Genomic DNA, 72,089 nt, shown 5'->3' with positions numbered 1-72,089 from the left:
AAGATATGTTGTCACCAAAGATATCTAAAATTGGCTACCTGTTTTTTTTTTCCCACTATGACATAATCATGCACGCTTGGTTGATTCCTCCATTGATGTCTCTGTAACAACTTGATGTCCTTCAGACAGACCTGCACATCTGACCACCATCTTACGTCTACAGCAAGATTTCCTTGGCTTCAATATCTTCCACCTCTTTCCTCTTGTGGGAACTAAGATGTGAGATGAGGGAAGATTTCCTTGAGAACTTTTTCTCACATTTGGAGCAGGAAAATGGTTGAACACCGGTGTGGACTCTCTCATGTCTAACAAGATTTGACCTTTGAGTGAAGCCTCTTCCACACTCTGAACAGGAGTAGATGCGATCACCGGTGTGGATTCTCTGATGGGCAGCAAGGTTTGATTTATCAGAAAAACATTTCCCGCATTCAGTGCATAAAAACGGGCGGTCACCTGTGTGAATTCTTTGGTGTGCAATGAGATTAGGCCGTCCGCTGAAACATTTGCCGCATTCAGAACATGAATAAGGCTTCTCCCCTGTGTGGGACCTCAGGTGTGAGATGAGGTGTCCTCTCCGGGAAAAACATTCTCCACATTCAGTACAGGGGAAGGGTTTCTCGGACCTGTGAGCTCTCTCGTGGTTAACCAGAAGCCACCTTTCTAAAAAACATTTGCCACAGTCCCTGCAGGAAAATGGCTTTTCACCTGTGTGGCCCCTCTGATGTCTAATAAGCTGGTTTTTCCAAGAGTACCTTTTCCCACACTCCGAACAGGTAAAGGGCTTTTCAGAGGTGTGGGCTCTCTTGTGTTTGGCAAAATCCGACTTCTGTCTGAAACATTTCCCACATTCTAAACATGAAAAAGGTCGTTCCCCTGTGTGACGAGTCTGGTGTCTGATAAGTTGATCTTTTGAAGAAAAACATCTCTCACATTCCAGACATGAATATGGCTTCTCCCCTGTGTGTGACCTCTGGTGGGACATGAGAATTACCTTGCGGGAAAAACACCTCCCACACTCGGAGCAGGAAAAAGGTTTCTCAGCTGTATGAGTTGTCTCGTGGTTAATGAGGTGAGATCTGGTAGTAAAACATTTTCCACATTCAGAGCATGAATATGGCTTCTCTCCTGTGTGAAGTCTTTCATGTGTGATGAGAGATGACTTTCGCGTAAAACATTTCCCGCATTCAGAACATGAAAATGGCTTCTTGGCTGGGTAAGTTCTCTGGTGTTCCGCAAGCTTTGCTCCCTCTAAAATATGTTCTCCAGGTGGAGAAGACAAGAGTTTATTAGCACTGTGTGGTGTTGGACAGAGATTTGGGGTGATGGGGTTTTCATCTGAAGGATTGAATACGGAATCATCATCCTCTATGTCACCATCATGAAAAATAACAGGGCGTTGCTTGGTGCCAAACCATCTGTATTGTCCATCTGGGGGCAGTGGAGAAAATACAGGAATAAGGTATGTATCAGGTATATTACAGGGAGAAGTTCTACATTACATCCTCTGTCATAGTTTGAAACTCATACAAAGAGCTTACAAAGCTTTCCATGGCAACATATAGGCTCCCCCTCACCCCCCCCCCCCCAAAGTTATAAAGGTTGATGGCTCCTGAGTCCCCCACTGGACACATAGGGGTTTATTTACTAAAGCTGGAGAGTCCAAGATCAGACTCCCTTCTGCATAGAAACCAATCAGCTTCTAACCTCAACTTGTTCAATGAAGCTTTGGCAATGAAACCTGGAAGCTGATTGGTTTCTATGCAGAAGGGAGTCTGATTTTGGACTCTCCAGCTTTAGTAAATAAACCCCATACTGTCTCCCCATTACTGCCTACTGACTGAGATTGTCAAAGTGACTGAACAAGGACGCTATTTTCTGGGTTATTACTTATGGGGAAATTTCATATTTCCTTATTATTATTGGCTCAGCGATATCTAAGAATGAATCCTTAGCTGACTTCATACTATAGGAATGTCATTACGAACTGACCAAATGACCAAGCTCTTTCAGGAATGTGTGCTATCTTCCTTCAAAGGCAATAATGCTGTTCAGGGTTTACAATTGATCAAATGCTACCTTCTAGTCCTCTATATATACCACAACCAAACTTAGAATAAACTAGCCCTGTAGCAGGGCAAGCACGCACCTGGTTTGACCATTACGTCAGGCCATAAAGACAGGGGACTCCTTGACGAAAGGCATTGTCACAGAAACCACCATGACTTGGGGTCCTGGAAGGGTCTGGGGGTCAGCCTCCTTCCAACCAACAATGGACCCAGGACTAAGGAGACCCCCCTCTTGGGGTTGCAAGGAATCTTTTCCGCAAGAGGGTTATATCAATTCTCCGGGTACCTGACTGGTCATGAATTATACCAGCTACCCTTTCCATGCCATTAGGGCTGGCGAGATTGTTTCTGTCACCCCTTGACATACTGTGCATAGTTAAATTCCAGCATATGTGGGGTTAAGAAACTTTATTTTCTGTTCCAGGTTTCCCGGCATCAACTATTGTTTGCTGTAATTAGGTTTAGGTGGTAAGCTCTCACTTTGTTTAATCTCACTGATGGACTTCAGGACATAGCCTGGATGTACCGGAGAACCTCAGACCAAAACCTCTGTATAGCTGCACATTCCGAGAAGATGTACATGAAACCAGCCCCACCAGCAGAACAGCGCCAGGTTAAAATTTTTTAGCAGTCTTAGCTGGGGTCATATATATTCGGTGCAAGAATTTAAAATGCATTAGTTGGTCTAATACAAGTCTGGTATAAGCCTCATCCCAAACGTCTTCCCACTCCTCCATGTCCAGATCAGGGACCACTGACTCCCACCTAGACCTACACACGCTCAGGAGTTTATGGGTTTCAGGGAAAAGAAACTTGTATATAGTGGAAAAAGGCCTAGGTAACTTATCATCTCTCAGAAAAGGGGAAAAGGGAACCCTGGAGGACCTGAACTGTGCTTGATATGCGTGCCACAATTGTATACAGCGGAAAAACTGCTTATTAGGAAGGTGATACAATGACTAGAACTTATCAAAGTTCTTAAATTACCATTATTTGTAATGTCACCTAATTTTTTAACCCAATACCTTGTCCACGCAATAAGGTCCTCATACATGTAGAAATGGGATAGATTAGGATTTTTCCATAGGGGAGCATGAGCAGAAGGTATGAAAGGTCCTCCAAACTCAGCCCCATGCGCCACTATCCAAGCCCACATTACAGATCTCATTGAGACAGTTAAAACGTATGGGGACTTGGGACCTCTACACACTAGGTGGGCCAGGGCTTCATAGAAGCCAACTACAGCCGCCTCTAAGGCCACAGTAGCATCATCCAGAAGGCAAGTCAACCATCCGTGTGCGAAAACTAGTTGGCCAGCTAAGAAATATTTATAAAACTCTTACACAGTTAAACCTCCTTCCTTCCAAGGTTGTTGTGGGATCCCGAGACGGAGCCTGGGGATACTACCTTGCCAGAGAAACTCATAAAGCAAGTCATGTATAGATTGGAAAATCCACACAGGGGATTCCGCAGGATATATAACATAACCCACATGGAAGAAAAATATATTTTAAATATATTTTTAAAATATTCTTCCCAAATATATTGACATATATTATTTGAAATACTACAATTTTGGCCGTATTCAATATATTTCAAAATGTATTTCAATAAATAAATATATATATACTCTATGTTGAAATGCATTTTTATTATAAAATATATGAAAAATATTTTTAAAAATACATGTTCAAATATACTGTGTGTCTTTAAAAATCAATTCATTCAATCTACATTTTTGTAATGCATATACAAATATATGTAAAAATATATGTTAAAATGACTTTTTTAAAAACAATGTTAAAAACAATCTGAAGAATATATTTAAAAAAAATATATTTTTAAAAATATTTTTCATATCTTTTGTAATATATAAAAAACGCATTTCAACATGCAATATATATATATATATATATATATATTGAATATGGACAAAATTGTAGTATTTCAAATATATGTCAATATATTTGGGAACAATATTTTTACAATATATGTACAATATATTTTTCTTCCATGTGGGAGCAGGGTTGTTTTTTTTTTTTCAGAAAATAGGTGCAGCAACTAACCCTTCTGAGTCCTCCCCCTACCCGCGTCCGAGTACCGTCCCTTGGTTCCAACCCCTACCCACCTCCTAGTACCACGTCTTTTAGAGAATATGGAGCCAAGTATCGTTTTGTGGTGCTAAGTAATTTGTATGGAATTTGTTCATGACAACAAGAAGAGCAGTAAAATAGATCCCCTGCAGCCAGCAGCAATAGACCCTCCTCCAACAACAACAGATTCCCCCAGCAACAATGGACAACCACAACAAAATATCCCCCAGCAACAACAGATTTAAGAGCAGCCAGAATCAACAGAATCTCCAGCAGACAGAAACAATAGACCCCTCCCTCAACAGTAGATCCCTTCCAGTAACAATTGACCTCCTAGCAACAACAGATCCCCACCAGCTACAATGGACCTCCTCAGGAACAATATACCACCATGCAACAATGGATCCCCCAACAACAGCAGAATTCAGAGCAGCCAGCATCTATAGACTCTCCAGCAGCCAGAAGTAATAGAGCCCTCCTTCAACAATAGATCCCCACCAGCAACAATGGGCCTCCTCAGCAACAATATACCACCATGCAACAATGGACCCCCCCCCCCCCCCAGCAGCCAGCATTATTAGACCCTCCAGCACACCTCAGCGCCCCATACTACTAAATACATTCAAAGCTGGAGATGGCGGAACTGTGTTCCCCCGCGTTCCTGTGTTCCCCCACGTTCCTGCGTTCCCCCCCTGTTCCTGTGTTCCCCTGCGTTCCTGCTGAAAAAAAGCCATGAGTGGGAGTAGTTTCATTTTAATCAAGTTGAATTTCCTAATCATCGAGAGAGTGATATTCATCCAGAAATGTATCTTCTGCTTAAAATGAGTAACAATGCCCATATGGAAGAGAAAAATATTTTCAATATATTTAGGAAAAAAAATTATACATGCGACATATATTTACAATATATTGGCCTATATTTTAACGTATTCCAAAAATGTAAATTAAAATATATTTTCCAAAGGCATAAATTTAAAAATATATTTTTCAAAATATATTTTCCAGATATATTTGAATATCTAAAAAAAATGCTTTTAAACATAGATTTTTAAATATACTTGTAAATGCATTCCAAATGACACTTTGATATATATCGCACGTGTGTTCTGAATATATTTTTAATAATATATTCACAAATATATTGAAATATATTGAATACGGCCAAAATTGTAGTATTTGAAATATATGTCAATACTGTATATTTGGGGAGAATATATTAAGAATGTATTTTTAAAATATATTTAAAATATATTTTTCTTCCATGTGGGTGGGTGACACATTCAACCGTATAAAATCTGACACTGAGTAATGGTTAGCTCTAAATATTTTTCTTGAGTTACCGATTGGAGAAGTGAAGTAGACTGCCTATTGTTTTCTTGTGTTTAATTGTTTACCTATTTATGTAATGTAGTTTTGGGATCATACCTAGGGGGAAGGTTTTTGTGTATATCTGTATGAAACATAATTGTGGTCAGATTGATTGTCATGCAGGCAATGACCATGTCGGAGATTCGAACCAAGGACCCCAGTGCTGCAAGCAAATGTGTTAACCACTAACCAATTACTACACAAATGGCGAGATTAATTCAGTGAACAAAATGCACAGAACCAACCCATAAATGGAAAAAACATCCCTTAAACAAGAAAATTGGTAAACACATTCTGTGGATGGTGTCTGTTGTTCACCTGTGCTGATCTCTATAGGGATTTCCTCCTCTTTAATCCTCACACGTCCTTCTTCCTCCTCGTCAGCTTTGACATCTCTCGGAGTCTCTTTGGTGTCTCTGGGGTCTGTGAATAAAGATGAGAGTGAAGCCCCCTGTACTGAGATGTATGAAGACCCCATAGAGTGTGTGTTGATGGAGACTGGTCACATCTCAATAACATGATGTGAGGAGGCATTATAGCTGGGGTCTCCAAATTTCTTAAATTAGGGTCAGTTTATTATCCCTCGGACTGTGGCCAGTGGGGGTTGAAAATGCCCTAGTATCAGCAAGCAAAGACAATGACTCAAGCTTGGTGGTCAGATGGAAGAAAAAAAAAAGTGTATAGCGCCTGTGGTAGGAGGAGGAATAGTGCCCCCTCATTGGTGTCAGTGGGAGGAGTAGTGTGTCATCATTAGTGTCAGTAGGAGAAATAGTGCCACATCATTGGTGTCAGTGGGAGGAATAGTTCCCCATCATTGGTATCAGTGGGAGGAATAGTGTCCCAACATTAGTGTCAGTGGGAGGAATAGTTCCCCGTCATTGGTATCAGTGGGAGGAATAGTTCCCCATCATTGGTTTCAGTGGGAGGAATAGTGTCCCATCATTGGTATCAGTGGGAGGAATAGTGCCCTATCATTAGTATTAGTGGGAGGAATAATGCCCCATCATTAGTATTAGTGGGAGGAATAGTGCTCCATCATTGGTGTCAGTGGCAAGAATAGTGCTCCATCATTGATATCAGTGGGAGGAATAGTGCCCCATCAATGGTATTAGTGGGAGGAATAGTGCTCCATCATTGGTGTCAGTGGCAAGAATAGTGCTCCATCATTGATATCAGTGGGAGGAATAGTGCCCCATCATTGGTATTAGTGGGAGGAATAGTGCCCCATCATTGGTATCAGCGGGAGGAATAGTGCCTCATCATTCGTATTAGTGGGAGGAATAGTGCTCCATCATTGGTATTAGTGGGAGGAATAGTGCCCCATCATTGGTGTCAGTGGGAGGAATAGTGCCCCATCATTGGTGTCATTGGGAGGAATAGTGCCCCATCATTGGTGTCATTGGGAGGAATAGTGCCCCATCATTGGTATCAGTGGGAGGAATAGTGCCCCATCATTGGTATTACTGGGAGGAATAGTGCCCCATCATTGGTATCAGTGGGAGGAATAGTTCCCCATCATTGGTATCAGTGGGAGGAATAGTGCTCCATCATTGGTGTCAGTGGCAAGAATAGTGCTCCATCATTGGTATCAGTGGGAGGAATAGTGCCCCATCATTGATATCAGTGGGAGGAATAGTGCCTCATCATTGGTATCAGTGGGAGGAATAGTGCCCCATCATTGGTATCAGCGGGAGGAATATTGCCCCATCATTGATGTCAGTGGAAGTAATAGTACCCCATTGTTTGTATCTGTGGGAGGAATAGTGCCCCATCCTTGGTGTCAGTGGGAGGAATAGTGCTCCATCATTGGTGTCAGTGGAAGAATGTCCCCCATCGGACTGTGGCCAGTGGGGGTTGAAAATGCCCCAGTATCAGCAAGAGTGGACAATGCCTCAAGCTTCGTGGTCAGATGGAGAAAAAAAAATTGCATAGCGCCTGTGGTAGGAGAAGGAATAGTGCCCCCTCATTGGTGTTAGCATTAGGAATACTGTATCATCATTAGTGTCAGTGGATTAGTGCCCCATCATTGGTGTCAGTGGGTGGAATAGTGCTCCATCATTGGTGTCAGTGGGAGGAATAGTGCCCCATCATTGGTGTCAGTGGGAGGATTAGCACCTTGTACCAGTGGGAGTAATAGTGCCCCAAGGGCTGGATAAAGGCAAGTAAAGATCCACATCTGGCGTGTGGACCACAGTTTGGAGACCTCTGCCATAGAGGCTGATGGCTCCTGACTCTCCCACTGGGCACATGCTGTCCCCCGATTACTGCCTACTGACAGAGGAGGGGGAAGAAGAAGACAATGTTGTAGTGACTGAACAAGGAGGATCTGGGACTCTTCTCTGGATTTAGTGTTTATTCCTCACCTGTGCTAATCTCTGGAGGCATCTCCTCCTCCTTACATGGATCATCACTCCTTATGTACGGCTCTTCTTCATCTTCAACTTTAATAACAACCAAGCCTTCAGCCTGCAAAATATAGTAAGATTTTAACAGTTCTGACATATGAAGATAAACACATTTTAATCAGGAAACTAAATATTATCTACCTGATCCTCCTGAGGGATCTCCTGATGGTCCTGTGTGGAGTCCCGGGAATACAGAGGACGGGGACATCTCTCTGCTGGGTTCCCATTACTGGATCCATCTGTAGGAAACACACACACTGACTGAATACATTGTTTCTATGTCTTTCTATCAGAGGATGTGTGTATCTAGGTGGATCCTCAATACAAGAAATGGAAGTCTCCTCTCACCCGTTGATTTGAGGAATGGCCGGTCCTCCATCATGACGTCCTTCTACAGATCCTTGTGTCCTTCTATTTACTCCCACTCCTCTATGGTTTCTATGTCTTTATATCAGAGGATGTGTGTATTTAGGTGGATCCTCAACACAAGAAATGAAAGTCTCCTCTTACCCGGTGATGTGAGGGGCGGCCGGTTCTCCATCATAACATCTTTGCACAGGTCATTAGGTCCTTCAAAATATTCTGTATGTCATTTCTTGTTCTTGAAGAGTCTATCAAGGAAAGCATACAGTATACAGCAAACAAAGCTATTAGGATAAAGAAAACCTGAAATAAAATGTCCAAGTTATTTGTTCAAATTTCATCGTTTCATTGGATATGGAGCATTATTCTATGGAAACTTCTACATACACTCACAATTTTCATTCTTGCTCTTCCTCAGATATCGACTTATTGCCTAGGTAGAAGGAAGCTTTGAACATGCTGCTGCCCCACTCCTTTTCTACATTCTATCCACAGTGGCCTCCAGCATTTTATAGGAAGATTTTGATAATACATGTGTCGTGACTTTCTTGGAAATACATCCCCCACGCCATCAGCCCTATCAAAGCCCCCCATCTAATGTTCTACAAATCAGAGGAGTGGCAGGAAGATGAGGATGTGTGGAGGTGACATGATCCCCCCCATCCAGTCCACACACAGTGCTGGGACCCCCTTCTCTCATAATAAGAAGACATTATTACCTCCTCCTCCCTGGGCACACACTCTCCACACTCACATCCCCACCAGGCGGATTCTCACACAACTAAAGATCTGTCCCAACCTTTGGGCTACAGAAAAATGGCCACCAACCCTCCTGCACTTAAGACAACAGCATTAAAACATTTGCATATTTATACACATGTAATCACTACATTATGTTTATTTAGAAACAAAATGTTTAAGCCCCTTTTCCAGGAAATATTTCATTGTGTTATCTTTATGACATAACAAATAATGATTATTTGTACTACAACAAAATGGCTGCTACCCTCCTATGAATAAGGACATTGTGTTGACTCATTATTTCTCTATTGTTTGCTCTGGGCATGTTGCAGGCATCAGCATAAGCCATGTGGAGGATTGGATGATATTGTTCAGCCTAGGGAAGATTTTGGGAAAAGTGGAAGTGACCTCAATGCAGGAGGGTTGGTGGCCATTTTGTTGAAGTCCTGATGAGATGTTTTAATAATTGTAGCCATACTGTGCCCTTTGAGGAGAGGGTAATATTATCTTTTTTATTAGACTTGCACCCTGTGAAAACTATCGCATTATATTATATTATATATTAAATGTAAGCTGTATGTCAGGGGTCTCCAAAGTTTTTACTCAAAGGGACAGTTTACTGTCCTTCAAGCTTTGGGGGGCCATACTGTGGTCAGTGGGAGTAGAAAATACTCCAGCATCGGTGGCAATAACCAATGTCCCATCATTGGATTTAGTGGGAGGAATAGGACCCCATTGATGGTGTCAGTGGAAAGAAAGGCGCCCCAACGATGGAGTCAGTGGGTCGAATAGTGCCCCATTATTGGTGTCAGTTGGAGAAATAGTGCCCTATCATTGGTATCAGTGGAAAGAAAGGTGCCCCATCATGGACTCAGAGGATGGAATAGTGCCCCATTATTGGTGTCAGTTGGAGGAATAGTACCCCATCATTAGTGTCAGTGGAAAGAAAGGTGCCCCATTGATGGAGTCAGTGGGTGGAATAGTACCCCATTATTGGTGTCAGTTGGAGAAATAGTGCACTATCATTAGCGTCAGTGGAAAGAAAGGTGCCCCATCAATGGAATCAGTGGGTGGAATAGTGCCCCGTTGTTGGTATCAGTGGGAGGAATAGTGCCCCATCATTGATATCAGTGGGAGGAATAGTGCCCCATCATTGGTGTCAGTTGGAGGAATAGTGCCCCATCATTGGTATAAGTTGGAGGAATAGTGCCCTATCATTGGTATCAGTGGGAGGAATAGTGCCCCATCATTGGTGTCAGTTGGAGGAATAGTGCCCCATCATTGGTATAAGTGGGAGGAATAGTGTCCCATCATTGGTATCAGTGGGAGGAATAGTGCTTCATCATTGGTATTAGTGGGAGGAATAGTGCCCCATCATTGGTATCAGTGGGAGGAACCCTCAAGGGTTCAATCTACTTATGTTTGGCAGCTTTTAGAGTTCCAACCATGGCTTCAAATAATGTGGCACATTGGTCATCATTAAATAATACACCAAATTTTACTTTCAGTTTCCCATCCTTGTCTCTTGTGAAAATCAAAAATGTAATCTCCAAACACAGAAAGGTTTCTTCACAGTGAGAGCTGTGGAAGTGTGGAATAGACTCCCTCAAGAGTTGGTTCTGGCCAGCTCAGTGGATTGCTGTAGGAAAGTCCTGGATTCTTTCTTGGATACACAGAATATAACTGGATATAACATTTATAGGTAAGGTTGATCCAGGGAATATCTGATTGCCTCTCGGGGGATCAGGAAGGAATTTTTTCCCTGCAGGAGCAAATTGGATCATGCTTTGCTGGGTTTTTTTACCTTCCTCTGGATCAACTGTGGCTGTAGGATTATAACTTTTTTTTTTATATTTTTATGGTTGAACTGGATGGACTTTTGTCTTTTTTCAGCCAGACTATGTAACTATGTAAATCTCAGAAAAATGTAAGCAGGTGCTAAAGGGGTACTCATGAAGAAGTTAAATGTACTCCACAATGCCATTGCGTAGTTAGTTGGCTGTGCAGATGGGAAGGGGTTAATTGTGTAACAGCCTTTTCCCAGGCATTCTTGGGACTTGCCCCTGCCAGGAACCAAGAAATAGAAAAGGCCGGGGGCCCGGAAGAGAGTCTGCTCACCCAAAGGGGCTGAAGGGAAAGGCTTGCTGCAGTATGTAGTCCATGTAAGAGCCGTGAGCCCCGCCTTCAGGTCACCCCAATGGAAGATCTCACCTGTAACCAGGATACTTCCTCTGATGGACTGAAAGGACTATTACCTGCTAAGGTAGGGATGAACTATTCTGTCTACCTCGTATACCTGGACTGTACCGCTAAACAATCAGTAAAGTTTATTAACTGTTCTGTGCCTGGTCTGAAGTTGTTCAAAGGGGTGCATGAAGGTACATGGTGTATCCAATAAAAAAAAGGGCCTGTTAAAAACACACGGGGTGAAGAAGTAGAGGGCCACCATGAAAGGTTAACCAAGCGAAGGAGTTGGTGGGAAGTCATGTAGATGCTATGGGTAACCAGAAACAGGTGGGAATGTAATAGCAGCCACACAGCGGAGAGTGGTTCCAGGCATGGGTGGTGGGTCTTCTGGCCAGCGAGGGGGTCAGTGCTCTGATTACCTCCCAAGCAGTAGGAGCCCCTATAGCAACCAAGAATGAAACCATAGCATGGAGACCTCTTGTGTCACAGAAACCACCTGGATTTGGGCTCCTGGAGGGGCCTGGGGGCCAGCTTTCTTCCCACCAACTATGGACCCAGGACTAAGGAGACTCCCCTCTTGGGGTTATAAGGAACCTTTTTCCCCAAGAAGGTTATATCACTTCCCTGGGTACCTGGCTGCTCGCGAATTATTCCAGCTACCCTTTCTATGCGATTAGGGCTGGAGGGACTGTTTCTGGGACCCCCTGACATACTGTGCATAGTAAGACCCTGTGGGGGGGGGGGGTGAATTCCAGCATATGTGAAGTTAAGGAACTATATATATATATATATATATATATATATATATATATATATATATATATATATATATATATATATATATATATACATATACATATATATATATATATATATATATACACACACTGCATGTTGAAATTTGTTTTTTATATATTGCAAAATACATGGAAAATATTTTTAAAAATATATTTTTTTAAATATATTCTTCAGATTTTTTTTAACATAGAAAAAAAGTCAATTTAACATATATATATATATATATATATATATACTGCATGTTGAAATGCGTTTTTATTACAAAATATACGAAAAATATTTTTAAAAATACATTTCAAATATACTGTATGTCTTTAAAAATACAAATCTACATTTTTTTTAATGCATTTACAAATATATGCAAAAATATACGTTAAAATTACTTTTATATATGTTAAAAAAATCTGCAGAATATATTTGAAAAATATATATATTTAAAAAATATTGTGTCATTAAATGATTTATCAAAATAAGTGTTATCTCTAATTATATAACATTTGTAGCAAAATTCAAATGTTGAGTTAACTCTCCCGTGAATAAAAAGTGTCCATTGATCAACAAAAGTGCTCCATCACCACCAACAAACACAGCGTCTATTCAGGCATGAAGCTGTGTGTGATCCCATATGGAAGAAAAAATATATTTGAAATACTACAATTTTGGCCATATTGAATATATTTCAATATATATATATATATATATATATATATATATATACACAATACACACACTGCATGTTGAAATGCATTTTTTTTACAATATATATGACAAATATTTTTTAAAATACATTTCAAATATACTGTATGTCTTTAAAAACTACAAATTTCCATTTTTGGAATGCATTTACAAATATATGTAAAAATATGTTAAAATGACTTTTTTTATGTTAAAAAAAATCTGAAGAATGTATTTAAAAATATATATATTTTTAAAAATATTTTTTTTTAAATATATTCTTCAGATTTTTTTTAACATATAAAAAAAGTCATTTTTGACATATGATTTTTGAATTTGAATTTTTAAAGATCAAATACCTCCGAAAGAAAATTACATTTGTGGGAAAAAAGGACGTACACTTTATTTGGGTGTGGCGTTGCATGACCGCACAATTGTCAGTTAAAGCAATGCAGCGCCGTATCGCAAAAAATGGCCTGGTCAGGAAGGTGGGGGAGGGGGGATCCTCTGGAGGGCGAGGAGTTAACACAAAATTTGCAAAACCAGCTCTGGCAGGGAAAGGGCTGAACTTTCTGTCACCTCCTAATACAAGGATGCCATGGCTAATGTTCTACTCCTCGTTTCTTCCATTTAGATATATATCCTGTATGGTTGTCACAGCTCAGGCAGGGTACATGAACACCCGACACCAACCCAGCAGCTACCCGACTCCTCTCCTCCTTTCTCATCTGCAGTCACTTCCGCCCTGTGGCTCCAGCACTTCCGCTATTTGCGTTCCACATCTGCTCTGCTGGTTGCCACAGTGACGCATTACAGAGCGATTGGACTGTCCTTCAGAGGCCAGGCCGTGACAAGACAGCCGTTGATACCAGTGTGACTTCAGGGCCACCACTAGAGGGCGATCTAGAGTGGATGAAATGTCCTCGGTGTGGGAGGGGGTGCAGCCATTTTGTTGTAGCCCTGAAGCGGAGGATTGAATGTTTATTATGAGTCAAAGAATCCTTCTGGAGGGGATGTGTGGAAGAATGTGAGCCCAGTGAAGAGAAGGTAATAATGTCTTCTTATTATGAGAGAAGGGGGTCCCAGCACTGTGTGTGGACTGGGTGGGGGGGGGATCATGGCACCTCCACACATTGGATGGAGGGGCTCTGCGGGGGGTGATGGTTCTGGGGGCTTATTTTCTGAAAAGAGGTTACTTATGTTTTTAATGCTGGAGAGCAGTGGTCTCCAAACTGCATCCCAGGGTCTGATGCAGGCCTTTGCTTGTCGTTATCCAGCCCTTGAGGCACTAATTCCTCTCACTGACACCAATGATGGGACATAATTCCAGCCAATGACACCAACAACCGGGCACTATTCCTCCCACTGACACCAATGATAGGGCACTATTCATTCAATTGACACCAATGATGGGGCACTATTCCTTCCACTGACAGCAATGATGAGGCACTATTCATTCAATTGACACCAATAATGGGGCACTATTCCTCCCACTGATACCAATGATGGAGCACTATTCCTTCCACTGATACCAATGATGGGGCACTATTTTTTCCACTGATACCAATGATGGGGCACTATTCCTCCCACTGATACCAATGATGGGGCACTATTCCTTCCACTGATACCAATGATGGGACACTATTCCTCCCACTGACACCAATGATAGGGCACTATTCCTCCCACAGACACCAATGATAGGGCACTATTCCTCCCACTGACACCAATGATAGGGCACTATTCATTCAATTGACACCAATGATGGGGCACTATTCCTTCCACTGACAGCAATGATGGGGCACTATTCATTCAATTGACACCAATGATGGGGCACTATTCCTTCCACTGATACCAATGATGGGGCACTATTTTTTCCACTGATACCAATGATGGGGCACTATTCCTCTCACTGATACCAATGATGGGACACTATTCCTCTCACTGATATCAATGATGGGGCACTATTCCTCCCACTGATACCAATGATGGGGCACTATTCCTCCCACTGATACCAATGATATGGCACTATTCCTCCCACTGATACCAATGATGGGACACTATTCCTCCCACTGATACCAATGATGGGGCACTATTCCTCCCACTGATACCAATGATGGGGCACTATTCCTCCCACTGATACCAATGATGGGGCACTATTTTTCCCACTGACACCAATGATGGGGAACTATTCATTCAACTGATACCAATGATGGGGCACTATTCCTCCCACTGATACCAATGATGGGGCACTATTCCTTCCACTGACACCAATGATGGGGCACTATTCCTCCCACTGACACCAATGATAGGGCACTATTCATTCAACTGATACCAATGATGGGGCACTATTCCTCTCACTGATATCAATGATGGGGCACTATTCCTCCCACTGATACCAACGATGGGGCACTATTCCTCCCACTGATACCAACGATGGGGCACTATTCCTCCCACTGATACCAATGATGGGGCACTATTCCTCCCACTGATACCAATGATGGGGCACTATTTTTGCCACTGACACCAATGATAGGGCACTATTCATTCAACTGATACCAATGATGGGGCACTATTCCTCCCACTGATACCAATGATGGGGCACTATTCCTCCCGCTGATACCAATGATGGGGCACTATTCCTTCCACTGATACCAATGATAGGGCACTATTCATTAAACTGATACCAATGATGGGGCACTATTCCTTCCACTGATACCAATGATGGGGCAATATTCCTCCCATTGATACCAATGATGGGACACTATTCCTCCCGCTGATACCAATGATGGGGCACTATTCCTCACACTGATACCAATGATGGGGCACTATTCCTTCCACTGATACCAATGATAGGGCACTATTCATTCCACTGATACCAATGATGGGGCACTATTCCTTCCACTGATACCAATGATGGGGTACTATTCCTCCCTCTGATACCAATGATGGGACACTATTCCTCCCACTGATACCAGTGATGGGGCACTATTCCTCCCACTGATACCAATGATGGGGCACTATTCCTCCCACTGACACCAATGATAGGGCACTATTCCTCCCACTGATACCAATGATGGGCACTATTCCTCCCCACTGATACCAATGATGGGACACTATTCCTCCCAGTAATACCAATGATGAGGCACTATTCCTCTCACTGACACCAATGATGGGGCACTATTCCTCCCAATGACACCAATTATGGGGCACTATTCCTCCCACTGACACCAATGATGGGGCAGTATTCCTCCCACTGACACCAATTATGGGGCACTATTGCTTCCTACCGATACCAAAGATGTGGATAGTAAACTCCCACTGGGCACACTCCGGCCCTCTTAGAATCTGAACCACAGTAAACTGGCCCTATGTCAATAAAGTTTGGAGATCCCTGCTTCGGAAGAAATGAATTGCACATGGCTACTCTGTGATGTTTATATGTATCTAGTACACTATGCTCTCACTAAAAGAACAACCATTTTCAGTTTTTTCTCCCATCCGCAAAAAACTAACTTCCTTCCGACCTAATATTGTTCCTCATTATACAGCTGTAGTGGGAACATTAGACTGTTAGCTCTTCTGCTGCATAAAGTGATGTTAAAGCGGAACTAAACCCATCAATTTAATTGGTTTCGGAAAAACCAGTTAGATTTCTGATGTGCTGGGATTGCTAAGTGTCACATCTGCTTGTGTTCTCAACCCAACTGTCAAACCATCAAATGTCCGATGTCATAATGGATCACGTGTGCAGCACCATGGCAACGGCAGATCAAAAGAGGACAAGATGGGGGCTTCCTTGGCTGTAAAGGAGAGGAGGGTTTAGTTCCACTTTAATGCAGCATTGTAAAATGTTGCAGGATATGTCAGAACTACCTAAATCAGAAACAAAACCACCCCCCACCAAAGTCTACTTAGAACTACATCATTAAAATTACATTTTCATTTTATAGATTTATTGCTTACAATCAGCATATTTCCAAGCACTTACAAAGGAGTGGGAGTATATAGAAGGACACAAGGATCTGTAGAAGGACATCATGATGGAGGACCGGCCGCCCCTCACATCACCGGGTAAGAGGAGATTTTAATTTCTTTTATTGAGGATCCACCTAGATACACACATCCTCTGATATAAAGACATAGAAACAATGTATTCAGTCAGTGTGTTTGTTTCCTACAGATGGATCCAGTAATGGGAACCCACCAGAGAGATGTCCCCATCCTCTGTATTCCCCGGACTCCACACAGGAACATCAGGAGATCCCTCAAGAGGATCAGGTAGATGGGACTGAAAGTCTTAGCCATGCTATGTATTAGTTATACATTTATTAGTGGATTGCACATACTAAGCGTAATTCCTCATTTGTATTTGTAAGAATGAAGATCTTATTAAAGTAAAAGAGGAAGCAGAGAAGCTGAATGTGATGGGTGATGATCCATGTATGGAGGATGAATGTCCTCCAGAGATCAGCCCAGGTGAGTAATAAACACTAAATCCAGAGAAGAGTCCCAGATCCTTCTTGTTCAGTCACTACAACAATCTCTTCTTCTCCCCCCTCCTCTGTCAGTAGACACAAATGAGGGGGGGGGGTGACAGTAAGTGCCCAGTGGGGGAGTTGGGGCCATCAGCCTCTATTAGACTCCAGGTATGAGCCATGGAAGGAGGAGGAGATGCCTCCAGAGATCATCCCAGGTGAGGAATAAACACTAAATCCAGAGAAGAGTCCCAGATCCTCCTTGTTCAGTCACTACAACAATCTCTTCTTCTCCTCCCTCCTCTGTCAGTATTTTTTTATTACAGGTACATATATATAGCGCCATCAATTTATGCAGCACTTTACACATATATATTGTACATTCACATCAGTCCTTAACCCTCAAGGAGCGTACAGTCTAAGGTCCCTAACTCACATAGTGTACACATACTAGGGCCAATTTTAGACAGGAGCCAATTAACCTATTAGCATGTCTTTGGAGTGTGGGAGGAAACTGGAGTGCCTGGAGGAAACCTACGCAGGCACAGGGAGAACATGCAAACTCTAGCCAGGTGGTGCCGTGGTTGGGATTCAAGCAACTGACCCTAGTACTGCCAGGCAGAAGGGCTAACCATTTAGCCACTGTGCTGCCCAGACAGTAATAGGGAGACAGTATGTGCCCAGTGGGGGGGGTCAGGAGCCATCAGCCTCTATTAGACTTTGACTTTCCTCCTCCCATCATGACCAGTCTCCCCCCACACACACTTTCTGGGGTCTCTCATACATCTCAGTACAGGGGGCTTCACTCTCATCTTTATTCACAGACCCCGGTGACACCAGAGACACTCAGAGAGAAGTCAAAGCTGAGGAGGAGGAAGAAAGACATGAGAGGATTAAAGAGGAGGAAATTCCTATGGAGATCAGCCCAGGTGAGAAATAAATACTAAATCCATAAAAGAGTCTCAGATTTTCTTTATTTTCAAGAGGCTTTGTTCAATAAATGTTCATTATTTTTGTCTACACGTGGCTGTATACTCCCGGTTACCCACATGGAAGAAAAATATATTTAAAATATATTTAAAAAATATTCTTCCCAAATATATTGACATTTATTTGAAATACTACAATTTTGGCCATATTCAATATATTTCAAAATATATTTATATATATATATATATATATATATATATATATATATATATATACACACTGTATGTTGAAATGCATTTTATTACAAAATATATGAAAGCTATTTTTAAAAATACATTTTCAATTATACTGTATGTCTTTAACCACTTGAGCTCCAGAGGATTTACCCCCCTTAATGACCAGGCCTCTTTTTGCTACTCGGCGCTGCACTAATTCAACTGATAATTGCGCGGTCATGCAATGCTGCACCCAAACGAAATTTACGTCATTTTTTTCACACAAATAGAGCTTTCTTTCTGTTTAATTTGATCACCTGTGCGCTTTTTATTTTTCACGGTATAAACAAAAAAAGGCCAAAAATTTTGAAGAAAAACAATATTTTTTACTTTTAGCTATAAAAAATATATAGTAAACTCAAAGTTGGTTATAAATTTAGGCCAAAATGTTTTTGCTACATGTTTTTGGTAAAAAAAATCCCAATAAGTGTATATTGATTGCTTTGTGTGAAAGTTATAGCGTCTACAAACTATGGTATAAATACTGCAATTTACGCCATTTTTCTGCTATACAGCGCTGCGCTAGTTTAACGGACAATTGCGCGGTCATGCAATATGGTACATAAATTAAATTTATATCCTTTTTTTCCCCTCAAATTGAGCTTTCTTTCGCTGGTATTTGATCACCTGTGCGGTTTTTATTTTTTGCGCTATAAAAAAAGGCTAACAATTTTGAGGAAAAAAAAACAATATTTTGGACTTTTTGCTATAAAACATGTCAAGTAAAAAAAAATGCGAAAATCAAATTTAGTCATAAATTTCTGCCAAAATGCATTCTGCGACATGTCTTTGCTAAAAAAAAAACCCAATACGTGTAAATTAATTGGTTTACGTGAAAGTTATAGCGTTTACAAATGGCGGGAAAGATACTGGGATTTTTAGGGGTTTTTTTATACTAATAATGGCGGCGATCAGGGACTTATGGCAGCGACCAGCGACTTATGGCGGGACTGCGGCGGTCATTCTGACATTGGGGGGTACTGACTTGGGGTCACTGACATCCCCAAAAACACTAATACAGTGATCAGTGCAAAAAAAAAAACACTGACACTGTACTAATGGCAATGGGGAGGAAGGGGTTAACTTTATTTTGCAGGGAAGGGTTATAGGAGTGAGGGGAGTGTTTTACTAGGGGGCGGGGGTGTGTACTGGGCGGGACAAGGCTGATCGAGAAAGAGAAACTGTTCTTTCTCGATCAGCTCATCCTCGAGCTGACAGGGAAGTGACAGACAGCACAGCTACTGCAGCTGTGTTGTCTGTCACTGTTTTGCCGCTAAGGAACGGCTGTGACCCGGCGACTCACATCTGCGGCGGTGATCGGCGGGACAGATAGGGCGGCGGCGCGCCTCGCGCGTGCCCCCTATTTGTTTACAAAACACACGTTTTAAAACGTGGTTTTGCCTGCGAGTGCCGCCCTGCCGCCGTATATGTACAGTGGCTGGGCGGCATGCGGTTAAAAATAGAAATCTAAACTTTTGGAATGCATTTACAAATATATGTAAAAAAAAAAATATATATATATATATACTGCATGTTGAAATGTGTTTTTATATATTACAAGATATATAAAAAATGGTTTTACAAATATTTTTTTTTAAATATGTTCTTAAGATTTTTTTAGCATATAAAAAGTCATTTTAACATATATTTTTACATATATTGCATTCCACAAATGTAGATTTGTGTCTTTAACTACCTGCCGACCGCAGATATCCGAATGACGGCTGCACTGCGGCTGGCCAGTTCTGAGTGGACGTCATATGACGTCCTCCCAGAACGCGCTCTCCTGCGCGCCCCAGGGGGCGCGCACCCGGCGATCTCCGTGATCGCTGTGTCCTACGGACACAGCTGATCACGTGATGTGGTAAAAGGCCAATCACAGCGGCCTTTTACCACGTGATCAGCGGTGTCCAATGACACGCTGATCAGAGGGAAATGCAAGTGCCGGTTCTCGGCTGCACTTTCCTCACGCTGTCATATCGTGAGGAAAGTACTGCCGAGAACCGGCAGTTGTCAGAGCGGGGATCGGCACCGATCATCAGGGCACTGATGATCAGTGCCCTGATGATCGGTGCCCAGCAGTGCCACCCGCAAGTTCCACCCACCTGTGCCCAGCAGTGCGCCCACTAGCTCCGCCCACTTGTGCCCAGCAGATCACCCACCTGTGCCCAGCAGTGCACCCACCTGTGCCCAGCAGTGCACCCACCTGTGCCACTCTGCAGGGTCACACACCTGTGCCCAGAAGTGCCACCTACCTGTGCCCAGCAGTGCCACCCACCTGTGCCCACCCACCTGTGCCCACCAGTGCCACCCACCTGTGCCCACCCACCAGTGCTGCCCACCAGTGCCACCCACCAGTGCAGCCCAGCAGTGCTGCCAGTCAGTGCCACCAGTCAGTGCCCAGGGGTTGTGCCAGTCAGTGCCGCCAGTCAGTGCCCAGCAGTGATGCCAGTCAGTGCCGTCTATCAGTACCCATCATCAGTGTCATCTATCAGTGCCGCCTATCAGTGCTGCATATTAGTGCCGCCTATTCGTGACACCTTATTAGTGCTGTCTATCAGTGCCGCCTATCCGTGCCACCTCATTAGTACTGCCTATCAGTGCCCTTTAGTGCTGCCTATCAGTGCCGCCTATCAGTGCCCATCAGTGCTGCCTCATCAACGCACATCAGTGAAGGAGAAAAAATACCTGTTTGAAAAATTTTAGAATAGAAACAAAGAAACTTTTTTTTTTTTTTTCAAATTTTTTGCAATTTTTTTATTTATAGCGCAAAAAGTAAAGCGCCCAGTGATGATTAAATACCACCAAAAGAAAGCTCTATTTGTGAGAAAAAAATTATCAAAATTTCATATGGGTACAATGTTGCATGACCGCACAATTGTCAATCAAAGTGCGGCAGCACTGAAAGCTGAAAATTGGCCTGGTAAATAAGGGGGTATAAGTGCCTGGTAGGCAAGGGGTTAAAGACATACAGTATATTTGAAATGTAATTTTAAAAATATTTTCATATATTTTGTAATAAAAATGCATTTCAAAATACAATATATATATATATATCTATATATATATATATATATAAATTTTTTTTTTTTTCTTTTTTTTTTTTTATTTAAATATATATTGAAATATATTGAATATGGCCAAAATTGTAGTATTGCAAATATATGTCAATATATTTGGGAAGAATATTTTTAAAATATATTTCAAATATATTTTTCTTCCATATGGGATAGTAAGCTCACTCTGTATGTGGAAATGTTGTGCTGCCCTTCAGGGTGCCATAGACCTTAGCCTGTCTCGGGATGATCGATCTCTCTCAACTGATAGCCATGATCTCCATGACTAAGCCCTTTGAGCGGGGTGAAACGCGTGCGATTGTGGCCTGGATAGAGCCAGGCTGAAGATGCTTTCCCCTGTTTGGGCTTTCTTTGGAGTGCAGCGTTTGTTTTTTCTTCCTTTCTATGTGTGCACATTGAGCAGAGATGGGCTCTTTCCATGCCAGAACCCTTTACTGTGAGTTAATTGGGCTGGATAGGGATGGGCACCTACAACAGCACCCTTTCTCATTTTATGAGAGCCATGGTAATTTTTTAAAACCTAAGCGTAGCTGAATTTAAAAACTGAAATATCAGCACAAGGGACATAGCTCACAGTCAGTAGGATGTGTCCCTTGTGCTGATTCATTTCTTTTAGTTGTCTTCTGATAATCTTCTGATGGGGCGGAGGTTTAATATAACTAAGAGGCTGTCACAGGCATCAAGAGAGCCTTCCTATGTCTGCCCGTTTCGGTCAGCTTCACCATTTATAGAAGCTACCCTCCATTCGGAGATCCTGTTTCATGCATAGAAGCTTCAGTACGGCTTCTATGAATGGGTGGGCATAGTTGGGCTCTCTTGATGAGAGCCTGTGATGGCCCCATAGATCTATTAACCCTGGCCATGCTGGAAGATTGTGGGGGTGGGGAAGGGCAGGGATGTAGGAGAACTTCAACTAAAAGAAGAGGAATTGGCACAAGGGACACATCTTACTGACTGTAAGACATGTCCCTTGTGCTAATATTTCTGTTTTCAATTTTAGCTACACTTAGGCTTTATTCTTTAGCACTGTGTATTCTTAAAGAGGAGCTCAATTTTTTTTTTTAATTGTTTTTACCTTCAATTCACATATCCACCTGCCCAACAAATCCAGGGTTGTCCTGCAGCTCTGCTGCCACAGCCCAGTTCCTGCATCACCATCAATTCTCAGACATCACCAGGAACTAGCTGTCTCTTACGTGTTCTTGCAGCCGGCCTCCTTTGATGCACCGCCTGGCCACCTTCTGGCCAATATGTGCCTCCTGGGATATGTGACGGAGATATCTCGGGAGGCTGGGCAAAAAATTTTTAAAAAATTGGGGATTTAGAACATGGAGGAAAAGCCATTTTCGGGGGGGAAGGTCCACGTTAAGGTTCAAATACAGTATTACAGACCTTTATAGCTGGTTGTTTATGTGATCAAATGTATATTTTTTACAGATGGATCTGGTAACAGAAATACCCCAGAGAGATGTCCCCGACCTCTGTATTTTCAGGACTCCACACTGGAGGATCATCAGATCCCACAAGATGATCAGGTAGTTGGAGCTAAATGTCCAGTGTGAAGGTGCAGTGGGGAAAATCTGCAGAGAGCAGTGCAGACTGAATTATGACAATTTCCAGGTTGTGATTTATGGCTCATTCAGATGGCTGCTGTGACCCGTCCTCAGGGGCAGGGCTGGACTGACAACTCATGGGGCCCCCGGGCAATAGGGGATCATGGGGCCCCTGTGTCCTTGCGCACACTCAAACTACACCCAAAAAAGCCTATGAAAGGTACCAGGGGCATCTCAAGGGGCCCCCTACTGACCCCGGGCCCTCGGGCAGTGCCCGAGTGCTCAAATGGTCAGTCCGCCCTGGTGCTGAGACACTTTTTACTGCCTGTGTTCCTAGTTATCTTTGTAGACCACAGAATCCATTCCCCATATATCATGGAAGAGAGGATAGAGGACATATTGCTCCTATTTAGACACAGTAAGTAAGCATTGTCACCCCCAATCCTGGACAGGAAGTGTACTACTGGCAAGATCATCAAATTAACCCACATGGAATAAAAAATATATTTGAAATATATTTTAAAAATTTTCTTCCCAAATAGCCAATAGCAGGCTGTCTTTTGATTAAGGATCTGACCACTGCCTGCTATCAATCAGAAGGGGAGCAGACCTGAGGGGTAGCAAGTGTCTGTGAATCCCCATAATGCTTTGCCCCCACCAGGTATAAAACTCCCCACCGCTGCCCTGTTTGACAGGTGCAGCAGCAGTTGGGAGGCACAGTTGCACTCTTTGGACTCTGGTTTCAGTGCACCTCCACACTCTGTGTATGCTCCAGATTCATCTACCTATCTCCAACAGGTACATGAACCTGTCGCCTGCACCAACATTTGTCATGTGGAGGCATGTTAGGGTTCTTCGACACTCTTTATGAATTCCCCTGAATGACTTTCAGTTTCAAGTTACTTGTACAGCAAGGGATGTAAAACACCCATAACATTCTATACCAGCCGTCATTAAATGGTGGACCGCGGTTCGGACATGGACTGATCGATGCTCAGATTATGTTAAGGTGGCACTCTGATGGACACATATTATGTTATGTGGTTCTCTGATGGGCACATATTGTTGAAAGGGGCAGTCTGATGGGTATATCGGGGCAGTTTGATGGGCACATGTGATGGAAAGGGGCAGTCTGATGGGCATACTGAGGCTCTCTGGTGGGCACATGTGATGGACAAGGGCACTCTGATGGACACATAGGCTAGAAAGGGGCACTCTGGTGGGCACATATTGCGGAAAGGGGCAGTCTGATGGGCATACCAGGGCCCTCTGATGGGCACATGTGATGGAAAATGACACTCTGATGGTCATACTGAGGCACTCTGAAGGGTGCATGTGATGGAAGTGGACACTCTGATGGGCACATACTATGGAAAGGAACATTATGATAGGCACATACGATGGAAAGGGGCACTCTGATGGGCACATATTGCGGAAAGGGGCACTCTGATGGGCATACCGGGGCACTCTGATGGGCACGTGTGATGGAAAGGGGCACTCTGATGGGCACATGTGATGGAAATAGGCACTCTGATGGGCACATACTATGAAAAGGAGCATTCTGATTGGCACATACAATGGAAAGAGACACTCTGATGGGCACATATTGCAGAAAGAGGCAGTCTGATGGGCATACTGGGGCACTCTGATGGACACATGTGATGGAAAGGGGCACTCTGATGGGCACATACTATGAAAAGGAGCATTCTGATTGGCACATACAATGGAAAGAGCCACTCTGATGGGCACATATTGCGGAAAGAGGCAGTCTGATGGGCATACCGGGGCACTCTGATGGGCACATGTGATGGAAAGGGGCAGTCTGATGGGCATACTGAGGCTCTCTGGTGGGCACATGTGACGGACAAGGGCACTCTGATGGACACATAGGCTAGAAAGGGGCACTCTGGTGGGCACATATTGCGGAAAGGGGCAGTCTGATGGGCATACCAGGGCCCTCTGATGGGCACATGTGATGGAAAATGACACTCTGATGGTCATACTGAGGCACTCTGAAGGGTGCATATGATGGAAGTGGGCACTCTGATGGGCACATACTATGGAAAGGAACATTATGATAGGCACATATGATGGAAAGGGGCACTCTGATGGCCACATATTGCGGAAAGGGGCACTCTGATGGGCATACCGGGGCACTCTGATGGGCACATGTGATGGAAAATGGCACTCTGATGGGCATACTGAGGCACTCTGATGGGGACATGTGATGGAAGGGGGCACTCTAATGGGCACATACTATGGAAAGGAGCATTCTGATGGGCACATACGATGGAAAGGGACACTCTGATGGGCACATATTGCGGAAATGGGCACTCTGATGGGCACATGTGATGGAAGGGGGCACTCTGATGGGCACATACTATGAAAAGGAGCATTCTGATGGGCACATACAATGGAAAGAAGCACTCTGATGATCACATATTGCGGAAAGAGGCAGTCTGATGGGCATACCGGGGCACTCTGATGGGCACGTGATGGAAAGGGGCACCCTGATGGTCACACTGAAGCACTCTGATGAGCACATGTGATGGAAAGGGGCACTCTGATGGGCACACTGAGGCACTCTGATGGGCACACTGAGGCACTCTGATGAGCACATGTGATGGAAAGGGGCACTCTGATGGGCACACTGAGGCACTCTGATGGGCACATGTGATGGAAAGGGGCACTCTGATGGGCATACTGAGGCACTCTGATGGGCACATGTGATAGAAAGGTGCACTCTGATGGGCACATACGATGGAGAGGGGTGCTCTGGAGGTAAATATGATGGAAAGGGGCACTTTGATGGGGACATCTGATAAAATTTGATAATAAAGATTGTTGAAATGCTATAGAAACTGTACATTTCCTATTTTTTGATAGACATATAGAGAAACATTTGCTAAACTGGAGCACCCAGAATCTAGTTCAGCTGTGCACGGCAGCCAATCAGCTTCTAACTTCAGCTTGTTCGGTTAAGCTTTGACAATAAAACCTGGAAGCTGATTGGTTGCTATGCAGAGCTGCACCAGATTTTGCATCCTCCAATTTTAGTTAGTACAATGTTTCTGAGTCATAGCACAAACGTGAGATTCGGACCTGTTGTGGGCTTTTGAATCATGTCTCAAGAATATGACTTTTATCAAGACATAATGTTATATAGCAAACAGCTCAGCAGAACCGTATGTTAAGAGTTAATTTGTCTTGGTTGAACCTTCAAGAATTCTAGTTAAAGAACTGAAGAGAACAGGGAATTAAGACTTTTCCAAGACAATGGGATTGTTTAAACTGTCAACAAGGACTATTTGTATATGGAAGTGAAAAGAATGCACCTACAGAAAGTCAAACAAATAGGACTCTGACTTGTAAACATTTCAACAATAATGAGACGGGAACTCAACTGTTTGAAAGCTTAACCAAAACCTGTAGAGTGTGATGAACCAACAAACCTCTGAAACTATTACCATCTACTATTGTTCACCAAGGGTGAAAGCATTAACAATTGTTTACCATGAGTCCAATACAAGGGCTAGGCAAACAGAGAATTTTTTTCCCTACACAGAGGAAATGTTGATGCTGAAACCAAGAGGTGAAATTCAGGACATTTAAGTCTAAAAGTTCACTGTATATCATTACAAAAATGTACTACAAAAACAGATTATAAATAAGATGTCATAGACTTTAAAACACCATTAAATACTCAGCAATGGGAACTATATATATCACTAACTTGAGTATTGAGATGATGGGAAGTAAGATGTATTATAAACTAGCATTAGTTACATGTCTTATCAGGAAACAAACAGGATGGTACTTCAAGGAGGAATAACCGAATATACACCTATATTCCATGGTCCCTATTTAGAATAATATAGGTATCACTGCTATATCTGGATAGAGCCGTATATTTTATTCCTGAAATTACCTGAAGATTCCACCCAAGGTATGAGTCATCTCAAATACTCACATTGTTCTGTGATACATGACCGCCACCTGGCAGGCAGGTGAGAAATAGCTTATGTACACACATTTCTCAACTAGCCAATCAGGAAGCCTGGTGGGAAGGTATCTTAGAACAATGGACTAGTGGATATAAAAAGCCCATGTGCTGTAAAAGAAAAAAGCTCATGAAAAGAAGAAAAACCCTCATAAAGACCTCATGGAAAGACCTGACATCTGAAGAAGATCTCTGCTGAAATAACTACTCTTCCATCTTTTCAAACTTCCTAAAACTTTAAACCTCTAAACTTATAACTTCCTACATTCTCCCCTATTGAATCTATCACTTGCCTATATATCAGTCTAAAGGCGTTCCACTGCCAGCTAAATCCACGGGAGAGCTGCCTAGTCTGACGTCCGGGTGTGGTGAGATGTTTATTTGATTTGTATTCATTACTTTCTCTGTTGTGTAGAATCATAAAAATTACCGTAGTGTATTACAACAATATTGGATAGTTAGATATATGTAGTCAGATACTGTGTTACTGTTAAAAAAATTGTTTATTGCCATATTATAAATTTTTCCATATTTCATAATTTATTGAATATTAATAACCAGAGTATCATATATCAAGGGCTTACTTCTTGCAAGCCTATGGCCACGGCATGTAAGAATATAACCTTTGAGATATTCGAAATTATTAATTATTAATAAATTTTAATAAATATCATATCATTTATATTTGTGATTGATGTAATTAGTTAGAGACATTATTAGTGTGTCTTACATTGGTAGGATATATTTTTGATTGTGTGTACCAATATTCATTTATCACCAGTCTTTTGTGTTTTGTGTTAATATATATATAATTTTTGTACATAAATAAATTTTTATATTTATCTATTATAAGGCAAATTTTGTGTGTATGGTACGAAATCATATTGGCTAAAAGAATTCAAGGTATAATAATAAGTGGTGATCAAATTATCAAGGTGTCCAAATTATTGGTTTACTAAATATTTGCCGTATTTTAACGGCTGGAGGCACTGTAATATTTCATCTAAGGGAAAGGGACACGCCCTTTATAAATAATATATATCCTTACATAAACCACCACAACATAAATTTGGAGGCACTGCTGAGAGCCATAGAAATCGTACCATAACACAAAACGCACTGGTGATTGAATATTTGTACACGTTATCAAACATATATTTTGTATCAAAATGGCATCCAGTAATCACGGATCCACCTCTTCCAAGCATAACGAGGAAAATATGGCGGCTCAAGGCATTGAGCAGGAAGTTATGAAGCCAGCTCGGAAAGCTGCCGGTGCTTGGCAGAAGTATGTTGAAAATGAAGTAATAAATTATCTCCGCAAGAGATTGAATTTGGGGGATAGTAATAATGAATTTGTGGATGAAGAAAAAGAGCAGGCCATGAGCACCTTTGAGGACCTGTTTAACCAAAAGGGCCAGGTTGTTGGGTTTTTAATGGCATTTGCTGGAACAGAAAGTGATAGAGGCCGTGACAGACTTCTCCTAGAAGCTTGGCCCATGTTATGGTTCATGACCGCTGGAGCTGCCCAGCGGACCATGACTATAAGGGAAGAGTTGTCAGAGGCCCGCCTCTTGTTAGAAAGCAAAAATCAGGACATTGAGTCTTTGAAAGGGAAGCTTGGTCATGCCGGTATTCGTTTAGACGAATCCGAGAAACATTATGATAGATTGGTCGGAGACTTTCGAAGTGCTCAGGACCTGTATGAAAGAAACTTTCAGGAATTAAAACAACTTCAAAAGAAGTATCAGGACTTGAAAGATGAGGTGGAGTACTTCAGATCAGAGAGGTTATCTCCTGTCAAAATTAAAGTTCACCCAGGGGATAAGCATGACCAGTCAGAACTTACCTTGATAAAATCTGAGCAGAAAACTCTGGAGGAGCAGATTATAAGGTTGACGGCCCAAATAAATTCTGGGGTCCAAAGACGGACCAACCCAGTTAAGCCAGAGGCTGATGAGCGGAGATACCCGCATCACAGCGAAGTATCTGATAGTGAGTCAGGGTCAGAATATAGGTCACCTCCTAAGCTTTCAAGATACACTCCAGAGCGCTCTGAAGAAAGATATGAGGTTTCATATAGGCAGGAAGGGAAATCCCAGGGGTCATTCAGGAGATATGACACCCCAAAGGTCATTAAGTTCCTAAAGGACACTGTTCCTATGTTTTCTAAGAAAGGGTCCCTTGAAATCACCGAACACATGAAAACATATGAACAGACGTTAGAGATTCTGGGCATTAGAGATGACCACACCAAAATAGAATTGCTGCCATGGGTGTTTGAGGAGAAATACCGGCAATTCTTTGAGACCTTGAGGGCCTATTCCAATCAGTCCTGGAGAGAGGTTAAACATAAGTGCCACATGGAATTTGGGCCTTATAAAACTGTAACCTCTGCCAAGGCTGCGGCCTACAATTTAAAGTGTGGTCCTCACCAAAGCCCTGCAGAATTTCTGGCTGTCCTCAGAAATGCCTATTTCCTGGCTGAAAAGGATCCCAATCCTAACCAGCCAGAATTCAAGACACTATTCTATGAAGCATTACCTGCTTACATAAAATTGGGACTTGCAAAGGATTACAGAAAGGGATGCTCTCTTGATTGGTTGGTGAGAGAGAGTGACTATTTATTCTCGATCCAACAGTCCAGTGAGGGCGGGATAAAAAGAGAACCTAAAAATAGCCCCAAGATAGTAGCAGCCACTACCGTTTCCCCTCCAAATCCAAATGTGCAGGCAGAGAAGAAATCATATGCGGAAGTAGTCCGTGGGGGTAAAACCAATGGTTCCCCTAGATTTGCACCTCAAACCCAGCAAGTGAAGGAGGTCCATAACTTTGCACCCCAAAACCAGTGGGTGAGAAAGGATAGGCAAAAGCCAGGGAACTACGGTAGTGGAAGTGAGAAGAATAAAAAGTATGGTAAGGGCCAGTACAGTGATGAAAATCAAAGGAGGCAATGGTATCCTCAGAGGTTCTATTATCCTCGCCAAAACCAACATGGGAATTTTTATGGGAACCCCAATTTCAACCGGAACCATAATTACAATAAGAATCCCAATTTTAATAAAAACTCCGATTTCCAAAGATTTCCTCCACGCCAAGAACACCCTCAGGCTCAAAGGGGGGATACAGTACCCCAGGCTCCCTTTAATAACAGGGAGACCCCAAAACCTCAGAGAGAACAATGGCGTCGGGACCAGAGCAGTAGTTCTGACTCTGAGTCTCATTACCAGTCTCGTCCAAAATACAAGCGCAAGTATAAGAAGAGGGAGAATCAACAGAATGACTCCTCTGAGCGTATTGGACAAATAGAGGCACAGGTCAGCAAAATGGCTGAACAGATGGACAGGCTTGTCACTCAATTTCCATCCAATCCTTTTTTAGGAGCAGCTCCTGTGACCAACCAAGGGTCACAGAATTAACAGGCAACCAAGCCTTAAACCAACAGGGGAGGACACTGAGTCAAATGACAGGAGATGTGTGCCCCGTCCCTGACACGCCTACTAATGGAGAAGCTAGTTCTCAGGCAAAGGGGGACCAGTTGTTGGTTATTAATGATTCTCCTGTTTTTCAGTGTCCATCTATTGCCCCTAATATAGTCGCGGCATCGGAAGTCGTCGGGATTGACAAGCCAGACGGAGCACCAACTTCTAGTTGTGCTTCTGTTTTGAGACAGTCCAAGAATCCCACCAGGGAGGATAAGGGTAATGTGTCCACCACATGCGGTGGGATAAGAGCCAGTCATATGTTATTGAAGGGCCCACAGATCTTCAACCACACTAATTTCATGTGTGAGCTGACTGAATCTGATGGGAGATATTATGCCACGGTGCAGGTGCAGGATGCCAGTGATCTTTCGATTGTCGGCTTAATAGACACTGGATCCCAAGCAACCATCATGTCACAGGAGCATTTTGACAAAGTGGCGAATGTCATGCCCACCAAGCCAAGACTTAAAAGTTTTGACAGCTCATTGATTGGTGTAGGTGGAGACCCTTTACAAGTCATGGGTACCGCCTGGCTTAAACTGAAACTGGGTAATAAGGAACTGAGACACCCCATCATCATTGCTAGCATATCACAGCACCACATGATAATTGGGATGGACTTCCTAAAAAGGCTGAACACCATAGTTGATTGTGTGAACCAAGTCCTGTGGTCACAGGTAAATACCCCAATTAAATATGGGAAACTTAAAACTCCCCATTCCCGACAACACTGCCACCTGGTGGAAGAAAGGCCTGGATCATTAGAAATCCATTTCAGGAACAGCCAACTTCCTGATGTAACGGTTATCAAACCTGATGACTGTAACCCTATCAGAAGAGATGAGGAACACATTTTTAGAATTCCCCAAGATAAAATCAAAGATATTTCCCTCCAAGATGACATCCTTACGATATCTTTTCATCAGGAGGATAAACCAAGAAAAGGGGGAGATCACACCCAATTCTTGACAGGTATTGAAAGGGTTAACAGCGACTTGTTTATCCCCATCCGGATAAATGGTCTTAATAGGTCAAAATATGCCAAACTAGATTTGAGACAGGAACACAGCTTTGTAAGCCATGGGCTGATAAAACACCTGACCGAAATGGAAATGATCCGTTTCTCCACACCTCAGCGTCATTGGATTTCAGACTCCCTTGATGACTCTGATGATCACAATTCAATGGCTAGGTGTCTCTTAAACGTCACTGTAGGAAACAAAACAGCCACCCATGTGTTCCTAGTCTTGGATAATCCCCAAACTAAAATTTATTTTGGCAACGATGTATTACATCGCTTTGCAATGCAAGTCGACCTAATTAATGACTGTTTATGGAGTCGACTAAAGGGGGACCCCGAAAAATACCAAAATCTGGACTTAGCTTTAAAATCCCAGCAACAGATGCCTTATGCTGTTGAAGTCCAGGTAGCCCAAAAGATTACAATTCCTAAGGGCATAAATAATTTCATACTCCCCATCCAAGTTAAAAAGGGACATAGACTGAAGGGGTCAGATGCATTAGTATGCCTCTCCCATAAAATGCAGGGGGAGGGACTGAACATTACACACACGCCCCTAGTTAACACACATCAATCCCCGATGTACATTTACGTACATAATCTGTCCAATCAGGACATCGTCTTACCCAAAGAGACCCTTATTGGTCTAGCGGTAGAGACTGAATATTATACCTTTGGGGTTACTAACCAGGTGATTGGACTCATCCCCGATGAATATTTGTCGGAGGAACAATTAATTGAACAAACATTCCATTCATTACCAGAGGGTATTTTCACCATAGAGTCCATTTATCCATTCGATTCTAAAGATGGCACCTGTCGAGTCGAAGAGACATCAATTGTCTTTGATCACCCAATCAAAGAACAAGAGTACCCCAAAGAACCTGGATGGCAGGAGAACACACACACACATCACATACCCCATGACCTCACCACGAAACTTGAAGAGGCATATGAGATAGGTCAGCCGGAAAGCTTTCCTGGATTCAAGGAGTTAGTGGAAGAGATGGTGGCCCTCGCCGACGCGTGTGCCAGTGATCTCGACCGACAATTGCTCCGAGAGCTTCTCCTTGAATTCCAAGAGATCTTTGCCAAGGATTCTTACGATTGTGGGACTACTGACCTACACATCGCTAGGATCCAAACAGATCCAGATGCCCCACCAGTATTCGTAAGACAGTATAGGTTACCATTAGCTTCCTATGAATCTCTAGCTGAGATTATCAGGAAGTTACATGAAAGGGGTATAATTAGGCCCATCCACAGCTCCTACAACCACCCGATCCTGGGTATCTTAAAACCCAATGGACAATGGCGTTTGTGCGCTGATCTCCGTCAGCTAAACAAACGTGTGTACATGTCAGGATGGCCTGTCCCATACATAGACCAGTGTCTCGCCCAGCTCCAAGGATCCCAAGTTTTCACAGCTTTGGATTGTGCACAGGGGTATTGGACCATAAAGGTGAGTGAGGAAGACCAATACAAACTGGCCTTCAGTTTTGGGAATCGACAATATTGTTGGGTACGAATGCCTTTCGGATTCATAAATTCCGGACATGAATTTGCTGTGTTCATGCACAAGGCCATGCCAGACGCCTTCGAAAGGGGGACGTTGGCATATGTGGACGATATCCTGATCAAAAGTACTGATATGGCCAAACACATTACAGAACTTCGGCATGTCCTGGGCCAATTAAAAGCAGCAGGAGTAAAACTGTCCTTACAAAAAGCCCAGTGGTGTCGCACGAAGGTAAACTTCCTAGGCCATGAAGTTACTGCTGAAGGTTTGAACCCACAAAAGAAGAAAGTTGAGGCGGTTCTGAATTGTAAAGTCCCTATTAACCTTAAAGAATTGAGATCCTTCCTAGGTATGGTAAACTACTCGCGTAAGTTTATTGATAATTACGCCGAGATAAGCAAGCCACTGCTTCACCTACTGAAGAAGGATGTCGAATGGTCGTGGGGTAAGAAACAGGAGGACGCCATGAAGGAATTAAAGGAACGTCTCACACAAGCGCCGTGTCTCGGATATCCCGAAGGGGGTAAAAATTTCTATCTAGAGACAGGGTTTACGCAGGTAAGTATGAGTTCTGTTCTTTACCAGAAACGTGATGATGTCAGTAAGGTGATTGCCTATGCCAGTAAAACTTTGTCCCCGGTTGAAGTAAAGTTCAGTGACTGTGAAAAAGCTCTATTGTCCACCGTGTGGGCATTACAGAATTTCCGCAGTTACATTCAGGGAGAGAGAATCATTGTTGAAACGGCACACCAGCCTTTACAGTATTTAAAGAGTGAACGTATCAAGGGAGGAAATGTGTCTAATAGCCGCATCACTGCTTGGACTTTGTCTTTGCAAGGGTGGCCTCTTGAAATTCGGTACAAACAGAACAAGGAAAGTCCAGTAGCCCAGGGCCTAGCCGAGCTCCATGATTGTTCCGCAACTACGCCTGCTATGGAGGCCCCGGACACTGACTTTCTGGAAGAACAACTGTTCTCTCCCTACAAGGTTTATGATGAAGAATACTGTAAACAGCTGCCGTGTGTATATGTGGATGGTTGTGCTTTTCATCACAAGGATGGGGAACAGCTCCAACTAGTGGCAGGTATTGGAATCGTTTGGACCCAAGGTGTCATCCCAATTTCTGTGGGATACAAACTTGGACCAAAAAGCAGTCAGGTTGCTGAACTTACTGCAATTCTTAGAGCAGTTGAGATGGCTATAGAGTTCAACATTAAAGAGTGTGCCATCATAACCGATTCCAATTATGTCAGGAATAGTTTTGTGGAGTATTTTCCTAGGTGGAAGCGAAACAACATGAACAAGAGTAATCACAAACCCGTGAAACATGGTAAGCTCTTTTGTCACATCGATGAACTGGTAAGGTTCAATGATCTCACCCTGCACTTCAAGAAGACCAAAGGCCACTCCAAGGTTCTAGGTGCCGAGAAAGAAGGGAACGATCTGGCCGATTCTCTAGCCAAGGAAGGGGCAATCACCGGTGAACTGTTAGACATTGATCAATTTTTAGGTACCGTACAGATTGAAGCTGTCACCAGGCAACAGGCCAGAACAGATGGTGATCCAAATGCATTACAATGGAGTCACGATTCTCCTAGTGAGGATTTAATTACTGCCCAAAAAGAAGACCCAATAATTGGCTTGTTTTATAGTCATATAGAAGATCCCAACCAAAATCCCATAAATAAGGAAGTATGTAGTGGGAAGGAGGATTTACGTATCTTAATGAAATCCAAATCCCAATTTTCTTTATACCAGGGATTGTTGATACGAACCTCAAAGGGTGGCGTACAACAATGGGTCGTCCCACTTAAATTTAGAGGTTTGATGCTACAGCATGCCCATGATGCTCCCACTTCCGGTCATCGTGGAGAGAAGATCACGTATGAGATCCTGCGGGATTATGCCTACTGGCCTCATATGTTACGTGATGTGAAGGAATACTGCCAAGGTTGCCTAATATGTCCCCAATTTCAACCTACCAAGCCAACTCACAGAGCACCTCTCCAGAAGAGGGGGATATGTATGCCTTGGTCAGACCTTCAGATGGATTTTATTGGGCCAGTAACAAAATCTTCACGAGGAAATCGGTATATGTTAACAGTTACATGTTTATTCACCAAGTATGTCGAATGTATACCAGCACCAAATAATAGCTCCGAGACATGTGCTGCATTGCTAATAAATCATGTATTTTCTCGTTTTGGTTTACCTCAGAGGATAGAGTCTGATAGAGGATCGCACTTCACTAGCGAAGTGATGGCCAAATTGTGGAAAATTTTGGGGGTTAAAAGGAAATTGCATATCGCCTATCGGCCAGCCTCTAGTGGTGGTGTAGAACGATACAATCAGACCATCGTTAATGTCCTTAAGAAATTTGTTAAGGAAACAGGCAAAGATTGGGATGTCAAGCTCCCGCTGGTCCTGATGGCGTTGAGGGCTACTCCGAATACAGTTACAAAAATGTCATCTTTTGAACTGATGACAGGTAGACGGATGGTACTGCCCCAGCACTTATTGTATCGCACTACAGATCAAAATTTGATCAATGCTACCACCACACACCAGTACATAGAGGATTTACGTAAACATCTGCAATATGCTTTTGCCTTTGCCCAGCGAAATTTGGAAAGAGCTGCAACTAGTGCTAAGACATACTATGATCTCAAAACCTCCAAGAAGGAATATGAGATTGGTGACAAAGTCTATCTATACAACTTTGCAAGAGACCAGATCAAGGAACGGAAATTCCTTCCATCTTGGAAAGGTCCGTTCTCTATCATTGATAAAATCTCTCCGGTCGCATATAAATTGCAGGTGACACGGTACGGTGAAATCAGTGATAGATGGGTGCACATCAACCAATTACGTGCTTGCCATCCGAAGTCTCAATTGCAGTTGTTGGAAGACTAAACCCACCAATTCCTATCTGGAGATATTGAGATCATTCTTAAACTTCCTTTAAACATATAATTCATATTTTGCCTTACAGGATCCGGTAATATAATTTTATGTATATCCATTACTCAAACTGTTCATTTTTAATAATTTAGAAAGGAAGGCCCAGACTATGACCAGACCGGCGATCGGAGGTGTCAATGACCAGACCCTAGAAGGAAGCTATAATGTCCTGTGGGAAAGACCAGATGCCAGAGATCGATCCGGAGACGATAACCTGATGTCCCAGGCCACCAAGGGCCAGTCCAGAGGAAAAAACCCGCCTAGGAGACCGTCTAAGAGACCTGTCGTGCGGAGGACCCATGGACCCCAAGGTGGATGTGCCAGGCCAGGCCGGCCTCATCACAAGACCAGGATCGTCATCGGAAGTGTCCATCTAAAGACGCCGAGTCAAGTTGAGGAACAACCAGCATGACCGCTGCCATTTTGTTATCGGAAATTTTTTTTTTTATTATTTCATTCCCTTCACCGGAGAAGACGAACAATCACTCTAGCCAAAAGCCTCACTCATGTTTTTCGATACAGACACCCCTCTACGCGTGCCTATACCCCACAAACAAAGGGGGATTTTGTTGTGGGCTTTTGAATCATGTCTCAAGAATATGACTTTTATCAAGACATAATGTTATATAGCAAACAGCTCAGCAGAACCGTATGTTAAGAGTTAATTTGTCTTGGTTGAACCTTCAAGAATTCTAGTTAAAGAACTGAAGAGAACAGGGAATTAAGACTTTTCCAAGACAATGGGATTGTTTAAACTGTCAACAAGGACTATTTGTATATGGAAGTGAAAAGAATGCACCTACAGAAAGTCAAACAAATAGGACTCTGACTTGTAAACATTTCAACAATAATGAGACGGGAACTCAACTGTTTGAAAGCTTAACCAAAACCTGTAGAGTGTGATGAACCAACAAACCTCTGAAACTATTACCATCTACTATTGTTCACCAAGGGTGAAAGCATTAACAATTGTTTACCATGAGTCCAATACAAGGGCTAGGCAAACAGAGAATTTTTTTCCCTACACAGAGGAAATGTTGATGCTGAAACCAAGAGGTGAAATTCAGGACATTTAAGTCTAAAAGTTCACTGTATATCATTACAAAAATGTACTACAAAAACAGATTATAAATAAGATGTCATAGACTTTAAAACACCATTAAATACTCAGCAATGGGAACTATATATATCACTAACTTGAGTATTGAGATGATGGGAAGTAAGATGTATTATAAACTAGCATTAGTTACATGTCTTATCAGGAAACAAACAGGATGGTACTTCAAGGAGGAATAACCGAATATACACCTATATTCCATGGTCCCTATTTAGAATAATATAGGTATCACTGCTATATCTGGATAGAGCCGTATATTTTATTCCTGAAATTACCTGAAGATTCCACCCAAGGTATGAGTCATCTCAAATACTCACATTGTTCTGTGATACATGACCGCCACCTGGCGGGCAGGTGAGAAATAGCTTATGTACACACATTTCTCAACTAGCCAATCAGGAAGCCTGGTGGGAAGGTATCTTAGAACAATGGACTAGTGGATATAAAAAGCCCATGTGCTGTAAAAGAAAAAAGCTCATGAAAAGAAGAAAAACCCTCATAAAGACCTCATGGAAAGACCTGACATCTGAAGAAGATCTCTGCTGAAATAACTACTCTTCCATCTTTTCAAACTTCCTAAAACTTTAAACCTCTAAACTTATAACTTCCTACATTCTCCCCTATTGAATCTATCACTTGCCTATATATCAGTCTAAAGGCGTTCCACTGCCAGCTAAATCCACGGGAGAGCTGCCTAGTCTGACGTCCGGGTGTGGTGAGATGTTTATTTGATTTGTATTCATTACTTTCTCTGTTGTGTAGAATCATAAAAATTACCGTAGTGTATTACAACAATATTGGATAGTTAGATATATGTAGTCAGATACTGTGTTACTGTTAAAAAAATTGTTTATTGCCATATTATAAATTTTTCCATATTTCATAATTTATTGAATATTAATAACCAGAGTATCATATATCAAGGGCTTACTTCTTGCAAGCCTATGGCCACGGCATGTAAGAATATAACCTTTGAGATATTCGAAATTATTAATTATTAATAAATTTTAATAAATATCATATCATTTATATTTGTGATTGATGTAATTAGTTAGAGACATTATTAGTGTGTCTTACATTGGTAGGATATATTTTTGATTGTGTGTACCAATATTCATTTATCACCAGTCTTTTGTGTTTTGTGTTAATATATATATAATTTTTGTACATAAATAAATTTTTATATTTATCTATTATAAGGCAAATTTTGTGTGTATGGTACGAAATCATATTGGCTAAAAGAATTCAAGGTATAATAATAAGTGGTGATCAAATTATCAAGGTGTCCAAATTATTGGTTTACTAAATATTTGCCGTATTTTAACGGCTGGAGGCACTGTAATATTTCATCTAAGGGAAAGGGACACGCCCTTTATAAATAATATATATCCTTACATAAACCACCACAACAGACCTTGGCCAGAAAAACATTTTATTGACGGAATTTTAATTCAAAATTGCTGTTCTATATAATTTAAAAGTTATCTTTCAATGGTAAATCTGAAGAAGCTTCCCTTGCCCCGTGTGGAAACCAGCCATCTGTCTGAAAAACAGGCCATGTAGACTTTTGCATGTCCATGCATATCACATCAACTATCTTCTAGGTGAAGGACCTGTCCTCAGAGTCTTCTGATGTATGCACAGATTTAGTTGGCCTAACCCAACGATGAGGTTCTGTTCAGTCCTTATCTCGTTATGTGTTACACAGGATGAAAATTTGATCGTTGTTAAAGTTGAAGTGAAAGAGGAAGCAGATGAAACGTATGTGAGTGAAGATGAGCCGTGTAAGGAGGAAATTCCTCCAGAGATCAACCGAGGTGAGTAATGAATGTGAATTATGGAAATGATTCTCGGATTCTCTTTGTTCTATCTCCAGAAATAACCATAGATATAAGATGGCCAATTTTGAAAATGACTGGATTGGCTACTTACTTTATATATGTTAACTTCTCTCAAAGGGAAAAAATTGTTGCCCAATCATGATTTCCATCCTTATTAAGTTGAGACGCTATTTCCTCCTCAGGTCTGCTCCCACCTTGTAATTGACAGCAGGCAATGGATGGATTCTGTAGCCAATAGCAGGTTGTCCATTGGCTAAGGATCTGACCACTGCCTGCTGTCAAACACAAGGGCAGCAGACCTGATGGGTAGCTAATGTCTGTGAATCCCCATCATGCCCTCTGCTCAGCTCATATTATAGAAAGCCATAAAGTTCAGGACATTTTTTAGATCAGGGAGGTGAGCAGTCTAGAGGGTTATCCAAAGACAAAAAAAATCATAGAAATATGTTTTATATTTTTAGGATAGCCAGTCATTTTTATTGCAGTGTAGGCACAGAATTGTTGGCCTCAAAGAATGTGGCACTTTGACCCACATGGAAGAGAAATATATTTTCAATATATTTAGTAAAAAAAAATTATACATGCAACATATATTTACAATATATTGGCCTACGCGAATATATTTTAACATATTCCAAAAATGTAAATTAAAATATATTTTCTAAAGGCATATATTTAAAAATATATTTTTCAAAGTATATTTTCCAGATATTTTTGAACATCTAAAAAAAATGCATTTAAACATAGATTTTTAAATATACTTGTAAATGCATTCCAAATTACACTTTGATGTATATCGCAGTGTGTGTTCTGAATATATTTTTAATAATATATTTACAAATATATTTTTGTAATATATTGAATATGGCCAAAATTTTTGTATTTGAAATATATGTCAATATATTTGGGAAGAATATATTAAGAATGTATTTTTAAAATATAATTAAAATATATTTTTCTTCCATATGGGGATCTTTACAAATGTTTCCCAGGACTGCTCACCAATATAGCGGATTACAAAACAAATGATCGCAACATGGCTTTAGCTGGCGCTCCACCTATCAGGAAATCCCCTTTAACATGTGTCAGTCAGGTAGATTGATATATAGTACCCCCTGCGCTATTATAACGTACCAATGCTAAGCAGCCAGCACTTAAGTGCCACAGCCAAGGCACCAAACACAGTCAGAAAATAAAAAACATAAAACAGTGCAGCGCTACAAAAGAACCTATGATATATGCTATTCTAATAATATATCTTATCCCTTATAAGAATATGGTATTGTGATCACTCCCAGTAACATTAGCAATAAGTCCTTAAGTGTCCTGATAAGTGAAACACAACAAATCTTCATGCAAGTGCTCCAAACTGAGTGTGAATCCACAGTGACAGGGGTGCCCCCTCACCTTCCTGCCCAGGCCCCTCAGGACCAATGTGCCTCTTTTTCCTCCTCCAAAAACCGTGGGATCCTCCTCAGCAATAGTGGTGGGACTCTCCTCCTCTGATAGATAATACCTCCCGGTACTAGGACAGGTGCCTCTCCATAAACATCCCTGTAAGGAAAGGCTACAATACAGCCTGTGCACACCAACACTACATCAACATCATGCCTCTATGCCCACATGGAAGAAATATATATATATTATATATTAAATATATTTTAAAAATATTCTTCCCAAATATATTGACATATATTTGAAATACTACAATTTGGGCCATATTCAATATATATATATACTGTATGTTGAAATGCGTTTTTTATATATTACAAAATATCTCGCCACTCGAAGACTGGTCTGGCACTGTAAGCTCACGCAGCTCAGTTGACTGTGCTGGAGGGGATGGTGAGCATGTAATAGGGGAATTTTATTGCAGAAGAGACAGTGCATGTGTCTTCTGCAATAAAATCCTGCCTGCTCACAGTTTTGTGTTGTGGGACTTTAGTTCCACTTCAAAGGCCAACACTTGGTTTGGTGCTTTCCCCTCTTGAGGCCACCAACTGGTAGTATTTAATGCTTTTTTTGTTTTAATACTTACCTTCTCAAAAAGTCTTCAGTCATGTGACGCTGCAGGGTCTTCTTCCTCTTCCATGGACTGAGCAGTCCTTACTGTTGGAGAGAGCTGCAATGAGTTGATGTTGCCAGGGTCACTATCTGCACAGTTCACTGTGAATGAAGAGGATATCTTCCTATGTGCTCCATCTACAGGGTTGATGGGCATCATTCAACACACAAGAGGATATCTTCCTAATCCAAGGTATATTCTTGTGGGTTGAATGATGCCCATCAATCCAGTGGATTGAGCACATACTGTGGGAGACAGCTCAGGGTTGAAGGAAAGTATTGTAGCTTGAGCTGTTTTTTTTAATACCTGGGGCACCAACTTAAAAAAAAATAAAATGTAGCCTGTAGTATATATACATATGTATATATGTATATATATATATTTATATATATACAGTCATGGCCGAAATTGTTGGCACCCTTGATATTTCTCCAGGAAATCATGTATTTCTCACGAAACGTATTGCATTAACACATGTTTTGCTATACACATGTTTATTCCCTTTGTGTGTATTGGGACAAAACAAAAAAAGGGAGGAAAGAAAGCAAATTCGACATAATGTCACACAAACCTCCAAAAATGGGCTGGACAAAAGTATTGGCACCCTTTCACAACTGCGGATAAATAAGAATGTTACAAGCATGTGATGCTCCTGTAAACTCACCTGGGGCAAGTAACAGGTGTGGGCAATATAGAAATCACACCTGAAAGCAGATAAAAAGGAGAGACGTTCACTTAACCTTTGCATTGTGTGTCTGTCTGTGCCACACTAAGCATGGACAACAGAAAGAGGAGACGAGAACTGTCTGAGGACCTGAGAACCAAAATTGTGGCAAAATATCAACAATCTCAAGGTTACAAGTCCATCTCCAGAGAACTAGATTTGCCTTTGTCCACAGTGCGCAACATTATCAAGAAGTTTGCAACCCATGGCACTGTAGCTAATCTCCCTGGTCGTGGACGGATGAGGAAAATTGATGAAAGATTGCAACGCAGAATAGTCCGGATGGTGGATAAGCAGCCCCAAACATGTTCCAAAGACATTCAAGCTGTCCTGCAGGCTCAGGGAGCATCAGTGTCAGCGCGAACTATCCGTCGACATTTAAATGAAATGAAACGCTATGGCAGGAGACCCAGGAGGACCCCACTGCTGACACAGAGACATAAAAAAGCAAGACTACAGTTTGCCAAAATGTACTTGAGTAAGCCAAAAGCCTTCTGGGAAAACGTCTTGTGGACAGATGAGACCAAGATAGAGCTTTTCGGTAAAGCACATCATTCTACTGTTTACCGAAAACGGAATGAGGCCTACAAAGAACAAAACACAGTACCTACGGTAAAATATGGTGGAGGTTCAATGATGTTTTGGGGTTGTTTTGCTGCCTCTGGCACTGGGTGCCTTGACTGTGTGCAAGGCATCATGAAATCTGAGGATTACCAAAGGATTTTGGGTCGCACTGTAGGGCCCAGTGTCAGAAAGCTGGGTTTGCGTCCAAGATCCTGGGTCTTCCAGCAGGACAATGACCCCAAACATACGTCAAAAAGCACTCAGAAATGGATGGCAAAGAAGCGCTGGAGAGTTCTGAAGTGGCCAGCAATGAGCCCAGATCTAAATCCCATTGAACACCTGTGGAGAGATCTTAAAATTGCTGTTGGGAAAAGGTGTCCTTCCAATAAGAGAGACCTGGAGCTGTTTGCAAAGGAAGAGTGGTCCAAAATTCCGGGTGAGAGGTGTCAGAAGCTTATTGATGGTTATAGGAAGCGACTGATTTCAGTTATGTTTTCCAAAGGGTGTGCAACCAAATATTAAGTTAAGGGTGCCAATACTTTTGTCCAGCCCATTTTTGGGGTTTTGTGTGACATTATGTCATATTTGCTTTTCTGCCTCTGTTTTATATTTGTTCCAATACATACAAAGGGAATAAACATGTGTATAGCAAAACATGTGTTAATGCAATACCTTTTTTGTGTGAAATACTTGATTTTCAGGAAAAATATCAAGGGTGCCAACAATTTCGGCCATGACTGTATATATACAGTATATATATACTGCATGTTGAAATTAATTTTTTATATATTGCAAAATATATGAAAAATATTTTAAAAAAATAGATTTTTTTCAACATATAAAAAAGTCATTTTAACATTTATTTTTACATATATTTGTAAATGCATTCCAAAAATGTAGATGTGTATTTTTAAAGACATACAGTATATTTGAAATATATTTTAAAAAATATTTTTCAGAAACGCATTTCAACATGCAGTATTTATATATGTGTATATATATATATATATATATATATATATATTTATTGAAATATATTTTGAAATATATTGAATATGGCCAAAATTGTAGCATTTCAAATATGTCAATATATTTGGGGAAAATATTTTTAAAATATACAGTATTTCAAATATATTTTTCTTCCATGATGGCTGCCCTTGACAAAAAACGACCTGTGGAATGTGGGTACAGCCCTAACTGCATGGAAAAATTTTTTTTTGTGCCTGGAGTTTGGCTTTAAAGTATGGTGCTAAGCATGTTCAATTTATCTTGAGCCATCGACTCTTTGATCTCAAAATCTTGTCGTTTCTTTCAACTGTAGTCTTTTATTACAAGCAATTCTGTTCTTTACCTTTTCTCCAGATGGGCGATACATTAGGACTAGCTTGAGGAAATGTCCCATTGTCACTTCAAATGGTGAAACAAATAACAATGACACCAGTTCTTCAGGAAACAACCCTGTTTCTAAGAAGCTTCATCCAGAAGCTCACACTGGTGATCACTCATCTGATCCATCTACTCATGGGAAGAGTCTTCCTGGTGGATTATTTCTGTGCTCTGATTGTAATAAATGTTTTACCGAGAGAACCAAACTCATTGAACATCAGAGGACTCACTCACGGGAGAAGCCATTTTCCTGTTCTGAATGTGGGAAGTGTTTCTCTTGGAAGTCCTCTCTCATAACACACGAGAGAGTTCACACCGGGGAGAAGCCGTATTCATGTTCTCATTGCGGCAAGTGTTTTACGGACAGGTCCAACCTCTCTACACATGAAAAAACGCACACAGCCGAGAAGCCGTTTTCCTGTTCTAACTGTGGGGAAAGTTTTTCCCAGAAGGGTTACCTTCTTTCGCATCAGAGGACTCACAAGGAGGAGAAGCCTTATTCCTGTTCTGAATGCGGGAAGTCTTTTTCATGGAGGAGACTTCTGGTGAGACACCAGAGAATTCACTCGGGGGAAAAGCCATATTTGTGTTCTGAGTGTGGGAAATGCTTCACCGATGGTCCAGATCTTGCTAGACACAAGAGAATCCACACCAGTGACAGACCCTATTCGTGCTCTGAATGTGGGAGAGGTTTTACCAATAAATCGAATTTGGTCCAGCACCAGAGGGTCCACACCGGTGACCACCCGTATTCATGTCCTGAATGTGGGAGAGGCTTCTCTTGCAGGTCGCATCTTATTGGACACCAGAGAACTCACATGGGAGAGAAGCCGTATTCTTGCTCAGAGTGCGGGAAATGTTTTACGCATAAGTCAGCCCTGGTCAGACATGAGAGAATCCACACGGGTAATCGTCCGTTTTCATGTTCTGAATGCGGGAAACGGTTTTCGAGGAAATCCTACCTTAACTCCCACCTCAATTCGCACAAGGGAGAAGAGGTTCCTGTATGAAAGTGTCAGAATTGAATCCTTTTTTTCCACATGTAGGAGGGAATCTACAGCAAAGTGTCTGTTTTATATAAGTGTCTGTGTGTCTTCTTTGCCCTTTCTCTGCCCATGTATCTTCTCTCCATCCCTCCCACCCTCTCTTTCTGTTTTACGTTGTCTCGGGTTGTACAGCAATCATAGGCCTTCACACAGAGCAAGGTGTAAAAAATAAGTATCTATACCTAATAAAGACTTATAAAGTTGTACAGAGAGTTGAATAAGATAACATTTACTGAGGAAATACTGAACCTGCCCACACACACATATGCAGTCAATCAAAACGACCTAAACCTTGCTAAAAAAAAATGTCCATATATATCAGTTATTAGAATGTTCAAATAGTTACCCTGTGCTTCTCTCGCTGGGCAAAATGGGTTTGTCGCTTAATCAGCACACATGGTAACGAATGCTGTCCTTTCATATCCTGGTCAGCTCTCCAAAAGCCTCATGGTCAAGTGAACTCTCTTCTAGACACTATACAACGCCCTGCCGCTCCACATATCACCTAGGGAACTTCATTAGCAATTGTTGATTTGGGGGAGCGGGTGTTCCTAGGCAAAAAAATGGTGCCCGTCTTGGCATACAGCGATTAACGTGTAAACAAAAAGTAGGTAAAAATGGTTTCAGCTCATGTCCTCCACCCGTCAGAGAACCCCCTCCACCCATCGGAGAACCCCCTCCAACGCGTTTCGTCCTATGCGGGGATTAAAGTGGAACTTCACTTTCTCAGTCAACATGGACTATTTTGAATCCTTGTGCTGCTAGAATTATTAAATAGATAGGAAAGTATATCATATTTACTTGTTTCAAACTGTTTTTTCACATTTCTTCAGTTACTTTCTGATTTCAATGCCAAGGCAAATGATGTCATACATCCCAGGAGTCCGCAAGAGGGGAGGAGGGGTTTTCTTAGCTAAGCATGCCCTCCTGCCTGCATTCTTGAGCTAAGGGCAGATGGATTCCATGAAGTAAATGCTGTATGAATCATCTGCCCTCAGTCAAGATGGCCACAGCCAGAAATGCTAGGAGGTGTTTTTCTAAATGATTCCTCAGCTAAATGAAGCATGGAGACATGGATGAATGGGGGAGTTTGCTTTATTATATTTAATTTTTTTAATATTAAAAATGAACCACCTCCTGGCTGGCCCGTGTGCATAAATGGCCGTAAGGGAGCAGTGCAGGAGCGGGTTGCCGTTCATAAATGGCGCCCGCATTTATAGCCTGTGCGCGCTCTCTGGGACTCCGGACACAGCGGAACACATATCTGTATGGAACCTTTGTGTGAGGTCCCAATCATGTGATCACTGATTGGCCAATCAGTGATCACATGAATAGTAGTAAGCAAGATGTCACTTCTGACATCATTGCTTACTACTAGTGAAATCTGAGAATGATCACGGAGGTCACATAGCTATTTACAACAGTTTTGTACCATGTGACAAGCTGTGATCAATCACAGCTCTCACAGTGTTTCTCAATGGCTGCAATAATGCAGCCAGAGAGAAGGAGAAATGATTGCTTTTACAGCCTTTATGGGTGTAAAAGCAATCAAGGTAAAAAAAAAAAAATCTTTATCACCCCCTACAAGTAGTACAGTGTCACTGCGGTGACACTGTACTGCTAGGGCGGGTGTCGGCAACCCGCGGCTCCAGAGCCGCATGCGGCTCTTTTTCATCTTTGCTGCGGCTCCGGAGCACACTGCCCACCAGGTGACAGGCAATAGGGTTTCAGTGATCAGCAAGCCGCGGATCGCAAGCCACATGCGGCTCTTCTGTGTGCCGGGCGCCCGCTCCCCTCCCTCCTCTCGGGCGGCCGCCTCAAAAGTCAGGACTCTTTTAATCCGGCCCGCGGAGCGTGGAACATTGGCTGTCAGGATGTAGGCGGGGCAGCCAGGATGTAGGCGGGGCAGCGTGACGAACTCCTCTCCTCTCACAGTCCGCCCTGAAGACCGAAACACAGCGCGGGAACACAGCAAGAGGAACGCGCGGAGCAAAGGTAAGTGAATTGAGACCATATGGGGAATTAATTACTACATGGGGGATGAATTACTATGGGGGATGAATTACTATGGGGGATGAATTACTATATGGGGGATGAATTACTATGGGGGATGAATTACTATGGGGGATGAATTACTATGGGGGATGAATTACTATATGGGGGATGAATTACTATGGGGGATGAATTACTATGGGGGATGAATTACTATGGGGGATGAATTACTATATGGGGGATGAAGCTAACTGCACGATCCTGTATATAGCATTAAGGTAAGAAACAATATATGCAGTGTCGGATTTGTTTTAAATGTTGCAATGGTTTTGCGGCTCCCAGTCTTTTTTTTCCCTTCGGAAACGGGTCCAAGTGGCTCTTTATGTCTTAAAAGTTGCAGACCCCTGTGCTAGGGTAAAAGTATGTAAACAAAACCCATAAATAATAATCTAAAAAAAATAAATAAAAATGTAAAAAAATTATAATTTTTGGTTATAAACTAATTTGGGTAATTTTTTTCTATTAAAAAGATAACTGAATAAATGTTTGCCAAGATTTATGAATAAAGATTATTAATTTGCAAAATTTTATAAGAAAATACTTTTTTTCAAAATTTTTGGACTTTTTTATTTATATAGCAAAAAAAAAAATCCCAGTGATGAATAAGTACCACCAAAATAAAGTTTTATCTGTCTCAAAAAAATGCTAAAAAATTCATATGGTGTGGCAGTGTGGTATCTTGCCACGGTGAAAATCACGGTGATAACCCAGGATTCTCAACTATACAGGTTGAGGGGCTCCAGGCAGTTCTCTTAATGCAGAGGAAACTGGTTTATCAGTTTCCTCTTTGGTTTGTAAAGCCTGTTTTGGGACCTGGGGCCTGAAGATTTCTAAGTGATTTGGGAGGGATGAAATCTCCAATCCTGGGACCATGTTGGGTTCTGGGCTCCACCCCGGCAGACAGGAGGTCATTGCCCAGGAGTCAGCAGGGCTCCACCTAGGAGATATGGGAGCTAGAGCAGCAAGAGGCTGCCAGCTGTGTGCTAAAAAACCATTTTGAAGGAGTCTGTAAGAGACAGCTGTGAGCCTAAAGTGCAAGGCCAGAGTGGCAGAAATCTGTGTACAAGCCAGGAGGCTGAATATGTGTTTAATTTATTTTGACGGTGGATACCCCTGCGTGGTAAACATGTTATGGAACTTTCCTTTAAATAAAATTGGGCTAAAAACCCTTAAAAAACAGAAGGAAGCGAGTGTCAGTGTGCTGTACAGCTCTACATATGGTGGAGAATGCGGGCACCAGCATTCTCCACCAGCACACTGACACTAGCACACTCCTGAATGCTGCACTTCTGAACATTGAATCCTGTACTCTGTATGTAGCGCTCTCCTAATCCCTGCACTCTGCACATAGCACAGTCTTGAACTGTGCGTTCTATATATAGCACACTCCTGAACCCTGCAATCTGTATGTAGCGCACTCCTGAACCCTGCTGTCTGTACGTAGGGACCTCCTGAACCCTGAACTCTGTATGTAGTGCACTCCTGAACCCTGCACTCTGTACGTAGTGCACATCTGAACCCTGCACTCTGTATGTTGTGCACTCCTGAATCCTGTACTGTGCATGTAGCTCACTCCTGAACCCTTCTCTCTGTACGTAGTGCACTCCTGAACCCCTCTCTATATCTAGTGCACGCCTGAACCTTGCACTCTGTACGTTGTGCACTACTAAACCTTGTACTATGTATGTAGCGCACTCCTGAGCTCTGTACATTGTACACTACTGAACTTTGTACTGTGTATGTAGTGCAGCCCTAAACCCTGCACTCTGTACATTGTGCACTCCTGAACCCTGCACCATGTATGTAGTGCACTCCTAAGCCCTGCACTCTGTATGTAGTGCACTCCTAAACCCTGCACCATGTATGTAGTGCACTTCTGAACCCTGCACCATATATGTAGTGCACTCCTAAGCCCTGCACTCTGTATGTAGTGCACTCCTAAACACTGCACTCTGTAGGTATGGCACTCCTAAGCCCTGCACTTTGTATGTAGTACACTCTTGAACTCTGCACTCTGTATAGAATGCACTTCTACTATTTAATGCCCTTTTAAGAACCCCCCCCCCCACTGTGCAATTTGACCACACCCACCAATTGATGCATCATGCTCCCTCCCAGTGTTTGGGGATGAGTTTCTGCACCTATTCTCTGAAAAAAAACCTTGGTAGGAAGGTTTATCATTTACACTGCGGCCCTGAGATGCGGTTCTGAGTACAGAGCAGTTAAATGAAAATTAAAAGGTAAAAGGTAAGTCGCTGCACTAATTCCCACCTCCCTTCTGAGTGTATGGCCACAGCTCTTGTCCCCCGTAATGTACTGACAATGCTGACAGCCCTCCTGCTACCTATTCCTGATATAGACATACTTTATATTACTTGTTTTACTTACCTGCTGTGTGTAGTGGTTTTGCACAGAGCAGCACAGATCCTCTTCTTCTTGGGTCCCCCGCCAGCGCTCCTGGCCCCTCCCTCCTGTCGGGTGCCCCCATAGCAAGCAGCTTGCTATGGGAGCACCTGAGCAGGCATGCTTCCAAGTCGTGGCTCTGTGTGTCCATTCACAACACAGAGACATGGCTCGGCCCCATCCCCTTCCTCTCCTGATTGTCTCACTGGCTGTGATTGACAGCCATTGGCCTGCCTCAGCCAATCAGAAGTGAGAGTCCCTGGAGAACCGAGGCTCTCATGGACATCGCTGGACTGAGAGGGGCTCAGGTAGGTGTTAGGGATGGCTGGAGGGGCTGCTACACACAGAAGGCTTCTTACCTTCATGCATAATACAATGCATAAAGGTAAAGAACATTGAGCGTTTAGAACCACTTTTAACCCAAAAGCAAACATTGCAACTTGCTAATGTCTTTCTTCTATTTTTATAGGGTGATCCAGCCAGTAAGTCTGGTATTTTTCAAAAGAACAAACTCTTAGAGATACATAAGTTACAGGGATGAGACAAACCATTTACCACTGATGGGGGTGCTTACAATGATCAGCTGTATTTATTTATGGAAAACCTTTATCCCAAAGGATTACACGGTTTACTTAAGCTGCGTACAGTATAAAGTGTGAGCTGGAGTTTGCCTTCAATTTGTTAGTGTATCTAAATCTGCTAGTACATTTAACACTCCCCTCCCCCCCAGACTGACAATGCTGTTGCCCTGTGCTTGTTTATCCAGACTGGGGGCGCTCTAAAACAGGAGGAGTGTTACTGGCCAAATCACCAGGTCAAAACACACTGGAAAAAGAATAAAAAAGAAAACTAATGCAGCAATCACATCTAAAGATTGGTAAGCTGCAATATATCACATTTTTTGTTTTAGGTTTAATATTGCTTTCAGCAGGGAGGTCAAAATTGTGTGATGGGGCCCCACGACCTGTAGTTACACCCCTGCTTATGCTGCATTCTTGTGCTATTGGATAGATAGAAAATATAATTTTATGATTTGAAAATATCATGTGCACACTGTCAGGCTCGTATACATGATTCCAACAGAAGCACGGTACTACCCAAGTTCTCTGACTTGTAGGTATGAGGTCAGGATGTGGTATTCACCATCTATCCCATCCCATGAAAGCAGAGAAGTATATTCCAGAGCCACCACCAGAGGGCAACCGTCTGCCAATGAGAGGAGGAAGTGGCCATTTTATTGTAGACCAGAAATGTGACATGAATGTCTTTTTATTGTGAAAAAGAGAGGAGGTCCCAGCACTCTGTATGAATTGGATGGGGGAGTTAAGTCAAACCAACACATCCTCATCTTCCTGTAAGTCCTCTGATGTGTACAACATTAGATTGGGGGCTCTCCTTGGGTTGATGGTGCTTGGGGGCACATTCTCGGATAAGTGCAGTCTTTGTCTTGGAGCTATACAAAGACGACTATCTGAGGAATGGATTCATTTTATGCTCCAATGAAAAGGAACTAGAATGGGAGCCAGGAAGGAGAAAACCTCTTGGACATTTACAAAGCACTTGTCCTTCGAAATCAGTCAGCGCATGGAGGTCTCTAAGAAGGTCCCCTCTGCCTAAGAATTTAGTAAAAGGATATCTGCACTGAGGACATTTTAAAAAAAGTTGTATTTAAGTATTTATTTTATAGGTTTTTATATTGTGAAAGCATTGCTGGGAAGTCTTTGTTGCAAGAACAGAAATTCAGATACGTGGATCTGAAGGATCTGTAGAAGGACGTTATGATGGAGAACCGGCCAACCCTTGCATCACCTGGTAAGAGGAGACTTTCATTTCTTGTAAGGGATAGAAGGGTATTGAGGATCCACCTAGATACACACATCCTCTGATATAAAGTCATAGAAACAATAGAGGAGTGGAGGTATTTAGAAGGACACAAGCATCTGTAGAAGGATGTCATGAAGGAGAACCGGTCACTCCTCACATCACTGGGTAAGAGAAGATTTTAATTTCTTGTAAAGGAGAGAAAGGTATTGAGGTTCCACCTAGATACACACACCCTCTGATACAGTATAAAGTCATAGAAACAATAGAGGAGTGGGAGTATTTAGAAGGACGTCATGATGGGAAACCTGCCAACTCTCATATCACTGGGCAAGAGGAGATTTTCATTTCTTGTAAAGGAGAGAAGGGTATTGAGGATCCACCTAGATAAATGCATCCTCTGATACAAAGTCATAGAAACAATGGAGGAGTGGGAGTATATAGAATGACACAAGGATCTGTAGAAGCATGTTATGATGGAGAACCGGCCACCCCTCACGTCACCGGGTAAGAGGAGCCGTTCATTTTTTGTAAAGGAGAGAAGGGTATTGAGGATCCATCTAGATGCACACATCCTCTGATAGAAAGTCATAGAAACATTAGAGGAGTAGAAGTATATAGAAGGACACAAGGATCTGCTGTAGAAGGACGTCATGATGGAGAACCCGACAACCCTCTTATCACTGGGCAAGAGGAGATTTTCTTTTCTTGTAAAGGAAAGAAGGGTATTGTGGATCCACCTAGATACACGCATCCTCTGATATAAAGACATAGAAACAATAGAGGAGTGGGAGTATATAGAATGACACAAGGATCTGTAGAAGAATGTCATGATGGAGAACCGGCCATCCCTCACATCACCGGGTAAGAGGAGACTTTCATTTCTTGTATTGAGGATCCACCTAGATACACACATCCTCTGATATAAAGACATAGAAACAATAGAGGAGTGGGAGTATATAGAAGGACACAAGGATCTGTAGAAGGACGTCATGATGGAGAACTGTCCGCCCCTCACATCACCGGGTAAGAGGGGACTTTAATTTCTTGTAAAGGAAACACGTCCACGCAGGGGCTATCAATTGCACATAAAAAAAAATATAAAAAAACAGTGCTCTAACTCCAACAGAGCAAAAGGTGCGCCCACGCAGGGTCTATCAATTGCACATAAATGACAAAACATTAGTATAACACCGACAGTAACTCAAACTAAAGGCAGCTATCCACTGCCACACCAAAAACAAACAAAAAAAGAAAAGGAAAGAGGAGTACAAAAGGAAAAAGATAACAAGAGCAGGGGTCCGAGAACGCCAATACCGAGCAACATCACATCCCCAGACTAGCCGGGGGGAGAGCGTGGGAAAGGCATATTGCAACCACGGCTCCCATATTTTCAAGGATTTCTATTGGGAGTCGTTACAGATACTCAACATCTGTTCATGGAGCATCATAGTGGTCACATGGTCCCGCACCCCCTGAAGAGGGACAAATGGGCTCTTCCAGGCCTGAGCAATTGTTTTAGTGGCCGACAAAAACAAATAGGAAGCCAACTTCTGCTGATGAGCCAAGAGGCCCAGTATGGGACAATGAAGCAAAGCAGACTGAGCATCTCAGTGTATGGAGAGGCGGAACAAGGTGAAAAGGAGGCCAAACACACGAGAACAAAAACGAAACAGTCTCTGGCATGACCACCGCATTTATTTTATTTTATAAAAAATATGGGTTTAGTGTCACTTAACAGATTTTCTGTTGCCTTTTTTTCTTCAGTTGAGATAAGTTGGAATATATGTTTTGCACATATTCCTCACTTTCTCATCATGTAACAAAATGTGCGCACAGAAATCCAACACATTTATTACATAACAAGCGATATGATAAAGTCTATGATAGATTCATAAACTGCAACAAATTAATGAACAAAACTGATGCCACTTTATTTATAAATAACAAACCCACTGTGCGTTTCCTACAGATGGATCCAGTACCAGAGATATTCCAGAGAGATGTCCATGTCCTCTGTATACCCAAGATTCCACACAGGGCTATCAGGAGATCCCTCAGGAGGATCAGGTACCAGAAATCAAAATTTGTAATTAAATCTGATATTTTCCATTGTACCCTAAATATAAGGAGTTGTGTCTTATCTAGGGTGAAGGTCTGAATTCTTATAAAGAAGAGCTGTATGTGATGGGTGATGATCCATGTATGAAGAAGGAAATCCCTCCAGAGATCAGCCCAGGTCAGTAATAAACACTAACATTGGATTCACACTGTTTCTTGTGCACACATGGTAACATACAGTACAAGGATGAGCTCAGATGTGTTCGGATACAAGTCTGAATCCGTCTGAGCTATCCTGCCAGAAAGCTGTCAAATCTGACAGCCAATCAATGGTGGCAGGAGCATTCCCCAACCTGCAACCACGTGTATCCAAGCCCCTTGTAAATGTGTAGTTAAGTGCTTGTAGGATACAATTGAATATATTTCTGCTGTTGTGTTAATTGCACTGTTCAGCTAAGTGGTTAGTTCAGGCTGCCCAGGATGGGAAGGGGTTAACTATGTCTCAGACTTTTTCCCAGGCTTTCTGGGTCCTGCCCCCCGTTGCAAGCCACATAAATACAAGGGCAGGGCCCAGAGAAGTCTCTCTCCCTTCCACATGGGATTTGCAGAGGAAGAACTGTTACACCATGTGGTCCTACTGCATAAGGTGCCCCCTTCCTGGGTCACCCTGCTGGGATTCTCCCTGGACTAGGAACTTACCATTACTAGACTTTTGCTGAATGGACTTTGCTTCTCTGGAAGGTATGAACCTGGGCAGCCTTCATTAGTTTGTTAGGGTTGGACTCTGTTTCTTGTGTGCTGTGCTTTTGAACTGTGTTGTTGAATCTTAATAGTTAAAAATCTTAAATATTTCATGTCTGGTCTAAGGTTTTTCAGAGGGGTGCATGATGATACATGGTGTATCAGAAGAAGAGGACCTGTAAAGCGCACATACACACTTGGGGTACAGGAGGAAGGTCACTACAAAGGGACAACTCAGCCGAAGAGTTGGAGCAGAAGGGGAATAGTTGCCACGGGTAGCATTGAACTCCTGGGAATTAATATATCGTCAATTAGAGTGGTACCTGGCGTAGGTGACAGGTCCTCTGGCAGCAAGGGGGTCAGTGTTCTGACTCTTTCCCTAGTGGTTGGGGCCCCAAAAACAATGGCAATCTAACCTATGGTAGAGACCCCATGTACCTAGCCTCATGGTACGGGAGAACTGAAGGAGTTAAAAATGAGGTCCACGTTAGGTGCACAACAGGACTCCAGTCTGTCACTGGAAGCGAGGTGGCAGAGTTATGCTGGACTGGTAGAGAGGGCATAGGCTCAGCGGTGTCGAGTAAAGAGAAACTCTGTATGTTACACAGCTTCACACAGTGTATGTGTCATCTCTAAGCCGGGGTCAGGGCCGTGGATAAGGGAGTACCACCAGTCCTCCTATGTGGGGCCCAGGCAGCTGGGTGAATCAAATGTGGGCAGAGAGGTGAGCAGCACGGCGGGAGGGGGCGCTTATTGGAAACAATCCCCTGTATGGCTCTCTCTGCAGCAGCTGAAAGTTGGCTTCTTCTCCTCTCCCCTTCTCCATTGGCTTTCAGCTGCTACAGAGAGAGACATACAGGGGATCGGTTCTAGTAATTTACCAGCCCCTTGCTTTCTTGAAAGAGCACAATGAGTGATCAGTACCGATCACTCATTATGTTCGTTCATAACTGAAGCATTTTTTTTTTTGTGGGGATGGGGGCCCTGTTAGGTTGGCTGTAAGGGGCTGCATGGTTTCTAACAGCAGCCCTGGCTGGGGTACCACCATAATGTTGACTGCCACTAGGATGCAGCCCCGCCCGGTTGAGGCGTTGATGAGTGTGTACTAGGGACAGGAGAGTAGAGATACCCCAGCACATGTTCTGGATAAGATGGCCCCACCCAAATGTGGCTGCAGGGCAGGGAATGCGTTCGCCACCTATGATTGGCTGTCAGCTTTGACCATTTTCTGGTGGGATAGCTCAAGCAGCTTTGGACTCGTGTCCGAACATGCCTGACCTCATTCCTACTAACATATACGCATAGGTATGAATGAGCCCATATAGTCTCCCTTTCCCATTAAACTGCAACCCATATGTGTGAAACACATAGAAAATTATTGAATTTCTCTTTTCCTTGGATCTTCATGGAGGAAAATGCATGAGTTTTGCTGCTTAAAAATGGACAATTGTGAACAGGCCCAAATAAATCCAGAAATATTTAGAAATTTTAGAAGATGCTTCTCATGGGCCACCAGTTTCCGTACTTCTCTTCTGAGTGTAGATGAAAAGTAATGGGCGCTCACCTCTTCTTTCTGACACTCCAAGTTGTAGGTGGGCCCTCAAGGTCCTCACTTACAATACAGGAATATTAGTCTTGCATTGTATGTGATGTCATCAGAGCTGAGAGCGCCGAAGGGAAGGGGCTTTGGTGAACCGCTGGCATGGAAGAAGGAGAATGATAAGTAAAAGTACGTATTACAGGTACTCTAGGCAAAAGAAAATGTATTTAACTCTCGGGATTATCAGGGGAGCCCCACTGCAAGGGTACATTTTTTTTATTTACCCAGAAGTCCAATATGAATGCTTTTTTGCTTCCTGCAGCAATATCTTATCAGAACCCGACCAGATATTATAGCTCTTCAAGCCCTGGTGCACATATCATGAAAGCCAATGTCTACGGATAGCAACCCCAAAACAGCTTTAGGCTGGTTTTCCGGAGGTCCACCCAGCTGTGGACATCTTCAGAAATGTTAAGCTGGTCTCATGATTGTATGCTATGGCATCATGCAGGTGATAAGTATGGATTGCACATCAAATGGTGGCTTCCAACATCAAGACCTGAGCCACCCTGATCTTTCAGGTGTCTCCTAAAATTGAAGGTATTCTAAAGATTGTAAATTAAAAAAAAAAATTAATACTGTAATGGCATTGCACAGAGCAACTCTGATCCTCTTCTTTTTGGGTACCCTGCCAGCGTTCCTGGCTCTTCCCCCCTGCTGAGTGACCCCAATAGCGAGCCACTCCCCTGTGAATGGACATTGTCCATTCACACACAGAGAGCGGCTCCTCCCCCCCATTAACCATGACTGACTGCAGCAGGAGTCCATGGAGCCAACCTGGGAGAGCTGCTGCTCTCATGCACATCACTGGATCGAGATGGGACTCAGGTAAGTATGAGGGGAAGCTAGGGGGGGGGGGGGGGGGAGCAGTATGCAGAAGGTTTTTTACCTCAATGCATACAATGAAAAAAAAGTGAAAAAAAGAAACTTCTGGCTTTAGAACCACGTTAACTGCTTCTTCTCACAATGCAAGTATATGAGTTGTCCAACTCACAAAAACAACGCACTCCCTGTGCAACTGTTATCTTATCAAAGTATTTGTTAAAGCTGAATTCCAAGTATATTTTTTTTGCATTGTTAAAGTGTTACTAAACCCACAACAGTAAAATCAGTCTGTATATGCAGTAAAGCATGCTTGTTATACTCACTGGGGAACCTAAGGGGTTAATCCTCCGCATTGTGTAAAAAGGCTGTTTGATCCTGTCTTCTCTGATCCTCCCCTTCTACTGTCCCCATTCCATCTGCTGATAGAACGGAACCTTGGACATGCTCAGTTTGTTGTGTATTGCTGGAGAGTTTTTTTCTTTTTCTTGGGAGGGTACATGTGATCAGCACAGGGCCAATCAGTGCTGTCTAAACACAGGGTCAGGGGTCATGCAACCTTATAGGACAATCAGGGGAGAATGAAAACTCCTCCTACAAGCTTTAACCAGTGCTCTGCTGGACACTGATAGAAGTCACAAGACTGCTATATACTGCTGATGAGAAAAGGTCTTTAGCAGTTTATATTTACTAAAATAATTGCATTTCCATGTTGTGTGTAGTGTTGGAGACCAGATATAGTGAATGCAGGGTCCTGGGAGAGTGGATATAGTGAATGCAGGGTCCAGGGAGAGTGGATATAGTGAATTGTGGGTCTGGGGAGACCAGATATAGTGAATGCGGGGTCCAGGGAGACCAGATATAAAGAATGCAGAGTTCGGGGAGACCAGATATAGTGAATGCAGGGTCCTGGGAGACCAGATATAGTGAATGCAGGGTCCGGGGAGACCAGATATAGTGAATGCAGGGTCCGGGAAGTGCGGATATAGTGAATGCAGGGTCCGGGGAGAGCGGATATAGTGAATGCAGGGTCTGGGGAGACCGAATATAGTGAATGCAGGATCCGGGGAGAGCAGATATAGTGAATGCAGGGTACAGGGAGAGCAGATATAGTGAATGCAGGGTCCTGGGAGACCAGATATAGTGAATGCAGGGTCCGGGGAGAGCGGATATAGGGAATGCAAGGTCCGGGGAGAGCAGATATAGGGAATGCAGGGTCCTGGGAGACCAGATATAGTGAATGCAGGGTACTGGGAGACCAGATATAGTGAATGCAGGGTCCTGGGAGACCAAATATAGTGAATGCAGGGTCTGGGGAGAGCAGATATAGTGAATACAGGGTCCGGGGAGAGCAGATATAGTGAATGCAGGATCCAGGGAGAGCAGATGTAGTGAATGCAGGGTCCGGGGAGAGCGGATATAGTGAATGCAGGGTCTGGGGAGAGCGGATATAGTGAATGCAGGGTCCGGGGAGAGCAGATATAGTGAATGCAGGGTCCGGGGAGACCAGATATAGGGAATGCAGGGTCCGGGGAGAGCGGATATACTGAATGCAGGGTCCGAGGAGAGCGGATATAGTGAATGCAGGGTCCGAGGAGAGCGGATATACTGAATGCAGGGTCTGGGGTTTAGCAACACTTTAAATTGGTACAGCTTAGAGTATACAGTACATATTCCTTACCTGACCAATCACTGTACTTGCTGTGATTGTCCATTATTCCTTAAATTCATATAAACCCAGTCATTAAAATCTCATATAATCCTATAGCCATATTAACGTAATTTCAAAATAAATTTTTCAATATTTCAGATATATGGCTTTTGTTAAAATAATATCTGGTGATCCTTTTTCAGGCACTTCCTGTTGTGGGGTGACAACTCTATTCCCCTGTCTTTCAGTTTTGCTCCTGTGATGTCATCCTATCACATGGAGGTTGATTTATTAAAACTGGAGAGCGCAAAATCGAATGCAGCTGTGCATGGCAGCCAATCAGCTTCTAACTTCAGCTTGTTAAATTAAGCTTTGACAAAAAAAAAATGAAAAAGAATTGGTTCCTATCTGGTTCCTATGCAGAGCTGCACCAGATTTTCCACTCTCCAGTTTTAGTAAATCAACCCCATGGTGTTCAGATAGAGACTACAAATGGCTGTTTTAACTCACATTACTCAGGCATGGTCCATGGGGTTGATTTACTAAAACCATCAAGAAACTGACCTGGGAAATGGCATGCAGTCATTGATGGAGTGCATAAGGATAGGAAATGGCTGCAAGAGAGGCCACAATAGATCAGCATTATTGAGATGCAACAAAGGATGAAAATAAGTATTTTATGAAAATAAGGCTATTGTCTATGAGGCACAGTGCTTTAAAAATGTGATTCAGCTATGGTTTACATCTACTTTAACTTTGCCAGTATGTGTTTCCCACAGATGTATCCAGTAATAGAAATACCCCAGAGAGATGTCCCCATTCTCTGTATTCCTGGGACTCCACACAGGAACATCAGGAGATCCCTCAGGAGGATCAGGTAACATATTGGATCTTCTGGTCTACATACTGTATGCTTATTTATGTTATGTTTAACACAAAGCTAACGTTCAGTTTAGTCTTGAAGCAATTTATGGTATATTTTGCTTGTGATATTCAGGATGAAAACCTGATTAAAGAAGAAGAGCCGTATCCGATGGGTGATGATCTTTGTAAGGAGAAGGAGATCCCTCCAGAGATCAGCACAGGTGAGGAATACACTCTAAATCCAGAGAAGAGTCCCAGATCCTCTTTTTTAAGTCACTACAACAATCTCTTCTTCTCCCCCTCCTCTGTCAGTAGACAGTAATGGGGATGCAGTATTAAAACTGGAGCACTCCAAGCCTGAGGCAGCTGTCCATGGTAGCCAATCAGCTATGTAGGTAAGTTTGGTATTAGGTTACAGAAAAGGTTAATGTTAGAGTCATATGGAGGGTTAGTGTTGAAGTTATATGGAGGGTTATTGTTGGAGTCATATGGAAGGTTAGTGTTGGAGTTATATGGAGGGTTAGTGTTGGAGTCATATGGAGGGTTAGTGTTGGAGTCATATGGAGGGTTAGTGTTGGATTTATATGGCGCGTTAGTGTTGGAGTTATATGGAGTGTTAGTGTTGGAGTTATAGAGTTATATGGAGGGTTAGTGTTGGAGTCATATGGAGGGTTAGTGTTGGATCCCTATGGAGGGTTAGTGTTGGAGTTATATGGAGGGTTAGTGTTGGAGTTATAGAGTCATATGGAGGGTTAGTGTTAGAGTCATATGGAGGGTTAGTGTTGGAGTTATATGGAGGGTTAGTGTTGGAGTCATATGAAGGGTTAGGGGTTATATGGAGGGTTAGTGTTGGGGTTATATGGAGGGTTAGTGTTGAAGTTAAATGGAGGGTTAGTGTTGGAGTCATATGAAGGGTTAGTGTTGGAGTCATATGGAGGGTTAGTGTTGGAGTTATATGGAGGGTTAGTGTTGGAGTCATATGGAGGGTTAGTGTTGGAGTCATATGGAGGGTTAGTGTTGGAGTCATATGGAGGGTTAGTGTTGGAGTTATATGGAGGCTTAGTGTTGAAGTTATATGGAGGGTTAGTGTTGGAGTCATATGGAGGGTTAGTGTTGGAGTTATATGGAGGATTAGTGTTGAAGTCATATGGAGGGTTAGTGTTGGAGTCATATGGAGGGTTAGTGTTGGAGTTATATGGAGGGTTAGTGTTGGAGTCATATGGATGGTTAGTGTTGGATTAATATGAAGGGTTAGTGTTGGAGTCATATGGAGGGTTAGTGTTGGGGTTATATGGAGGGTTAGTGTTGGGGTTATATGGAGGGTTAGTGTTGGAGTCATATGGAGGGATAGTGTTGGAGTCGTATGGAGGGTTAGTGTTGGAGTTATTTGGAGGGTTAGTGTTAGGGTTATATGGAGGGTTAGTGTTAGAGTCATATGGAGGGTTAGTGTTGGAGTCATATGGAGGGTTAGTGTTAGAGTCATATGGAGGGTTAGTGTTGAAGTTATATGGAGGGTTATTGTTGGAGTCATATGGAAGGTTAGTGTTGGAGTTATATGGAGGGTTAGTGTTGGAGTCATATAGAGGGTTAGTGTTGGAGTCATATGGAGGGTTAGTGTTGGATTTATATGGAGCGTTAGTGTTGGAGTTATATGGAGTGTTAGTGTTGGAGTCATATGGAGGGTTAGTGTTGGAGCCCTATGGAGGGTTAGTGTTGGAGTTATATGGAGGGTTAGTGTTGGAGTTATAGAGTCATATGGAGGGTTAGTGTTATAGTCATATGGAGGGTTAGTGTTGGAGTTATATGGAGGGTTAGTGTTGGAGTTATAGAGTCATATGGAGAGTTAGTGTTGGAGTTATATGGAGGGTTATTGTTGGAGTCATATGCAGGGTTAGGGGTTATATGGAGGGTTAGTGTTGGGGTTATATGGAGGGTTAGTGTTGAAGTTAAATGGAGGGTTAGTGTTGGAGTCATATGAAGGGTTAGTGTTGGAGTCATATGGAGGGTTAGTGTTGGAGTTATATGGAGGCTTAGTGTTGAAGTTATATGGAGGGTTAGTGTTGGAGTCATATGGAGGGTTAGTGTTGGAGTCATATGGAGGGTTAGTGTTGGAGTCATATGGAGGGTTAGTGTTGGAGTTATATGGAGGCTTAGTGTTGAAGTTATATGGAGGGTTAGTGTTGGAGTCATATGGAGGGTTAGTGTTGGAGTTATATGGAGGATTAGTGTTGGAGTCATATGGAGGGTTAGTGTTGGAGTTATATGGAGGGTTAGTGTTGGAGTCATATGGATGGTTAGTGTTGGATTAATATGAAGGGTTAGTGTTGGAGTCATATGGAGGGTTAGTGTTGGGGTTATATGGAGGGTTAGTGTTGGGGTTATATGGAGGGTTAGTGTTGGAGTCATATGGAGGGATAGTGTTGGAGTCGTATGGAGGTTTAGTGTTGGAGTTATTTGGAGGGTTAGTGTTAGAGTTATATGGAGGGTTAGTGTTAGAGTCATATGGAGGGTTAGTGTTGGAGTCATATGGAGGGTTAGTGTTAGAGTCATATGGAGGGTTAGTGTTAGAGTCATATGGAGGGTTAGTGTTGAAGTTATATGGAGGGTTATTGTTGGAGTCATATGGAAGGTTAGTGTTGGAGTTATATGGAGGGTTAGTGTTGGAGTCATATGGAGGGTTAGTGTTGGAGTCATATAGAGGGTTAGTGTTGGATTTATATGGAGCGTTAGTGTTGGAGTTATATGGAGTGTTAGTGTTGGAGTTATATGAAGGGTTAGTGTTGGAGTTATATGGAGGGTTAGTGTTGGAGTCATATGAAGGGTTAGGGGTTATATGGAGGGTTAGTGTTGGGGTTATATGGAGCGTTAGTGTTGAAGTTATATGGAGGGTTAGTGTTGGAGTTATATGGAGTGTTAGTGTTGGAGTTATAGAGTTATATGGAGGGTTAGTGTTGGATCCCTATGGAGGGTTAGTGTTGGAGTTATATGGAGGGTTAGTGTTGGAGTCATATGGAGGGTTAGTGTTGGAGTCATATGGAGGGTTAGTGTTGGAGTTATAGAGTTATATGGAGGGTTAGTGTTGGATCCCTATGGAGGGTTAGTGTTGAAGTCATATGGAGGGTTAGTGTTGGAGTCATATGGAGGGTTAGTGTTGGAGTTATATGGAGGGTTAGTGTTGGAGTCATATGGATGGTTAGTGTTGGATTAATATGAAGGGTTAGTGTTGGAGTCATATGGAGGGTTAGTGTTGGGGTTATTTGGAGGGTTAGTGTTGGGGTTATATGGAGGGTTAGTGTTGGAGTCATATGGAGGGATAGTGTTGGAGTCATATGGAGGGATAGTGTTGGAGTCGTATGGAGGGTTAGTGTTGGAGTTATTTGGAGGGTTAGTGTTAGGGTTATATGGAGGGTTGGTGTTGGACTTATATGGAGGGTTAGTGTTGGAGTTATATGGAGGGCTAGTGTTGGAGTTATTTGGAGGGTTAGTGTTAGGGTTATATGGAGGGTTTGTGTTGGAGTCATATGGAGGGTTAGTGTTGGAGTTATATGGAGGGTTAGTGTTGGAGTCATGTGAAGGGTTAGGGGTTATATGGAGGGTTAGTGTTGGGGTTATATGGAGGGTTAGTGTTGAAGTTATATGGAGGGTTAGTGTTGGAGTTATATGGAGGGTTAGTGTTAGAGTCATATGAGGGGTTAGTGTTGGAGTCATATGGAGGGTTAGTGTTGGAGTTATATGGAGGCTTAGTGTTGAAGTTATATGGAGGGTTAGTGTTGGAGTCATATGGAGGGTTAGTGTTGGAGTTATATGGAGGCTTAGTGTTGAAGTTATATGGAGGGTTAGTGTTGGAGTTATATGGAGGCTTAGTGTTGAAGTTATATGGAGGGTTAGTGTTGGAGTTATATGGAGGGTTAGTGTTGAAGTTATATGGAGGGTTGGTGTTGGAGTTATATGGAGGGTTAGTGTTGGAGTCATATGGAGGGTTAGTGTTGGAGTCATATGGTGGGTTAGTGTTGGAGTTATATGTAGGGTTAGTGTTGGAGTTATATGGAGGGTTAGTGTTGGAGTCATATGGAGGGTTAGTGTTGGAGTTATATGGAGGGTTAGTGTTGGAGTTATATGGAGGGTTAGTGTTGGAGTTATATGGAGGCTTAGTGTTGAAGTTATATGGAGGGTTAGTGTTGGAGTCATATGAAGGGTTAGTGTTGGAGTCATATGGAGGGTTAGTGTTGGAGTTATATGGAGGGTTAGTGTTGAAGTTATATGGAGGGTTAGTGTTGGAGTTATATGGAGGGTTAGTGTTGGAGTCATATGGAGGGTTAGTGTTGGAGTCATATGGAGGGTTAGTGTTGGAGTTATATGGAGGGTTAGTGTTGGAGTCATATGGAGGGTTAGTGTTGGAGTCATATGGAGGGTTAGTGTTGGAGTTATATGGAGGGTTAGTGTTGGAGTCATATGGAGGGTTAGTGTTGGAGTTATATGTAGGGTTAGTGTTGGAGTTATATGGAGGGTTAGTGTTGGAGTTATATGGAGGGTTAGTGTTGGAGTTATATGTAGGGTTAGTGTTGGAGTTATATGGAGGGTTAGTGTTGGAGTCATATGGAGGGTTAGTGTTGGAGTCATATGGAGGGTTAGTGTTGGAGTTATATGGAGGGTTAGTGTTGGAGTCATATGGAGGGTTAGTGTTGGAGTCATATGGAGGGTTAGTGTTGGAGTTATATGTAGGGTTAGTGTTGGAGTTATATGGAGGGTTAGTGTTGGAGTCATATGGAGGGTTAGTGTTGGAGTCATATGGAGGGTTAGTGTTGGAGTTATATGGAGGGTTAGTGTTGGAGTCATATGGAGGGTTAGTGTTGGAGTTATATGTAGGGTTAGTGTTGGAGTTATATGGAGGGATAGTATTAGAGTCATATGGAGGGTTTGTGTTGGAGTTACAGTATATGGAGGGATAGTGTTGAAGTTATATGGAGGGTTAGTGTTAGATTTGAATGGAGGGTTAGTGTTGGGGTTACAGAGAGGCTCAATGTTAGGGTTACAAGGAGCAGGGATGATTACAGGGATGATTAGTTTTGGGGTTACATGGAGGGTTGGTGTTAGATTTGGAGGGATTGTCAGGGTTACAGGGAGGATTGGGATACAGAGAGGGTTAGTTTGAATACAGAGAGGGTTAGCTTTGGGGTTATAAGGAAGGTTGGTGTTAGAGTTACAGGGCTGATTTATGTTTTGACCACAGGGAGGGATAGTGTTAGGGTTACAGAGGGGCTTAATGTACGGGAGGATTAGTTTTGTGGTTAAAGGGAGGATTGGTGTTGGGGTACAGGGAGGATTAGCATGAAGATTACAAGAATGGTTATTTTCTGGGTTACAGGTTATAGTGAGGACTATTGATATGCTTACAAGTAGGGTTAGTGGGAGACTCACAATAAGGATTAGTGTTAGAGTCACAGGTAGGGTTAGTGTTGAGGTTACAGGGAGGATTAGTGTTGGGGTACAGGGAGGATTAGTATGAAAATTACAAGAATGGTTATTTTCTGGGTTGCAGTGAGGCCTATTGATATGCTTACAGGTAGGGTTAGTGGGAAACTCACAAGGATTAGTGTTAGGGTCACAGGGAGCGTTAGTGTTGAGGTTCCAGGGGAGGGTTAGTATTGGAGTTACAGGAAGGGTTAATACGGGGGTTATAGGGAGGGTAGGTGCAAGGGGTACTTCCTGGTAGGGTCTCGCTCTCAGCACTGGGACCTCTATTCCAAATAATACCAGCACTGAAACCTTCTGTACTGTATCTTGTTACTACTGGGGCATGATGAGTGGACTACTTGTATGGTTGGGGCAGTGGACGGAAATCTGGAACATTTTTATTTTAGGCATTCCCACGGATTGTTGTGCATTCTCTTTGTTTCAAAATGGAATGATAAAAAAGCACTCCCATCTACTTGCTTTTATGGTTCTGATTTTGACGTTCTAACAAATTCAGCCATTTCTATCTACAGTATGTGTAGTTTTGGCCCCCCGGAGAACACAAACTGTACAATAATCAGAAACATCCGTTTATCTTACTAGGTGGCAAAATAGAAGACGAGGACATCACATCCGATTCTTCAGAAGAAAACTCACTTCCCACACTTCTTCACAATACAGATCTGTCATATGACCCAACCCATGGCTCATCTCATGCCACTGATCATACAGCTTTTATTGCAGGTACAACATTCTTGTGTTCCAGTTGGAGTGAAGGTTTTGCGCAGAGAGAGGACCTCCCTTCACACCAAGGAAGTCATGCTACGAAAAAGACATATTCGTGTTCTGACTGCGGGAAATGTTTTACTAAAAACTCTCATCTCCTGAGACACAGAATGAGGCACACCAACGAGAAACCGTTTTCCTGCCCCGAGTGTGGGAAAAGTTTTATACAGAGGTCTGATGTCATTCAGCATCAGAGAATTCACTCTGGGGAGAAGCCGTTTTCTTGTGCCGAATGTGGGAAATGTTTTAGCCGAAGAGCGTCTCTTTCCATCCATACAAAAGTTCACACAGGAGAGAAGCCCTACTCATGTTCAGAATGTGGAAAGTGCTTCAGCGAAAAGTCCCTTCTGCTTATCCATGCGAGGACCCACCTGTCCACGAAGCCCTTTTCCTGCTCCGAGTGTGGCAAATGTTTTGTGCAGAGATCCCGTCTTACCTCGCATGAAATGAATCACACGGGGGTGAAACCATATTCATGTTCTGAATGTGGAAAATGTTTTAAGGAAAGGTCGGTCCTGGTTATCCATTTGCGTTCTCACACGTGCGAGAAGCCTTTCTCCTGTTCGGAGTGCGGGAAACGTTTTGCACAGAGAGCCTACCTTACTTTACATCACATGACTCACACTGGCGACAAACCGTTTTCCTGCTCTGAATGTAGGAAATGTTTTTTACAGAAATCCGACCTTGTGAGGCATCAAAGGACTCACACTGGGGAGAAGCCATATTCATGTTCCGAATGTGAGAAATGTTTTTCCTCAAGTTCAAGCCTTGGTACCCACTTGAAAGTTCACACAGGGGAAAAGCCGTATTTGTGTCCAGAATGCGGAAAAGGCTTTCGTGAAAGCTCAAGCCTCACCATCCATCGTAGGACACACTCGAAAGAGAAGCCCTTCTCCTGCTTTGATTGTAACAAACGCTTCACCCAGAAGATCCACCTGGTTTACCATCAGGCCACCCACTCTGGACATAAGCCGTTTTCCTGCTTGGAGTGCGGGAAGTGTTTTTCATGGGAAAACGAACTGATTGCACACCAGAGGACTCACACGGGGGAGAAACCATATTCATGCTCTGAGTGCGGGAAACGTTTTGCCAATAGATCAAACCTTGCTCTTCACAGAAAAATACACGCGGCTGTGACACCATTTTCCTGCTCCGAGTGTGGCAAACGATTTAACAAGAAAGGAGGTCTTGTATCGCATCAGAGGACTCACACAGGCGAGAGGCCATTTTCATGTTCTGATTGTGGGAAACGATATATACATAAGTCCTCCCTTGCATCACATCTCAAAACCCACAAGAAAAAGGAGGATCCTGGCCCGGGATGTGACTACTAAGTGAAAAGTGTAAAGCCACAGATGTCTCTCTTTTTGTTATCGAGGGCCAATCTACCCCTAATAGGATACTTTAGTTTTTAGCAGAGCCCAGTGGGGCGAGTCATTTCCTATCCTATAAACGTTATATATATATACAGTTGTGTTTAAAATAATAGCAGTCAGACATCACTAACCTGATCAATCACTGTTTTTGGTAGAAATTATATTTCTACATTGCAAATAATTTACTAGCAGGTGTAGTAGAGTAATAGAAATCCAACAGACCCAACAGTCATGACATGCATGCTGCTGATTCTGTGTAATTGAATCACTAATTGAAAGGGGCATGTTCAAAATAATAGCAGTGTGGAGTTCTATTAGTGAGGTCATTCATTCTTTGAAAAACAGGTGGCAATTATTGCCCTTATTTAAGGAAGGAAGGCAGCAAATGTTGTACATGCCAGTTAAAGTGAATTTCTCTCTGAAATTCTAAGGAAAATGGGTCGTTCCAGACATTGTTTAGAAGAACACCGTACCTTGATTTAAAAGTTGATTGGAGAGGGGAAAACATATAAATAAGTGCAGAAAATGATAGGCTGCACAGCTAAAATGATCGCAAATGCTTTAAAATGGCAACCAAAACCTGAAAGTCTAAAGTTACCTGTGAGTACTGTTACAATTAGAAGACCCCTATGTGAAGCCAAGCTATCTGCAAGAAGCCCCCGCAAAGTCCCACTGTTGAAAAAAAGACGTGCTGAAGAGGTTACAATTTGCCAAAGAACACATTGACTGGCCTAAAGAGAAATGGCGTAACATTTTGTGGACTGATGAAAGTAAGATTGTTCTTTTTGGGTCTAGTGGCCGGAGACAGTTTGTCAGACAACCCCCAAACACTGAATTCAAGCCACAGTACACTGTGAAGACAGTGAAGCATGGTTGCACAAGCATCATGATATGGGGATGTTTCTCATACTACGGTGTTGGGCCTATTTATCGCATACCAGGGATCATGGATCAGTTTGAATACATCAGAATACTTGAAGAGGTCATGCTGCCTTATGCTGAAGAGGAAATGCCCTTGAAATGGGTGTTCCAACAAGACAACGACCCCAAACACACCAGTAAATGTGCAACATCTTGGTTCCAGACCAACAAGATTGACGTTATGGAGTGGCCAGCCCAATCCCCGGATCTTAATCCAATAGAAAACTTGTGGGGTGACATCAAAAATGCAGTTTCTGAGGCAAAACCAAGAAATAGAAAAGAACTGTGGAATGTAGTCCAATCATCCTGGGCTGGAATACCTGTTCACAGGTGCCAGAAGTTGGTTGACTCCATGCAACACAGATGTACAGCAGTTCTCAGAAACAGTGCTTATACAACTATATATTCACTAAGTGATTCAAAGGAAAGCAAAATCTTCAAACATTTTTCAGTTTATATAGTGAATGTTTGAGTTTGTAAAGAAGAATACAAACACTGCTATTTTTTTGAACAGTCTAATATTCACTTTTCAATTTTTTTAGAGGAACAACACAAATTTGATATATTTTTCTTCATGTTTTGATTTGGAATAGAATGTGTAGTGTTCCCAATGCATTTGTGTGTATGGAAATAAAAGCTATTAGAAGGATTTTGAGCTTTATTCACTTTTTTCAAAACACTGCTATTATTTTGAACACAACTGTATATACTCCTACAGTGAGATCTCTTGCCAAAATAACTCTCTTCTTGGCCACCTGCTATTTTTATTTGTAAGTGTACCTGCTGATATTTGTGTGTTCCAGCTCCTCCTCTTACATTCTCTGTATAACAGGGGTCTCCAAACTGTGGCCCCTGGGCCAAATGTGCCCTTTACTAGCCTTTATCCAGCTCATTGGGCACTGTTCCCCCTACTCTTATGATGCACCATTCTTTCCACTGACACCAACAGCATTATTCCTCCCAGTAACACCAACAATGGGGCATTATTCCTTCTACTGACACCAATGATAGGGCACTATTCATTCCACTGATATAAATGATTGGGATCTATTCCTCTCACTAATATCAATGATGGGGCACTATTCCTCTCATTAATACCCATGATGGGGCACCATTCATTCCACTGACACCAATGATGGGCCACTATTCCTCCCACTGACACCAATGATGGAGTGCATTTCCTCCCACTAATTCAAATGATGGGTCACTAATTCTCCCAATAATACAAACGATGGGGCCCTATTCCTCCCACTAATTCCAATGATGGGCCACTATTCCTCCAACTGACACCAATGATGGGTCACTATTCCTCCAACTGACACCAATGATGGGGCACTATTCCTTTCACTAATTCCAATGATGGATGAATATTCCTCCTACTGGCTACAGGTGCTATGTAATGATGGGGCCCTATTCCTTTAATTCAATGATAGGGCACTATTCCTCTAATTCCAATGATGGGGCACTATTCCTCCCACTGACACCAATGATAGATCACTATTCCTCCAACTGACACCAATGATGGGGCACTATTCCTCCCACTAATAAAAATTATGAGACACTATTCCTCCCATTGACATTAATAATTGGGCACTATTCCTTCCACTAATTCCAATAATGGGGCACTATTCCCTACACTGACACCAATGATGGGACACCATTCCTCCCACTCATACCAATGGTGGGGCACTATTCCTCTGACTAATTCCAATGATGGGACACTATTCCTCCCACTGACACCATTGATGAGGCACTATTCCTCCCACTGATACCAATGATGGGGCACTATTCCTCCCACTGATACCAATGATGGGGCATTATTCCTCCCACTGATACCAATGATGGGGCACTATTCCTCCCACTGATACCAATGATGGGGCACTATTCCTCCCACTGATACCAATGATGAGGCACTATTCCTCCCATTGATACCAATGATGGGACACTATTCTTCCCACTGATACCAATGATGAGGCACTATTTCTCCCACTGATACCAATGATGGGGCACTATTCCTCCCACTGATACCAATGATGAGGCACTATTCCTCCCATTGATACCAATGATGGGACACTATTCTTCCCACTGATACCAATGATGAGGCACTATTTCTCCCACTGATACCAATGATGGAGCACTATTCCTCCCACTGATACCAATGATGGGCACTATTCCTCCCACTGATACCAATGATGAGGCACTATTCCTCCCACTGATACCAATGATGGGGCACTATTCCTCCCACTGATACCAATGATGGGGCACTATTCCTCCCACTGATACCAATGATGGGGCACTATTCCTCCCACTAATACTAATGATGGAGCACTATTCCTCCCACTGATACCAATGATGGGCACTATTCCTCCCACTGATACCAATGATGAGGCACAATTCCTTCCATTGATACCAATGATGAGGCACTATTCTTCCCATGAATAACAATGATGGGGCATTATTCCTCACATTAATACCAATGATAGGGCACTATTTCTCCCATTAATACTAATGATGGGGCACTATTCCTCCCATTAATACCAACGGTGGGCCGCTATTCCTCTGACTAATTCCAATGATGGGACACTATTCCTCCCACTGATACCAATGATGGGACACTATTCCTCGCATTGATACTAATGATGGGGCACTATTCCTCCCATTGATACCAATGGGGTGCATTTCCTTCCACTAATTCAAATGATGGGTCACTATTCCTCCGACTGACATACATGATCGGGCACTATTCCTTCCGCTAATTACAATGATGGGGCACTATTCCACTGATACCAATGATGGGGCACTATTCCTCCCACTAATACCAATGATGGGGCACTATTCCTACCACTGATACCAATGATGGGGCACCATTCTTTCCACTGACACCAAGAGTGGGGCACTATTCCTCCCATTGAGACAAATAATGGGCCCTTATTCCTTCTTCTGCTATAAATGAATGGGATCTATGCATCCCACTAATTCCAATGAAGGGGCACCATTCTTTCCACTGATACCAACAATGGGGCATTATTCCTTCTATTGACACCAATGACAGGGCACTATTCCTTCCACTGATATAAATGATTGGGATCTATTCCTCCAACTAATACCAATGATGGGACACTATTCCTCCCACTAATTCCAATGATAGATGAATATTCCTCCTACTGGCTACAGGCGCTATGTAATTTTTTTTACTCCCACTGACAACCAAGCTCAAGACATTGCCTACTCCCGCTGGCCCCAGTCCGGCCCCCCTAAAGTATGAAGGACAGTAAACTGGCCCTTTGTTTAGAAAGTTTGGAGACCCCTGTAATATAATATAAAGATCAAGCAGAGAGAGACCCTAATAATGGATACAGAAGCTGTGCAGAAACTGAAGAGATGGTTTAACTCTCCATCAGCTAATAACACAGAAAACAGTTTTGGGTGGAATGGTCATTTAACGGTGTCGCTGGTGATGACCCAAAGCTTCCTTCGGAAAAAATGTATCCGATCAAGAACTATGGCATGATAGATTCTTTTTTGTGTAATAAATAAAAAGCACTGACAATGACAATGTTTTATTGGTATGATTTTGTATTGAATGTATTTAGTCACTGACCTCTGTTCCCGTAGGAACCTGGTGGCCCTTTGGTATGTGATGTGTGGCCCTCAGACCTCAGCAGTCTGTAATGGAAACATTGATTAGGGTGATAGCATTGATCTCTACTAGCCTCAGGTAACACATTCTCAGATTCCTGTTGTCTTATGCAGTATGTCGTAGCCCAAAAAAAATTAGCATGTCCACCATAGAAACATAGAAAAGAGCAGAAAAAAAGACCAAGTGGTCCATCAAGTCTGCCCTTTTTTTTTTTTCCGGGATGCATACTCATTTTTTTTTTAATTTTGGCGTGGGGGGTTCCCCTCAAAATCCATACCAGGTCCGAAGGGCTTGATATGGATGGGGAGACCCCATGCTATTTTTTTACTAACATTTTAATTACTGGCAATTCTTTTACATTCAGTGGGGAACTGCGGGTAAAAAAAAAATAGGTCATCGTACAACAAAATCAGTCTACATGCTTCAGTAGATTGCTGATGCCATGTAGGTCTCCTGCAGACCTGTCAGAATATCTGCTTGCCGTACGGGATGTACGGGGTGTATGAGCAAGCAGATATACTGACAGGAGTCTTCAATGAACTACCACGGTGCTCCACAGCGCCGTGGTTGTTCATTGAAAACTACAAGCCCACTGCCACTAAGGCTGTTGGGACTTACAGTTCATTAATTGATGGAAGTTCATGAATGAATGACGCATCCGTGTGGGCGGAGCCCCGCCCGGCCTTGCTGTTTCCAAATCTGACAGATGGTACGGGAAACTTTTCCCCATACTATCTATCAGAGAAAGGGATGGCGGCGGGCGTAGCTGGCACTATGGGATCATGTTACATATTCCACCCTAAAAACGGGTGGAACATATAACATGCTCCCAAAGGTAATCTTATCCTTTAAAAAAAAAAAAAAAAAAAAACAAGTTTCACCCTTCTTTGATCTCTTCCATGTTGTTCAAGTAGATCTCCACCTCTCCAGGGTTGTCTATCCCTGCTCTAAAACATTTAATTACTTACTGGAATCTGTGGTAAGGTGACTCTCCATGGTGCCATTTCCAGTAATGAATATTGATGATTTCTTGCTAATCTCCGACATTCTTCCTATGGTTTACATCACCCTTTTGACTTGATGGAGCTGGTCTAAAGAACACTTTGTAGACCCAGGTGAAGGACAACTTCAACCGCTAATAGGCAGTGCCAACATCACCAGG

General features: G+C 42.6%; 2 protein-coding genes across 3 annotated transcripts in view; one reads left to right on the top strand and one right to left on the bottom strand.

Annotated features, from left to right (window-relative positions):
- LOC149466173 (uncharacterized) overlaps positions 1-9,087 on the bottom strand; it is a 9,573-nt gene extending 486 nt beyond the window's left edge. Inside the window, exons 1-6 of one of the 2 annotated variants that reach the window (XM_089672816.1) lie at positions 9,015-9,087; positions 8,443-8,543; positions 8,074-8,171; positions 7,891-7,993; positions 5,846-5,950; positions 1-1,428 (exon numbers count right to left, since the gene is read on the bottom strand). The exon at positions 1-1,428 is cut by the window's left edge and continues 486 nt beyond it. In XM_089672816.1, the coding sequence (XP_089528942.1) occupies positions 158-1,428; positions 5,846-5,950; positions 7,891-7,993; positions 8,074-8,171; positions 8,443-8,476 (1,611 nt within the window). In that variant the 5' untranslated portion in view covers positions 8,477-8,543; positions 9,015-9,087 and the 3' untranslated portion in view covers positions 1-157. Of the gene's footprint in view, positions 1,429-5,845; positions 5,951-7,890; positions 7,994-8,073; positions 8,172-8,442; positions 8,544-8,688; positions 8,983-9,014 lie in introns of those variants that run through there. The other variant, XM_089672815.1, reaches the window with a different exon arrangement.
- Positions 9,088-13,512: 4,425 nt separating this feature from the next.
- Positions 13,513-70,843, top strand: LOC149466172 (uncharacterized). Its single transcript, XM_089672892.1, has 9 exons — positions 13,513-13,743; positions 16,647-16,767; positions 16,877-16,974; positions 17,073-17,172; positions 17,996-18,100; positions 22,891-22,988; positions 38,818-38,926; positions 43,666-44,687; positions 65,038-70,843. The coding sequence occupies exons 2-9, from the start codon at positions 16,734-16,736 to the stop codon at positions 66,322-66,324; spliced, it is 2,853 nt and encodes a 950-aa protein (XP_089529018.1). The 5' UTR covers positions 13,513-13,743; positions 16,647-16,733; the 3' UTR covers positions 66,325-70,843.
- Positions 70,844-72,089: the final 1,246 nt, after the last annotated feature.

This window comes from Staurois parvus, unplaced genomic scaffold (genome assembly GCF_062004578.1).
Source record: "Staurois parvus isolate SC_StPar_1 unplaced genomic scaffold, SC_StPar_1.0 ptg000132l, whole genome shotgun sequence".
Taxonomy (NCBI): Eukaryota; Metazoa; Chordata; class Amphibia; order Anura; family Ranidae; genus Staurois; species Staurois parvus.
This window is presented reverse-complemented; position numbering and strand designations above follow the sequence as displayed.

What these genes read in the sequence shown, in the direction of transcription:
- LOC149466172 (XM_089672892.1), top strand. Translation starts at nt 16,734, where the DNA reads ATGATGGAGGACCGGCCGCCCCTCACATCACCGG. An exon ending in AGATCCCTCAAGAGGATCAG is followed by an intron (nt 16,975 to 17,072) that starts GTAGATGGGACT and finishes TGTATTTGTAAG; the next exon opens with AATGAAGATCTTATTAAAGT. An exon ending in TCCTCCAGAGATCAACCGAG is followed by an intron (nt 38,927 to 43,665) that starts GTGAGTAATGAA and finishes CCTTTTCTCCAG; the next exon opens with ATGGGCGATACATTAGGACT.